Raw genomic sequence first — 72,089 nt, 5'->3', positions numbered from 1 at the left:
CACAAAGAACAGAAGCCTTAGACACTGACACTAGCTGACCCCTGCCTACCCTCCCAGAGCTCGCCCCGCACCCACCTGCCTGGTGCTAGAAGCAGAACAGTAGCAGTGTCAGATCAAAAGAACAGAATATTTGCAGTTCTGAGAACTGTGGACTACAGACACAGATTCGGAGCCCAACTAGTTCCAGGAAAGGGGAGAAATCTGTGGAAGCAGGACTGGCTATGGTGGTGGTCAGGGCCATTGCTCTGGGCCACCTCTTATAACTCAATCTGCCCCAGGCCCCACCTATCTGGGTGGATTCTTGAAGGAGTAAACGAAACTGCTGAAACACACGGACACTGAATCTGGTGCAGAAAGAGCTTTGGAACTTCAAAAGCTCTCCACATAACCACACGGATACTGCGCCCTGTGACCCAGGCGAACTATTAATAGAGGAGAAGCCCATCTCTCAGGGAAACCCCGTACTGGGTGAGAAGCTGGAATAGTGCAGAGAAAACATAACACTACAGTGTGAGAGAAGAAAAAAAGGCTAGAGTCGGAGGGAAAATAAAACATTCTACCAAAAAGTACTGGAAAACAAAAGAAAGACCTCTTCCTATCAACCTATTGCAGAAGCCACTCCTGTAGATGTCTAGGAAGAGAAATGATAAATCAGTAATTGTCATGAATAACCAAGGCAACAAGACAGCTCAGAAAGAAAGATAAAATTCTCCAGAAAAGGAACTTAAAGATATGGAAATATGTGACTTAAATGACAGAGAATTCAAGATTGCAGTTCTGAAAAATCTCAACGAGATACAAGAAAACACAGAAAGGCAGTTTAACGAACTAAAACACAATCAAAGAAAAACATGAGCATTTTACGAAAGAGATTGAAATTTTAAAAAAGAACCAAATAGAATTTCTGGAGATTAAGAATTCAATAGAAGATATTAAGAATGAAATAACCAGTTAAGGTAGTAGAGTTGACCAGATGGAGGAAAGAATCAGTGACATCTAAGATAGAAACCTGGAAATGACACAGATGGAAGAAGAAAGAGACTTGAGACTTCAAAGAACTGAAAGAACTCTACAAGAACTTTCTGACTCCATCAGAAAGAGCAATATAAGAATAATGGGCATACCAGAAGGAGAAGAAAGAGAGAAGGGAACAGAGAATATATTCAAACAAATTGTCGATGAGAACTTCACAGATTTGTGGACAGAACTGGATCCTCGAATCCAAGAAGTCAATAGAACACCTAATTACCTCAATCCCAACAGGCCTTCTCCAAGGCACATTATATTGAAGCTGTCTAAAATCAACGACAAAGAAAGAATCCTCAAGGCAGCCAGGGAAAAGAAGATGGTAACCTACAAAGGAAAGCCCATTAGATTATCATCAGATTTTTCAACAGAAACTCTACAAGCCAGAAGGGAGTGGAACCAAATATTCAAATTATTGAAAGAGAGAAATTATGAGCCAAGAATCACGTATCCAGCAAAGATATCCTTCAGATATGAAGGAGGAATAAAGACCTTTCCAGACATATGGAAGCTGAAGGAATTTTCTAATACACGACCTGCAGTACAAGAAATACTAAAGAAGGCTATTCAACTACCATCAACAGGGACAATTTGTGGTAACCAAAACTCAAAAAGGGGGAGAGTAGAGGCCTGAACCAGAATATGGGAATGGAGAAAGTAAGCAGGATGAAGAAAATGCAATACTCTAAATATCAAACTTTCTTTTAAATAAACTTAAGGGTAACCACTCAAAAAAAAAAATCAAGAACTGAAATACATACCGTAATAAAAGAAGAAATAGTGGGAAACATCATAGAATACAACCACACAGAAATAATAGACAACAACAAAAAGGCAAAGAAACAATTGAGACAGCCTTACCAGAAAACTAAAGATAGAATGACAGGAAATCCTCACATATCAATAATCACCCTAAATGTAAATGGACTGAACTCACCAATAAAAAGGCACAGAGTAGCAGATTAGATCAAAAAACTAAACCCAACCATATGCTGTCTTCAAGAGACATATCTCAGCTACAAGGACAAGCATAGACTCAAAGTGTAATGGTGGAAATGGACACTCCAAGCAAATGGTACCCAGAGAAAATAAGGTGTAGCCATAATGATATCAGTTGAAACAGATTTTGGGTTGAAAAAGATAACAAGAGAAAAAGATGGCCATTTCATAATGGTAAAGGGGACTATACAACAGGAAGACATAACGGTCATCAATATTTATGCCCCCAATCAGGGAGCACTGAAATATACCAAGCAACTACTGACAGAACTAAAGGGAGAAATTGACCAAAACACAATTATACTAGGGGACTTTAATACATCACTGACAGCTATGGATAGATCATAGAAACAGTATATAAATAATGAAATAGCAGTCCTAAATGACACATTAGATGAAATGGACATAATTGACATATATAGAGCACTTCATCCTAAAACATCAGACTATACATACTTTTCTAGTGTACATGGAACATTCTCAAGGATAGATCATATATTGTGACATAAAATCAGCCTCAGCAAATTTAAGAAGATTGAAATCATACCAAGCATATTCTCTGATCACAAGGCTTTGAAATTGGATATAAACTGCAAAAAGAAAGCAAGAAAAACACCAATACATGGAGATTAAACAACATATTTTAAAGAACAACCGGGTCAAAAAAGAAATTACAGGAGAGCTCAAAAGACAATGAAAATACATCCTACCAGAATTTTTGGGATGCAGCGAAAGCAGTTTTAAGAGGGAAATTTATATCATTACAGGCCTATCTCAAGAAACAAGAAAAATGCCAAATAAATAACCTCATGTTACATCTTTAAGAACTAAAAACAAAAGAACAAGTGAACCCAAGTTAGACAGAAGAAAGGAAATAACAAAAATCAGAGCAGAACTGAATGAAATAGAGAACAAAAAGACAATAGAAAAAATTAATGTGACAAAGAGCTGGTTCTTTGAAACGATTAACAAAGTTGACAAACCCTTGGCTAGACTCACTAAGAAAAAAGGAGACAAGACACTAATTACAAAATCAGAAATGAAACAGGGGAAGTTATCACGGACACCACAGAAATACAAAGGATCATCCAAGAATACTATGAAGGACTATATGCCACCAAATTCAATAACCTAGAAGAAACGGACAAGTTCTTAGAAACATATAGCCTTCCAAGGCTGAACCATGAAGAACTGGAAAATCTAAACGACCGATCACCAGTAACGATATTGAATCAGTCGTGCAAAACCTTCCCAATAGCAAAAGTCCGGGACCAGATGGCTTCACTAGTGAATTCTACCAAACCTTCAAAGAGGATCTAATTCCAGACCTGCTCAAACTTTCCAAAAAATTTAAGAACAGATGGTACTCCCTAACTCATTTTATGAGGCCAATATTACACTGATACCAAAACCTTGCAAGACAACTCAAAAAAAGAAAACTATAGACCAATATCTCTGATGAATACAGATGCAAAAATCCTAAACAAAATTCTAGCAAATTGAATACAACAATGCATTAAAAAGATTATTCATCACGACCAAGTGGGGTTCATCCCTGGGCACAAGGGTGGTTCAACATCCGCAAATCCATCAATGTGATACATCACACAAACAAAATAAAGGACAAAAATCATACGATTCTATGAATTGATGCAGAAAAAGCATTTGACAAGATACAACATTCATTTATGATTCAAACACTTAATAAAATAGGTATAGAAGGAAAATACCTTAACATAATAAAGACCATATATGACAAACCCTGAGCTAATCTCATAATTAATGGTGAAAAACTGAAGCCCTTTCTCTACATTCAGGAACAAGACAGGTCTGTCCCCTGTCCCCTCTGCTTTTTTACATAGTGTTGGAAGTCCTTACCAGAGCAATGAGGCAAGAGAAAGAAATAAAAGGCTTCCAATTTGGGATGAAGAACTTAAATGTCACTCTTTGGACATGACATGTTGCTATATATAGAAAACCCTAAAGACTCCACCAAAAAGCTATTAGAAACAATCAATGACTACAGTAAAGTTGCCGGCTACAGAATCAATGTACAAAAGTCCATTGTATTTGTATATACTAACAATGAAATCTCAGAAAAAGAAATACAAAACAAAATTCCTTTTGCAATTACAGGAAGAAGAATAAAATACTTAGGAATAAACTTAACCAAGGATGTGAAAGACCTATGTGCTGAAAACTATAAGAGTTTTTAAAAAGAAATTGAAGAAGACACAAAGAAATGGAAAGATATTCCGTCGTCATGGATTGGAAGAATCAACATAGTTAAAATGGCCATATTACCCAAAGCAATATACAGATTTAATGCAATCCTCTACAAAATCCCAATGGCATTTTTTAAATAAATAGAACAAAAAATCATCACATTTGTTTGGAGCCATGAAAGACCCCAAATAGCCAAAGCAATCTTAAGAAAAAGAACAACACTGGAGATATCACACTTCCTGACTTTAGCTTGTACTACAGGGCTACAATAATCAAAACAGCATGGTATTGGCAGAAAAACAGACACATAGACGAATGCAATAGAATTGAGAATCCAGAAATAAAACCACATAACGATGGACAGACAATTTTTGACAAAGAAGCAAAAAACATACAATGGAGAAAAGATAGCCTCTTCAATAAATGGTGCTGGCAGAATTGGATAGCCACGTGCAAAAGAATGAAACTGAACTGCTATACATCACTAGGTACCAAAATTATTTCAAAATGGATCAAAGACTTAAGCATAAGACCTGACACAATAAACTGCATAGAGGAAAACATAGGTACTAATCTTATGGACCTTGGGTTCAAAGAGTGTTTTATGAATTTGACTCCAATGGCAAGGGAAGTAAAATCTAAAATAAACTAATGGGACTATATGAAACTTAAAAGCTTCTGCACAGCAAAAGAAACCATCAACAAAATAAAGCGGCAACCAACTGATTGGGACAAGGTTTTTGCAAACAGTGAATCCAATAAGGGGCTAATATCCAAAATATACAAGGAACTCATGAAACTCAACAACAAAAAACAAACAACCCAATTGAAAAAGGGGCAGAGGACCTGAAGAGACATTTCTCTAAAGAGGACATACAAATGGGAAATAGACACATGAAAAAATGCTCAACATCACTAATCATCAGAGAAATGCAAATAAAAACCACAATGAGATATCACCTCACCCCAGTCAGAATGGCTATCATCAACAAGACAAATAGTAACAAGTGTTGGATAGGCTGTGGTGAAAAAGGAACCCTCATCCACTGTTGGTGGGAGTGCAGACTGGTGCAGCCATTATGGAAGGCAGTGTGGAGTTTCCTCAAAAAATTACGAATAGAATTACCATTTGACTCAGCAATCCCTCTCCTGGGTATCTACCCAAAAATTCTGAAAACATTTATACATAGAGACATGTGTGCTCCAATGTTCATTGCAGCTTTGTTTACGGTGGCCAAGACATGGAAACAACCAGTATGTCCTTTGATAGATGAATGGATAAAGAAGTTGTGGTATATATACACAATGGAATACTATTCTGCGGTAAGAAAAGATGATATAGGAACATTTGTGACAACATGGATGGATCTTGAGAGTATAATGCTAAGCAAAATAAGTCAGACAGAAAAAAGCAGAGAACCATATGATTTCACTGATATGTGGTATATAAACCAAAAAGAACAAGACAAACAAATGAGAAACAAAATCTCATAGACACAGTCAATAGTTTAGTGTTTACCAGAGTTTAAGGGTGTTGGGGTGTGGTAGATGTGGGTAAGGGGGATCAAATATATGGTGATTGAAGGAGAACTGACTCTGGGTGGTGAACACACAATGGGATTTATAGATGATGTAATACAGAATTGTACACCTGAAATCTATGTAATTTTACTAACAATTGTCACCCCAATAAATTTAATTAAAAAAAAAGAAAGAAAAATGAAGTTACGCTAGTGACATGCCAAAAGGAGAAACAAAAAGGACAAATGTCTAACAAGCTTGAAAGTATATCGCATTATGACATATATACCAATAGATCCTGAGGTTATACGTGGGATTTGGAGAACGTCTCCCTGAAGAAGTGATACTTGAGGTGAGATATGAAAGAGAAGTAGGAATTATCTAGCCTGAGAGAGAGAGATTGGGGGTCTGGGAAGAATTGTCAAGGTCTTAAGATAGAATAGAATATGGCTAGTGGATAGACCCAAAAGAAAGCCAGCATGATTATAGGAAGGAAAACTAGGAGTATCAAGACACAAAATCAGAGAAGAATGCCAGGAGTTCGGCCATACAAGGCTGTGTAGACCCTGTGAAGATTGTGATCTTCATCTTAAGAATTACAAAAAGTCTTTCTTCTGTTTGAGGTAATTGGGGAAGAGGAGGCTTAACTAACATAATCAGAATTGCATTTTGAAAAGCTCACTCAGGCTTTTTGGTGGAGAATTAATAAGAGAGAAAGAAATTGATGCAAGGAGATCACTTAGGAGACTGTTCAAACAAGAGGTGATTATAACTTGAAATTGAGGGGCCATGGTAAAAATGGAGACAAATACAGACTCATTATATTTTGGCGGTAACAATATAATGGAGTGGCCAATAGTTAGAATTGCTAGATAGGATACAGTAGATAAGGAAGAGAAATATGTCAAGGGTGACTCCAATCCTTGCCGTTTGTTTATTTGTTTCCTTTAGCTTGATTTTGTATTACCAGGACACCGAAATATGGCACAATGAAAGAACCCAGGGTGAGAGCGATCATGAATTTAGCTTTGAAATTGTTGAGCTTTAAAATATTCCAGACATAGAAGTAGAGATGTCAAACAAGAGGCTGAAAATCAAATATCTGGGTCAGAGATATAAATCTAAGAATTACTACATATAGACGAGGATTAGAGCCTTGAGCATGGTTTAGGTGTCCTAGAGGCATAGTGAAGAAGGAAAGAGAGGGGAGCCTATTATTGAGCTTTGAAAGAGGTTTCAATAGTTGCCAACTGGTCAAACAATGCATAGCTGGAAATACAAGTTCTTCACATTTATGAAGCGTTTTTCTGTTTATTTCTGTAACAACATGTGTTCTGGGTCCAACATATTTGGCCTACATAGGAGCTTTCAAATTTCTTTTAAAAATACTATCCAGACAAAGAAAACTAATTTATGGTCAAATTTGATCCCTTGACCATAATATTGTGACTTCGGTTTTAGGGAAATAAGAACAGATCTGGGGCATAGACAATGTTTGGAAGAATCATGTAAGTGACAGTAGAGCACCACTCCTACTCAGATTGGAAAAATATTACTTGCAACAGAGAGGGCTGCAGGTAGGAGAGACAGAGGGGAAGCAGAGAGACCAGAAGCCTGTGATTCTCAGAGAGAAAATTAATCTGGGTCCTTCTTTTTGGGTTAGTGTCCTGGGGAGTTGAAAAGACCCCAGAGGAAGCTAGAGGACCCAAGGACAAAGGGATTTATACCCTAACTGTCTGTTTGGATTCCCAGAGTAGTAACAAAACCTAGAAGAGCAAATGGTTTTGGAGAGGTCATGCAGAGAAGAATGAGGTGTCTGGATATGGCATTGAACAGATGAATGGTCAACAATCCACCGATGCCTTGGCCCTTGGCAAGGATGCAAGGGAAAGACCTTCTTCTCCCATTTGCTGTTGGCCATATGACTTGTGGGTATAAATTTGGTTCTACCTATCAACATAAAGAATGTATAGGTTTTAACAAAAATATTCTGTGTAAAAAACTGATCTGAAAACCATAGAATCAGGGCATCACTATTTTGTTTTTGTTTATTTCCATTTTATTTTAATTTTTATAAAATATTTTTAAATATTGTTATTTTGACACATTGTGTATATTTTTGGATAGTCTATTGATGTTTTTATTTATTTTTACTTTTCAATTACACTTGGCACCCAATATTTTATATTAGTTTCAGGTGTATAGCATAGTGGTCAGACATTTACATAATTTATGAAGTGATCACTTCAATTATTCTAGTAGCCACCTGGCACTATGCATAGTTATTACAGTATCATTGACTATATTCCCTATGCTGTACATTATATCCACATGACTATTTTGTAGCTACCAATTTGTACTTCTTAAACCGTTCACCTTTCTTACCCAGTCCCTTAACTCTCTTCCATCTGGCCACCATCAGTTTGTTCTCTGTATCTATGAATCTCTTTCTGTTTTTTTGTTTATTTAGATTCCACATGTGAGATCACATGGTATTTGTCTTTCTCTGTCTGATTTCTTTCACTTAGCATACCACCCTCTAGGTCAATTCATCTTCTCACAAATGGTAAGATTTAATTCTTTTATGGCTGAGTAATATCCCATTGTATGTATGTACCACCTTTTCTTTAGCCAAATGACTTGATGGGGACTTAGGTTGCTTCCATATCTGGGCTATTTCAAGTGCTGCTGCAGTGAACATAGGGGTGCGTATATCTTTTCAAATTAGTGTTTTGGATTTCTTTGGATAAATACCCAGAAATGGAATTCCTGGGCCATAATGTAACTACCTCTGTACTGTCTTCCATAGTGGCTGCACCAATTTGCAATCCCACCAACAGTGCACAAGGGTTCCCTTTTCTCCACATCTTCACCAGCATTTTTAGTTTGTTGACTTATTGATGATATTCATTCTGACAGGTGTGAGGTGATATCCCATTGTGGTTTGAATTTGCATCTCTCTGATTATTAGTGACATTGAGTATCTTTTCATGTGTCTACTGGCCATCTGTATGTCCTCTTTGGCGAAATGTCTATTCAGGTACTCTGCTCGTTTTTTAATTGTATTGTTTGGTATTTTTGGTGTTGAGTTGTATGAGTTCTTTATAACTTTTGGATATTAACCCCTTATTGGAGGTATCATTGGCAAATATGTTCTTCATTCTATAGGTTGTATTTTCATTTTGTTGATTGTTTCCTTTGCTATGCAAAAATTTTTAGTTTGGTGTAGTTATTTTTTCTTTTGTTTCCCTTGCTTAAGGAGATGTATCAGAAAAAAATATCACAAAGAGCAATGTCAGAGAGTTTATTGCCTATGTTTTCTTCTAGGAGTTTTATGGTTTCAGGTCTGACATTTAAATCTTTAATCCATTTTGAGTTTATTCTTGTGTATGGTATAAAAAGATGGTCCAGTTTCATTTTTTTTTTTTTTTTGCATGTATCTGTCCAGTTTTCCCAACACCGTTTATGAAAGAGACTATCTTTAACACATTGTATATGCTGGCCTCCTTTATCATAGATTAATTGACCACATAGGTGTGGGTTTATTTCTGGGCTATCTATTCTATTCCATTGATCTATGGGTCTGTTTTTTTTTTTTTTTTTTCCACTACCGTGATGTTTTGATTACTATAGCCTTGTAGTATAGTTTGATATCAGGTAGCATGATACATCTAGCTTTGTTCTTTCTCAAGATTGCTGTGGCTATTCGGGATCTTTTGTGGTTCCATATAAATTTTAAGATTGTTTGATCTAGTTCTCTGAAAAATGTCGTTGGTATTTTGATAAGGATTGCCCTGAATCTATAGATTTCTTTGGGTAGCATGGACATTTTAATGATGTTACTTTTTCCTATCCATGAGCACAGCATATGCTTCCATTTATTTGTATCTTCTTCAATTTCTTTCTTCAGTGTCTTATAGTTTCTGAGTACAGGTCTTCTACCTCCTTGATTAAGTTTATTGCTAGGTTGTTTTTTTTTCTTTTGATGCAATTGTAAATGGGATTATTTTCTAAATTTCTCTTTCTGATATTTACTTTTGGTGTATAAATTTACAGCTGATTTATGAATATTAATTGTGTGTTCTGCTACTTAACTGAATTCATTTATCAGTCTTCTCAGTCAGTATTTTTGGTGGAATCTTTAGGGTTCTCCAAATATAGTATCATGTCATCTGCAATTAATGAGTTTTATTTCTTCCTTTCCTATTTGGATGCCTTCCATTTCTTTTTCTTGTCTGATTGCTGTGGCTAGGACTTCCAATACTATGTTGAATAAAAGTGGTGAAAGTGGACATGGCTGTTTTGTTCCAGATCTTAAGGAAAACACTTTTAGCTTTTTACCCTTGAGTATCTTGTTAGCTGTGGGTTTGTCATATATAATCTTTATTATGTTGAAGTATATTGCCTCTATTCCCACTTTGGTTAGTTTTTATCATAAATGGATGCTGGATTTTGTCAAACACTGTTTCTGCATCTATTGATATGATCACATAATCTCTATCCTTAATTTTGTTGATATAGTGTATCATGTTAATTGATTTGTGGATACTGAATTAACTTTGGATCCCAGGAATAAATCCCATTTTATCATGGGGTATGATCTTTTTAATGCATTGCTGAATTCAGTATGCTAATATTTTGTTGAGGATTTTTGCATCTGTGTTCATCAGTGATATCAGACTATAATTTTCTTTTCTTTTTTTTTCTTTTTTCTTTTTTCTTTTTTGTAATGTCTTTGACTGGTTTTGGAATCAGAATAATTCTAGCCTCATTAAATGAGCTTGCAGAGCTTCCCTCCTCTTGAGGTTTTATTTTGTTTTGTTTTTTCGAATAGTTTGAGAATGATAAGTGTTAGTTCTTTGAATGTTTGCTAAAATTTACCTATGATGCCATCTGGTCCAGGACTTTTGTTTGTTGGGAGTTTTCATTATTATTATTATTATTACTGATTTGGTTTTGGTAGTAGTAATTGTTCTGTTCAGATTCTCGGTTTCTTCTTGATTCTGTCTTGGAGTATTCTGTATTTCTGGGAATGTATCCATTTCTCCCAGGTTGTCCAATTTGTTGGAATATAATCATTCATAGTGTTTTCTTGTAATCCTTTGTATTTCTGTGGTGTCAGTTGTACTTTTCCTCTTTCCTTTCTGAGTTTATTAATTTGGGTCCTCTCCCCCCTACCCTATTTTTTTTTTTATGAGTCTGGTTAATAGTATACTGATTTTGTTTATCTTTACAAAGAACCAGCTCTTGGTTTCATTGATCTTTTGTATTGTTTTTTAGACTCCATTTCATTTATTTCTGCTCTAATATTTATTATTTCTTTCCATCTACTCACTTTTGTCCCTTTGTCTTGTTTCCTGTTCTTTCTCTAGTTTTTTTAAGTATAAGATTAGATTGTTTATTTGAGATTTTTCTTGTTTCTTGAGGTATGCCTGTATTGCTATGAATTTTCCTCTTAGGAATGCTATGTCTTTTGTTGTTTCCCATAGATTTTGGGTCATTTTGTTTTTAGTATCATTTATGTCAAGGATTTTTAATTTCTTCCTTGATCTTATTGTTAACCCATTCATTGTTTAGTAGCATGTTATTTATCCTTCATGCGTCTGTGTGTTTTTCAGTTTTGTTTTGTTTTTGCAACTTATTTCTAGTTTCATACCATTGTGGTCAGAGAAGAAGCTTGACATGATTTCAGTCTTCTTAAATTTATTGAGACTTGTTTTGTGGCCTAACATGTGATCTATCTTGGAAAGTGTTCCATCTATACTTGAAAAGAAGGTATATTTTGCCGCTTTGAAGTGAAATGCTCTAAAAAGATTAATTAAATACATATGATCTAGTGTCATTTAAGGCCAGTGTTTCCTTGTTCATTTTCTGTCTGGAATATCTGTCCATTGGTGTCTGGGATTTTAAAGTCGCCTACTATTACTGTATTACTTTTTATCTCTCCCTTTAGGTCTGCCAATATTTGCTTTATATATTTAGGTGCTCCTCCATAAAGTGCATAAATGTTTACAAGGGTTATATCCTCTTGCTGGATTAATTCCTTTATCATTATTAAAAGTGCTTCTTTGGCTCTTATTATAGCCGTAGTTTCAAGTCTATTTTGTCTGATATAAGTATTGTTACTCCAGCTTTTTCTGTTACCATTTGCATAAAATATATTTTTTCCATCCCTTTACTTTCAATCTGTTTGCCTTTTAATTTGAAGTGGGTCTCTTGTAGACAGCATATGTATAAGTACTGTTTTCTTATTCATTCAGCTACCCTATGTCTTTTGATTCGATCTTTTAATCCATTTATACTTAAGTGATTATTGATAGGTACATCATTATTGATATTTTGTCACCCATCATTATGTTTTCTTTTCTTCTTCTTCTTCTTAAAGAAGTCCCTTTAACGTTTATTGTAATCCTTGTTTGGTGGTGATGAACTCCCTTAGATTTTTCTTGTCTTGGAAGCTCTTTATCTCTCTTTCAATTTGAAACAATAGCTTTGCTGGATAAAGTAGTATTGGTTGTAGGTTCGTGCTTTTCATCACTTTCAATATTTCATGGTAATCCCTTCTCACCTGCAAAGTTTCTGTTGAGAAATCAGCTGACAATCTTATGGGAGCTTCCTTGTAGGTAATCAACTGCCTTTCTCTTGCTGCTTTCAAGATTCCCTCTTTGTCTTTAACCTTTGGCATTTTAATTATGATGTGTTTTAATGTGGGTCTCTTTAGGCTCATCTTGTTTGGGACTCTCTGCACTTCCTGGACTTGTATGTCTATTTCCTTTACCAGGTTAAGGAAGTTTTCAATCATTATTTCTTCAAATAAGTTTTCAATCCTTTGCTATTTCTCTTCTCCTTCTGGTACTCCTATGACTCAAATGTTATTGTACTTGATGTTGTCCCAGAGGTTCCTTAAACTAGCCTCATTTTTTAATTCTTTTTTCTCTTTGCTGTTCTGATTGTTTACTGCTACTTTGTTTTTCAAATCACTTATTCAGTCCTCTGCTTCATCTAATGTTCTGCTGATTCCTTTTACTGTATTCTTCATTTCAGTTACTCTATTCTTTATTTCTGACTTTTTTAAACAATGGTTCCCATGTCCTTTTTTAATACTTACAATCTCTTTGTTGAAGTTCTCACTAAGTTTCTTGAGCATTCTCAGAACCAGAGTTTTGAAGTCTATCTGGTAACTTGCTTGCCTCCATTTTGTTCAGTTATTTTTCTGGTGTTGTCTTCTGTTATTTCATTTGGGACATGTTTCTTTGTTTCCTCATTTTGGCTGCCTCCATGTGTTTCTATGTATTATGTAGATCGGTTACATCTCCTACTCTTGGCCAGGTGACCTTATGTAATACATACCCTAGGGTTCCAGTAGTGCAGTCTCTCTGATTGACTAAGCTGGGTGCTCCAGGGGTGTCCCTTGTGTGGGTTTTGTGTGACCTCCTGTCGTAGTTGAGGCTTAATTGCTGTTGGAACATCAATGGGTGAGATTGACCCTGAGGCTGACTGGCTGTGAGAACTGGCCACAACCTCAGCATATAAGCTGCTGCGTGAGGGCTGACCACATGGAGGAGGATTCACCCCAGTGGGCTCTGGTGCCTCCTGAGACTTCCCTTTGGGTATGCCACTAGTGGTGTTAGTCAAGTGGTGCTCTGTTGTGATTGGAAGCTGGCCACTGTGTGTGTTTGTTCTGGGGTCTCTTGGGAGGCACTGCTGTGTTTGCCAATGTCAGCTCTGCCATGGCTACCTGGAAGGAGCTACAAAGCTATTTGTGGCTGTCACCAATTGTGCTGGACCTGGAGGCATGTGGGAGAGGCCAAGCTGTGATCTGATGCCAGCTTCCACCACTACCAGGCATAGGGCAGCTCAGCAAATGTCCCAGGGCACCACAAGTCCTGCTGCTGACTGCCAGCTGCCCATAAGGTTCAGCAACTAAAATAACCTCAGGCAGTATGTGAGTTCAGTGAAGTGGGTCCCTAAGGAGTCACAAGGGTGGTATGAGTGGTGTTTACTAGGTAAGTGAAGATTTGGTGCCAGTGCTAAGCCTGGGGCCTCTCAACAAAAGGTACAGATCACACCGAGGCCAGCCGCCACCAGCCTGGGGCACTCATACCCCTGAGAGTTGTTCAAGAAAGACTGCAGCGTGTGTCAATGCTGGCTGCCTGCTGCCAAAAGAGCCTCGAGTGGTGTGTAAGTTGTTTGGTGGGACAGGTGGAGCAAGCAGAGATCACCAGGCCAGTGTAGATTCAGATTTGGCCATGGGGGAGGAGAGCTCAACACAAGAAAAATGGTGCTCACCCACCAGCTTCACAGGAGGAGGGCTCAACACAGGGACACTGATAGCTGTCCCTCCAACCCTTGCTCTGAAGCCACACAACTCAGCCTCTCCCTGTATGTTTCTGGTGCTTCCTTAGCCTCCATCCCTCTACCACAGCCCAGGGTGAATGCCTGGTAGCAAGAGAAACTGTGGGTGGGCCCTTAAAGAGGACACCTGGGTTTTCAGCATCCTTCCATGTCACCTGGACAGTTGGAATTCCTGCTGATTTTCACAGCCAGATGTTGTGAGGGCTCTTTTCCCAGCTCTGGTGCTCCAGACTGGCAAACCTTGTGTGGGACTTGGACCCCTGGATCCTCTGGCAGGAACTCTACAGACTAAATATCCCTCCCAATTCTCAACCACCACATGTTGGGTTATGGCCAGCCCATTTTGCATCTCTGCACCTTCTATCAGTCTAAACATGGCTTCTTTTTTATATCCTTAGTTACATGATCTCTTCCATTCAGCTATTCTTCGGATGGTTCTCCATGTTGACTGTTCTATAATCTAGTTATAATTTTAATGTGGTCATAGGAAATGGCAAGCACAGCCTTTACATACTTTGCCATCTTGTCTTGAACCTTGAAAGACACTTTTTAGAGCTCATTTCCTCCAATGCCTTTTCAGCCTCGATAACTTATTCTTTTATTTTCCCATTAACATTTTTTTACTTGAAAACTAAACTGTACTTGACTTGTTCACCCTTTTTGTAAATAAAAGACATAAAACTGCCTATTATTCTGAACTAATAGAATTCTAGAGAAAGCCAAAAAACAAAAAATTGCTCTCTACATATATAAGTAATATGGTTAAATTATCAGGTTTTCATCAATATTTTTAAAATATTAAAAATAGAGAGTATCCATTATTAATTTTGGGTTCTAGTTTGAAAGACCCTGCTATATCCTTGTCCTCATTTTAATGATGAATCAAGTCCTGCTTAGCAATGTGGATACTTTGTCTAAGATGACACAGCTAAGCAAATGCAGAGCTTGAGTGGGAACCTGCATTTAGGTGATAACACACTTTATCAGACACCTGAGAGAGACTTACCACCTCTCTGAGGCACCACTGTATTATTTATCTAAATATATATTAAGTGCCTACTCTGTGCCTGGTACTGATTCAGGCACTGTGGATATACCAATAAATAAAATGCATAAGGTCCTGCCTTCATGCTAAGAGGAAAAGATAGATAGCAAATGAGAAAACAAAGATGAAGATAGTTGTGATGTTAATGAGTACTGTATTTAATAATCATCATCATCATCATCATCATCATCATCATCATCATCAGAAGGGTAAGAATGTTGGAGGGTGAAGGTGTTAATTTAGTGTGGGTGGCCAAGGAAGGCCTAACTGAAGAAGTTGCTTTTGGGCTGAGACCTGAAAGCTTTGCATTCTAAAATATTAGGGACAGAGCACTAAACAAAGAGAAAAACAAGTACAAAGTCACCAAGGCTGAAGCAAACTGCAGTTAGAGAAACAGCAAGATGGTGATGAGGGGAGACAGTGGAAGATAAGGACAGAAAGGGAGGTGGCAGGGCCCAAATAATACAATGTCTGTTGACTAAGGAATTTGGACTATTTCTCTAGATTGAATGGAAAGACAACAAAGCCTTTTGAGCAAGGGAATAACATGATCTGATTTACTTTTTTTAAAAGATCATTCTGGCTCCTGCCTAGCAAATGGGTGCTAAAAGGGACAGAGGTGATCTCATTTGTTATACATAGTTGTATTTGTTTCTTTGTTCAGGTTAATGTATAGACATAGCAGGAAAGACTAGAAAAAATAAGCTGAAGGCCAAATTCATTCATCCCTTACAATACCTACAGTAATGAAGGACTCATATATGTTTGGGGGACAATGATAAGATTAACAACTCATGTTATTTTAGGGAGATGAGAGCTTATCACTACTAAATTATACATCAGAAATGTCATGCCTTATAACCTCACAGTCATGCTATGTCAGATTTGAAATATTTGCTTTTCTATCATAAGCCTAGTGCAGTAACTTTTCTTCAAGTCAGTCTATTACATATATACATATTAATTTAATGGCAGTTGACTACTGAGATTGCTCAGCATAATAGATGGCAATGGTTGTGAGGAACTGAAATAATTTATCAATTAAGGAATATGTGTTTCAGAAGTACTTAACCAAGAAGCCATAATGTCTCAGAATGGGCTTGTTAAAGTGGAATGGGAAAATCAATTCCTGACAGCTCTTCTCAGGCCAATGAGAGGGCAAAAGATGTCTTCAGCACCACTACGGACTGATCTGGCCAAATAGGTTCAAGGCTGGATTGCAAGAAAGTGCAATTTTAAAATAATATTCTTTCTCCTGTTTTCTTCTTTTTCAAGCTGATACACAAGTTCCAGCCAAAACAAAAGTTTAAAAGCAAACTATAGTGCCGGCCAAATGAAAGCAGGAAGCTGAGTACACATGTTGGCTAGACCTTTCTCCAAAAGAGAAGTATAAGGAATTTATAGTAAAACAAACTAATGCTTAGAATGCATGTTTTATTCTTATTAGTAATAATACTAATTATCTTGTTGACCACTTATTGCCTTCCAGGTGCTAAGCTAATGTTCCACATCATATCTCCGTTGATCCTTTCTACAACCCTTTCAAGAAGATACTAACATTTATTCTGTTTGTACATGGGGAAACCAAGGCTTAGAGTGGTTAAGTAATTTGTTTAGGTTCACAAAGATTCTTAGTTATAAAAATGAGGAATCTGGCCTTTTCTATCCTGCGTTCACTTCATTAGATTGCAGCACCATTTGTCAAAAGTTATTGCCCCTTCATTAGTTCCAAGTAGCATCAAAATGAGATCACCTGACATGACCCACACTGCATATGGCAATGTTTTGAAAATAGGCCTTTTATTAAACTGCCAAAGTCCACAGTATTTTTTTCAACAGATCTCCTCTGGTTTATCTGACAAAATGATTTGCATCTTAAAAGGTGTAGAATTGCATACAAACAAGTTCAAAGCTTGAGTAAATCTTTATAACTAATGCCCCTGAAGCAAAGAGTCTTTGTTCTCCTCTTTGCATAACAACTTCAAAATTCTAGATGTCCCAGATCATCTGTAAACCACATGACTTGATAATTTTTTGTCCCCAGATGGAGCCAAAGGCCATGGAAGAGTGCATTTAAGGGTGATCAGCACAGTACAAAATATGGCCAAGCCTCTTTTTCTCGATTCACAAAATAAGTACCCAAATTTCTCTTACTTGGAGATTAAACATGATAATTACTGTTAAGGCTGTGAAGGTTTCTGGCATTCTAAGATATAGTACTATGCTAACAATGAGGGTCCTCATTATACTAGTATTTCCTTCACCCTACACTCACACCCTAATTATACTGCCAAGATCTATATACATGACCCCTAGATCCTGGTGTTAAGTATAGAAACATTTGTTTAATGAATGAGTAAATGTTTTCTAAAGAGTAATCTTAGTACATTAAAAGGGCAAATAAAATGCATATCCATTTTATCACATTGCTAGGATCAGGAAGAACCATTTTGTTATGTGACCAGCCATTAAACAAAACTTATACACAACACAATTTACCCAATTGTGTTAATTCTTACTGCATGATGTCAAGAGCAAACATTTAATAAATAGATGGCATGCTTCAGCCCCTTCCATTGACAGCCTTTCCTGATCTCCCCACCCACCTCCTAATTGTCCTTACATTTTCTGGGTGGCAATGATTCATTAATGCATATTTGTCAGGCACTTACTGTGTATCAGGCTCCTTTGTAGGATCTTGGGGTATAGTTGATCCAGACAAAGATCTTAGCATTCATGGAACTTACACTTTAGTGTCCTGGGAAAACACTTTGATTGGTATTCATTTTCCTCTTGATAAAAGCAGTTTATGCATCACAGAAGTTGAATTAAAGCCTGAATAAATTATTTTAAACCTGATTAAAATATTAAATAAGAAGACACTTGGTTGAATTTTTTCTAATAGACCTGTAATAGTTGTTTCCAAAATATTAATTAAGAACAGCAAATAGAGCAATTGATATACTTTATTTTAAAAATATGTAGTATAGAAAAACTCCATTAGGAAGTACACACAATAAACAGTTAATGGAGTGTCGGAGGGCATACACAGAGTTGATTACTTCTTCCATTGCACAGATATTTACTGTTTAAATTTGTTAATTGAGATGTATTAATTTTGTAAATTAACAAAATCCAATACAGATTTATTTAGGGTTCAATGTGACCTGTTTTTCAAAACATCAATTGAGAGATTGAACTAGATTAGAAATTATCAATCTTTTGGCAGATGACATTCACATGTGTAACACATTTCCAAAGGTATAACCAGACCTATGTGTAATCCCATGACAGGAATCTGCCTTTTTTCTTTTCCACAAAGGATAGCATGTCAGAAGCTAGATGTCAAGAAGAGTAAGCTGTGGTATATATACACAATGGAATACTATTCGGCGGTAAGAAAAGATGATATAGGAACATTTGTGACAACATGGATGGATCTTGAGAGAGTAATGCTGAGCGAAACAAGTCAGACAGAAAAAGCAGAGAACCATGTGATTTCACTGATATGTGGTATATAAACCAAAAACAACAAAAGAACAAGACAAACAAATGAGAAACAGAAACTCATAGACACAGACAATAGTTTAGTGGTTGCCAGAGGGTAACGGGGGGTGGGGGGTGGGGGGTGGGAGATGAGGGTAAGGGGGATCGAATATATGGTGATGGAAGGAGAACTGACTCTGGGTGATGAACACACAATGGGATTTATAGATGAGGTAATACAGAATTGTACACCTGAAATCTATGTAATTTTACTAACAATTGTCACCCCAATAAATTTAATTAAAAAAAAAAAAAGAGTAATACTATTATTAGGATAACCTTAAATTACATTCATTCATAAATATAGATATAAATAGAGGCAGAAATAGAAATAGAGATAGAAATATGCAATAGATATAGCTACTCATATAGTTACAGTGTAAAAAAACCTTGGTGATTTGACTAGCGTAACAAATTACCTGTGACATAATTACGAAATACTAGAATGTCTGAAAACTATAGGGAAAAAGACAACAAACAAACCTGTTCCTAGACCTTGGTACTCAAAATGTGCTTCACAGACCAGCAGCAATTGGCTTTACTGGGAGCTTGTTAGACCTGCAGAATCTCAGGCCCGTCCTCCAGACCTGCCCAATCAAAATTTGCATTTTAACAAAATCTCCAGATGATTCATAAGCACATTAAAGTTTGACCACAACTTACCTAGATAAATGTTGAGTCCTTCCAACTCAGAGATTTTGGAATCTAGGTGAAAATGACAGGACTAGATATGATGTCAGCACTTGCAACAAAATCTAGTCTAACCCTATATCTCTGCTTTTATGCCTCCATAATTTTGGATGACCTTTAATGCTTCTATGCTATTACCATAGGAGACAAGCTATTTTCTGGAGAGCAGTTGTTACTGGCCATTATGTTGCTGTCAGATTTTCTACACACAAAATTGCAATTCATAACTCAGACATTTGCTCTAACTTTCAAGATTCCAAGCATTAGTTGTGACAGTTTTGAGTTTGTGATTTCATCTTCATACCCATCCTCATCCCCATGACTGTTGGCACATGTCAAAGATATATTGGGAAATGAAACCATAAAAAACAAAACGGTAATTTGAAAGACAAGAGTACTTTGAAGCTTTTCATTATGTTGTCTAAAAAGAAAAACAGTGCTTGTAAGTATTCAGTATTTCATAGTGGTTTTCTAATATATTACTTCACGTTGCAGTGTGATACCCAGTATCAGATTTGCAGCAATGCATTACACATACAGTTGACCCTTGAACAATGCTAAGGTTAGGTGTACCAACCCCTTGCACAGTGAAAAATCCACATATTACTTTTGACTCCCCAGAACTTAACTATTAATTGCCTTACTGATTGCCTATTGTTGCCTTACTGATAACATAAATAGTCAATGAACACATATTTTGTATATTATGTGTATTATATACTGTATTCTTACAAGAAAGTAAGCTAGAGAAAAGAAACGTTAAGAAAATGACGATGAAGAGAAAATACATTTATAGTATTATTTTTAAAATCCATGTATAATGGACCTGCACAGTTAAAACCCATGTTGTTCAAGGTTCAACTGTACATGCTTGTAATACTAACGATTTTCATCTTAAGATGGAAACCATCTAGAAATGGCTTTCTCTACCATAGGTTCCTTGATGAACAGAAAATGGGAGGGACTTTTCTCTTTGTAAGAAGATAGAGTCACTAATGCAAGAAGCCTACTGAAAATGAATAAACCTCATGATATATTGAATCTTACTTCCCTAGTGTCTATTTGCTTTTTGTCTGTTTTTTCCTACAGAAAAATTTTCAGGATGCCTTTGAAAATCTTATCAGCCTAAGCCTAAATTCATAAACCAGATTATTCTATTTTTCTTTGGCTATTGTCTTCTATTTGGTCCTTTATTGCTTTGCTTTAGAGCTCATACATCTCAGTTTCTTGTTGATACTCAGATGGAAAAATGTCATCTTAACAATAGTTATAAGTGGCCCAAGAGCCATTTCTCATTAGGTGATGATAGGTTCTGTCACACTCAATACTTTCCCATGAAAAAGTAAAATGAAAAAAAGGGACTTTATTTCTGAAATATTTGAAAGTATAATGGCACAGAGAAATGGGAAATGGAATAATTCAGGGCACAGCTGACCCTGCTGAGACATAAAGAATAGAGACAGAGATATATTGCCTGAGCCATGAAGCAATATTCCCTTTTGTATTTTTAAGCGCACATTTCTAAAAAAAAAAAACACAAAAAACTGATGATAGAATATATCATTTTGAGAACAATTATCTAGAGTAACTGTTTTACATTGGGATAGAGGCTAATCTCCTTGAAGAGTTGTGTCTATCCACTGTGGGGGGATTTTCTATTATGGCTAAGCAGCCACCAACTGCAACAGCCCCAAACAATGACTGTCTGATGGATGTGCTTGCATCAATTACTGCTATTTATTAATGAGAGCATTTTTCAAGCCCTACTATGTGCATTAGAAGCTACAGTGAACACATCAGAAAAACATGATCCCTACATGTGAGGTATTTTCCATTTAGAGAGACTGGCTACTGGATGAAGCATACTTGGACAAATATGGCCAGGCTTACCTGCAGGGAACTATCTATGAGATGAGATTTCAGGGGTGCCAAGAAAGTTGCACTGTCCAAAAGAATATGTCCTGCAACCACTATCAGATGCTTAAAATATGACCAACCCACTATCCTATAAAATATGTATAAGTTTATGTAACCTGTTACAATGACAATTCCCTGGGGAAAACTGTGAGCTAAGAAACATTTACTCTGTCTTTGAGGAATTCATGCAACTCTGGTTTGCACTAAGAAAGTGCAGACAACAGTGGAGAATCAGTTGGAGGGAATGCCAGGGAACCCATCCTGCCACTTCTTTCTCTTAGTTTTCTTTCTATATGTTGAATCACCTAAAGTACTCAGTGCAAATGTTTGATTAAACAAAGAGTAATGGGCCCCTTCTTGTATACAGTTATAAAGGCCATCCTACTGCTGTAGGATATTACAGATCAATCCCAAGACCATTTGTACTCATCCGCCACAAGCCACTTTCACCATCCTCTGGCCCTTTTTCACCTTGTACCTAATTCAAGAAACACCTACAAGTCTATCCTGGTCCCCCTCTGGCAGAATAAATTCCTCTCACTCTTGACTACACTCTTGTGCTTACTTGGCTTTCCAGAGCAAAGAGTGTTGTCACCAGCTGTGGATCTGGATTTGTCTGAGTCACCTGACAGATGGGGCAAGGCCTTGTTCTACTCCAGTGGTTCTCAATGCAGCCACTAGACTCCCATGAGCATCACCTGGGAACTTATTAGAAATGCAAATTCTCAGACTCTGTCTGCCCCAGTTCTACTGAATTAAAAGCCCCAGGTGTTGGTGGGGGGAGGGGGGCTGGTACTGTGTTTTAACAAACCTCCAGGGGGGTTTGGATGCACATTGAAGTTTGACAACTGTTGTATTCTCTATGACTCCCTCCTTTCTGTCACAGTGTCTGAGTGGCTGCCATGAACTGTTTTGCTGGCTCTGTTTAAATACAACCAACACATAGGCATGACTAAGATAGAATCAAACTCCACAGCTAGGTTTACTTCTGTTTATTAGTGCTGAAATGTGTTAACCTTACTTACTGGACTGGTTGTCAGAAAGGAAGAAGAATCTGTCGGGTTACATCAGCCAGAATAAATTGCCAGCTGACAGTCTTTGCTTGTGGTAGTCACAAATACTATAAAATCATTGACTGGAATTTGGTGACAGCTTTGCTGCCTCACCTCCATGCAGACAACATCTTGTTAGTGAGTCATGGGGATGCTAACAATATACTTACTGCATCTTCTAAGAAATCTGATGATTCTGTGAGTTATTTTACTTTTTTTGTGTGAAACATCATAAAAAAGACTTGTAGCATTTCATTTCTTTTTCTATAATACTCTCTTGCTGTTTTTATAATGCTCTTTCCAAAAATATAGATATATAATAACAAGAAAATTTGTTTCCAGAATAGAATGGATCACACATTGTGTTATGTCTTTGTGTGTGTGTGTGTGTGTGTGTGTGTGTGTTTGTCCCTAGCCATATTTGTACACATGGGAAATAATCCTGTCTATAATGTCATCTTTAAAGGGTTGCCTCAAGGAATCTCAGCATTGTTGGCAAAATTGAATTTTGCTGCCCTGGAGCACATTATTGCTTTTATAATTTGACTATGGCTCATCCAAAACTAGAAAACCTGGTCAGCTGGCCTATTGATTCCTTGCCCCCAAAACTTTTCTACGTGTACCTGAAGTTGAACTTACACCTCATATTTTAACTTGCTATTCAGAAGACACAAGGTTCATGTTTTTAATCCCTCTGAAAATGGTGGTTTTGCTGTTTCTTTTCTTCTTTTAAGGTGCTTGTGCTACTGGAGAATTGTACAAGCCAAAAAGGCAGAAATGAGAAGGGAATTTTATCTAACTTTGTGTAGATATCTGATTTGAATATGAGATATGTGGTGACTCCTACCACTTCTAGAGGGGGCATACAACAAATAGGAAAGTGCACTGCCATAACAGTGCCAGAGGACCTGGATTTTTACTGCTGGCTGTGCCACTAACTACCTGTTTGACCTTGCCAAGCCATATACATTTCTGGTCCTTAATATTCTCAGCTAGGCAATGAGGAACTTGGATGATATGACTTTCAGGATTTCCATCTAAACCAAACTAATACTTTCTGGAATCTAACCTTATAATGTTTATATATAAAAATAGTTGATATTAGCATGTTCTGTTTTATCTATAGCTCCTTCCCTGAGCAAGTAGGGTCAAGAGCAAGAAGATGAACACCATTTCATTTTCCTAGTCATGAAACATCCTAGTGTCCCTTAGAGAGCAGGAACAACACTTTTCTACTACAAACTGTTCAGCCAATCCCTGCAAGGCCTGTTTTCTGACATCTTTGACATTATTTACTACATAACTTCTGGCAGACCTTCCCACTGATGACATTTTTCTTCATTTAATGTTCAAAAACTAGATAATCCCCTTGGAGGAGGGGCAAATTGATGTTTACTACCATGTTTCCCTGAAAATAAGACTGGTCTTATATTAACTTTTGCTCCAAAAGATGCATTAGGGCATATTTTCAGGGGATGTCTTATTTTTTGATGTACAACAATCTACATTTATTCAAATACAGTCATGTCATCTTTTTGTGAAACATCATCATAATGTACTAAATGCGTTCGTCTGGCTGGTGATCTTAACTGGGGCTTATTTTCGGGGTAGGTTTTTTTTCAATTAAAGTTTCTTGGGGTGACAATTCTTAGTAAAGTTACATAGATTTCAGGTGTACAATTCTGTAGTACATTATCTATATCTCACATTGTGTGTTCATCACCCAGAGTCAGTTCTCCTTCTATCACCATATATTTGATCCCTCTTACTCTCATCTCCCACCCCCTTTCCCTCTGGTAACCCTTATACTATTGTCTATGTCTATGAATTCTTGTTTCTTCATTTGTTTGTCTTGTTCTTTTGTTGTTTTTGGTTTATACACCACATGTCAGTGAAATCACATGGTTCTCTACTTTTTCTGTCTGACTTATTTTGCTTAGCATTATAATCTCAAGATCCATCCATGTTGTCACAAATGGTATTATTTCATCTTTTCTTACCGCTGAATAGTATTCCATTGTGTATATATACCACAACTTCTTTATCCATTCATCTATCGAAGGACATTTTGGTTGTTTCCATGTCTTGGCCACTGTAAACAAAGCTGCAATGAACATTGGAGCACACGTGTCTTTATGTATAAATGTTTTCAGATTTTTTGGGTAGATACCCAGAAGAGGGATTTCTGGGTCATATGGTAATTCTATTCGTAATTCTTTGAGGAACCTCCACACTGCCTTCCATAACGGCTGCACCAGTCTGCATTCCCACCTACAGTGTATGAGGGTTCCTTTTTCACCACAGCCTCTCCAACACTTGTTACTATTTGTCTTGTTGATGATAGCCGTTCTGACTGGGGTGAGGTGATATCTCATTGTGGTTTTTATTTGCATTTCTCTGATGATTAGTGATGTTGAGTATTTTTTCATATGTCTATTTGCCATTTGTATGTTGTCTTTGGAGAAATATTTCTGCAGGTCCTCTGCCCATTTTTCAATTGGGTTGTTTGTTTTTCTGTTGTTGAGTTGCATGAATTCCCTGTATATTTTGGATATTAGCCCCTTATCAGAGGCACTGTTTGCAAAAACCTTGTCCCAATCAGTTGGTTGCCACTTTATTTTGTCGATGGTTTCTTTTGCTGTGCAGAAACTTTGAGGTTTGACATAGTCCAAATCATTTATTCAGGGTAAGTCTTATTTTCAGAGAAACACGGTATGTAATATCAGAAATCCTCACTCATGTCCTGTGTAACTTGTGATCTGCTCTCAACGAATGTGCTTGTCTGAATCACCACAGTAGAAAAATTCTTCACCCTCATTCTCTAAACAAGTGACCACTCATAAAATCAGCATTTGGGGTAATCAAACATTCCTGATTTGGACAGTGACACTCTCTTGCAGTGGTTTTTAAATTGTCCTCCCTCCTCAGGTCCCTGTAAAGTCACAAAAGCCACCTCTGAGAAGCCAGGCAGTGGGTACTCTGGGGTCCCCACCTTTACTCAGACAGACCAGTTTCACTGCTTCCTAGCTCCAATTTTGTCAGTTTTTATTCTGGAATTCTATAGGATATTGCTTTTCGGGGAAAAAAAAGTTTTACTGCTTTAACACTTATAATGATAAGATGAAAAACCATGGCCTCACTGAACCTCTCTAGATCTGCCTATAGTGTCAGACTCCTCCTTTCAAAAGACTTGTGTCTACTTCACTCAGTTCATTCACCCATTGTCATGTGGTGTGGCATGCATAGTCTCAGCTCCTGCTCCCCACGTAAGAACACAGGATATAGTGAGGCCAAAAAGGAACACCCACGGAGCCAAAGATAAAGGAGTCATACCATTATAGTCTCTCTGGCGGCTGAGTTGGAGACACAGGAAACAGGAGCCACACTATCTGCAATCTGCCATCCACTTCTCTGCAATCCACAACCAACCAACCTCACTTGCCAGCTGCAATCCGCCCTGCTAACTGCAATCCACTCTTGCTAGCTCAGCCACCATCTTCTTGCTAGTCCCCCATTTGCTGATAGCGTAGCCACGACAGTTATGTTAGCAGCCAATGGCTCACTGGTTACAGCTGACGGCCAACTAGCCACAGCTGATGGCCATCCAATCACAGTTGATGGCCACTTACTACCTGAGTGAGCACCTTTCCATGTGAGGGCGAGAGCCTGGAAACTTTACTCCTGGCTCTGTCCCCACACTCCACCCCTACAGGGTCTCGCCTCACAATCTACGCAACAAGCGTCTTCCGCGAGGGGCCCTGTGCAAGGAGCCTGGAGGTGAATACAATATGCTGGACACAGCCCAGCTCTCAGGGCACAGCCAGGGTTTCTCAGGGCACCGCCAGTTCTTCTGGGCACAGCCAGACTTCCTGCGCTTCTTAGGGTACCACCAGTCTCCCTGGGAACAGCCAGGAACTCTCAGGGCACTGCCACCCTCTCTGGGCACAGCCAGACACCCTGGACACAGCCAGACTTCCTGGGAAAAACCAGGATTCTCAGAGTACTGCCAGTCTTTCTGGGCACAGCCAGTATTCCTGGGCACAGCCAGGGTTCTCACATATTCTCAATGGCGGCCAGTCGAGACACAAAAGCAAACATCTGCCAGTTCCACTACATGGTGGTACGTTTCCAAGCAAACAGTCAAGCGGTCCATTAAATTAGGAATGGAGCCCATTCCCCATAGTCCACAGTCATTTGCCAGGGCTGTGCGTTAGCCTCACAATGTGTGCCCTCTCCACAGGGCAAGGGCTTCAAGTCCTCCCCAACCTGGGTGTGAGGGCCTCAGCAAGCACTTCCCAGCCCACAGGGCTGCAATGACCTTCATTTTCTGCGGCCTATGCTGGTCAGAGAACCATCCATGTCTTTCCAACCCTCCACGGGGGTCCAGCTCTCTGGCAGGTGCTCCTCCTGGTCTTCCTGAGACTGAGTGTTCATATGCAAAACTGCTCTACCACCATTCGGAGAGCTTTGGCAGGCACTGTACCCTGCTCGCTGTGCCATGTGTCATGCAGGGTGTTATGCGGCTCAGCTCCAGCTCCCCACATAAGAACAGGATATAGTGAGGCCAGAAAGGAACACCCATGAAGCCATAGATAGGGGAGTCATACCACTATATTCTTGCTGGTGGCTGGGTTGGAGACACAGAAAGCAGGAGCCACACTATCCACAACCTGCCATCCACTTCTCTGCAATCCGCAACCAACCAACTGCACTTGCTAACGCAATCCGCTCTTGCTAGCTCAGCCACCATCTTCTTGCTAGCCCCCATTTTTTTGCTAGCGTCCCCATGGCAGGTATATTAGTGGCCAATGGCTCACTGGTTACAGCTGACAGCCAACAAGCCACAGCTGATGGCCATCCAAACACAGTTGATGGCCACTTACTACCTGAGCCAGCACCTTTCCACATGAGGGCAAGAGCCTGGAAACTGCACTCCTGGCTCTGTCCCCACAGCCACTTTACAGAAATATGGACTCAGATCATCAAAATGGCAGCGTGAGGCGAGCCTCTGTAAAGCTCTCCTGGAATTTACAACTCATCGAACAATAATAACTCCACAAAGGACTCCCTGCACAGCAAACAGGCAAGACGAAGAGTCCCACAACTGAATTCACTGAAAGGTGGGCGAATCGCGCAAGCGGGGGAGGAGGGAAAGGAGAAGTGTGGAGACGGAGACGCGGGGGCGCAGGACACAGACCTAGCTCAGTGCTCTGAGCTCACTGCATCCCAGAAATAACGCAGCTGCGGGAAAGGGAAGAACTCGGACTGCTAGGGCTCCGCTAATGGCCCACAGGGCTGAGGGGGCAGCATATAACATGGCTGAACCCAACACTCACGGCAGAGACCTTGGAGAAAAGACTGAGGGAAGAAGGCTGAAAATGGTTGTTTAAGCCCTCACTGACCAGCGGAGAACAGAAGTCTTAGGCACTGAGAGTAGCTGCCCCCTCCCTACCCTACCAGAGCTCGCCCCGCCCCCACCTGCCTAGTGCTAGAAGTAGACCAGTAGCAGTGTCATATCAAACGAACAGAATATTTGCTGTTCTGAGACCTGTGGACCACAGACACAGATTCACACCCAAACTAGTTCTGGGAAAGGGGAGGGAGTTGTGGGCACAGGACCAGCTGTGATAGTGGTCACCGCCATTGCTCTGGGCCACCTATCACAACTCACACCGCCACTGGTCCCCCCTTAGTGGGCGGATCCCTGCAGCAGTAAACAGAATGGCCGGAACATATGGGCTCTGAATCTGGTGCAGGAAGATCTTTGGAACTTCAAAACATCTCCGCATACCCACACGGACACTGCACCCTGTGACCAAGGTGAAGTATTAACAGAGGAGAAGCCCGTCTCCCAGGGAAAACCCCCATTGTGGGAGAAGCTGGAATAGTGCAGAAAAAACATAGCACTACCTTGTGAAAGAGAGAAATAAAAGGCTGCAGTCGGAGAGAAAATAAAACATTCTACCAACAAGTACTGGAAAACAAAAGAAACACCTCTTCCTATTAACCTGTTGCAGAAGCAACTCCTGTAGATGTCTAGGAAGACAAATACAAAATCAGTAATTGTCATGAATAACCAAGGCAACAAGACAGCTCAGAAAGAAAGTGAAAAGTCTCCAGAAAAGGAACTTAAAGATATGGAAATATGTGACTAAACTGACAGAGAATTCAAGATTGCACTTCTGAAAAAACTCAACAAGATGTAAGAAAACACAGAAAGGCAGTTTAATGAACTCAGAAACACAATCAAAGAACAACATGAGCATTTTATGAAAGAGATAGAAATTTTAAAAAAGAACCAAATGGAATTTCTGGAGATAAGAATTCAATAGAAGAAATTAAGAATGAAATAACCAGTTTAGGTAGTAGAGTTGACCAGATGGAGGAAAGAATCAGTGACATCAAAAATAGAAACCTGGAAATGACACAGACGGAAGAAGAAAGAGACTTGAGACTTAAAAGAAATGAAAGAATTCTACAAGAACTTTCTGACTCCATCAGAAGAGCAATATAAGAATAATGGGCATACCAGAAGGAGAAGAAAGAGAGGAGGGAACAGAGAATATATTCAAACAAATCGTTGATGAGAACTTCCCAAACTTGTGGACAGAACTGGATCCTTGAATCTTAGAAGCAAATAGAACACCTAATTACCTCAATCCCAACGGGCCTTCTCCAAGGCACATTGTATTGAAGCTGTCTAAAGTCATCGACAAAGAAAGAATCCTCAAGGCAGCCAGGGAAAAGAAGACAGTAACCTACAAAGGAAAACCCTAGATTATCATCAGATTTTTCAGCAGAAACTCTACAAGCCAGGAGAGAGTGGAACCAAATATTCAAACTATTGAAAGAGAGAAATTATGAGTCAAGAATAATATATCCAGCAAAGATATGCTTTAGATATAAAGAAGGAATAAAGACCTTTCCAGACATACAGAAGCTGAGGGAATTTTCTAACACATGACCTGCACTACAAGAAATACTAAAGGAGGCTATTCGACCATCATCAACAGGAACAATTTGTGGCAACCAAAACATAAAAAGGGGGAGAGTAAAGGCCTGAACTGGAATATAGGAATGGAGAAAGTAAGCGTGGTGAAGAAAATGGAATACTCTAAATATCAAACTTTCTTTCACATGAACTTAAGGGTAACCACTCAAAAAAAAAAAAATCCAGAACTGAAATATACACTGTAATAAAAGAAGAAACAGAGGGAAACATCATAGAATACCACCACACAGAAATAATAGACAACAACAAAAAGGCAAAGGAACCATGCACACACAACCTTACCAGAAAACTAAAGTTAGAATGACAGGAAATCCTCACATATCAATAATCACCCTAAATGTAAATGGACTGAACTCACCAATAAAAAGGCACAGAGTAGCAGATTGGATCAAAAGACTAAACCCAACCATATGCTGTCTCCAAGAGACACATCTCAGCTGCAAGGACAAGCATAGACTCAAAGTGAAAGGGTGGAAATTGACACTCCAATCAAATGGTACCCAGAGAAAATCAGGTGTAGCCATAATGGTAACAGATGAAACAGACTTCAAGGTGAAAAAGATAACAAGAGACAAAGATGGACATTTCATAATGGTGAAGGGGACTATAAAACAAGAAGACATAACAGTCATCAATATTTATGCTCCCAATCAGGGAGCACCGAAATATACCAAACAATTACTAACAAAACTGAAGGGAGAAATTGACTAAAACACAATTGTACTTGGGGATTTAAATACATCATTGACAGCTATGTATAGATCATCCAAACAGAAAATAAATAACGAAATATGAGCCCTAAATGACACTTTAGATGAAATGGACATAATTGACATTTATAGAGCACTTCACCCTAAAACATGAGGCTATACATTCTTTTCTAGTGTACATGGAACATTCTCAAGGATAGACCATATATTGGGACATAAAATCAGCCTCAGCAAATTTAAGAAGATTGAAATCATACCGAGCAAATTCTCGGATCACAAGGCTTTGAAATTGTATATCAACTGCAGAAAGAAAGCAGGAAAAAACACAAACGCATGGAGATTAAACAACATACTTTTAAAGAACAACTGGGTCAAAGAAGAAATTATAGTAGAGATCAAAAGATACATAGAAACAAATGACAATGAAAATATATCTTACCAAATTTTTTTGTGATGCAGCGAAAGCAGTTTTAAGAGGGAAATTTATGTCATTACAGGCCTATCTCAAGAAACAAGAAAAATCCCAAATAAATAACCACATGTTACACCTTAAAAACTAGAAAAAGAACACCAAGTGAAACCCAAGGTCAGCAGAAGAAAGGAAATAACAAAAATCAGAGCAGAACAAAATGAAATAGAGAACAAAGACACAATAGAAAAAAGTAATGTGACAAAGAGCTGGTTCTTTGAAAAGATTAACAAAATTGACAAACCCTTGGCTAGCCTCACTAAGAGAAAAAGAGAGAAGGAGGTGGGTGATGCAGTCAACTCTTCTTCATTGACTCTCAGTTTCCCACAGTATTAAGTTCTAGTTGCCCATAGTAGGAACTGCTTTGGTAATGTGCTCTTTGCCTCCTGCCCTTCTTTGTCGCACTTCCTCACTGCCCTACCATTGTTTTCTGCAGATCTCCTCCCAAGTAAACTACTTACACTTGAATCCTTGTCTTAGGATTGGCTTCTAAGGGAACCCAAATTAAGATAGGGATTTTTAGTAGAATATGAGAAATGTGGATTTTAAATGTAAGAGAGAGAACGATTCATGAAAAACATGTTCAAAACCTAATAGCACTTTTATTTTTAACCACAAAATATCTGACATAATTCTGCAAGTACTTTGGACAATTCTTGGATGGATTGATGCATGACTTCAGATACCACATGGGTGAACTATTAATCTCTACTTCTGTCAACACAGTTGCTCCAGAAATAGCCCACTGTCCTCTCAATATTTTACTAATCTCTCACTAATGACACCCAGTGGGACATCTGAGATACCTTCCCTTTATGTGGTAACTTTTGGCTTCCTAGGTGTTCCCACCTGTGTTTGAGAATTTCTGTGTTCCTGGCTCAGTTCTCCTTTTGAACCAACTCCTGTACTTATGGCATTTGGAGAATATCTCCATAGAAGGGAGGTGATTCTCAGTGGAAGAAAAGATGTTGAATGATCCACTATTATGATTGACAAGCAGTGCTCTGCAAAATACTCTGACCCTGTGCAAACAGCAGAAAATTCAAATAACATTTTAAATAACAGTGATATTTTTAATGTTTTTCTTTAAACTGTGATGCTAGGACAGCATGCATATTTAGATGTGCTTGCCAAATATTAACCAATTGAAGACAACTGAACTACAGCTTCTTTTTGTGCATTCAAAATGAAGGTTCTCCTACTGGAAATATCATGGATGGCCACTAAATATTTGTTGAAATAAAGAGTTTCTAGGCCTGTATTTAATTTCAAATAATGTGTCATTGACTGGGAAAGTTTTAGTCAGCCCTAGGGGACTGTGTGTGTGTGTGTGTGTGTGTGTGTGTGTGTGTGTGTGTGTTTGTGTGATGGAACATCAGAAATATCTGCTCATCCCCTGTCCTAGGGCAATAACAAGTGCACTATGTAAAGAGGAATGTTGGAAAGACTGCTGATCTTTTCTAACTTTTAGGCTTGTAATAGTGTTGACTAAATTGACAATTTTTAATATGATGACAAGCTCTCAAAATTTGGGTTTTTCTTAGGGCAACTTTCATCAAGCAGATGATTAGCAAATGACAGGTGAAAAAGAATTACTTTTAAATAATGTGCAACTGAAATCTGTATTGCCTGGTGATTTCATTCTTTAAACGACTTTATTTATAGCCCATGTAATAGATCATAATCACAGAGCTCCTGCTCTAGCATATGAATTGCCATTGTACTACTGAATGTGGAATTTCAGAATATTCAAGAACTACTGGATCGCTGCCTCATTATATATGGAGCAGCTTGTATATTCAGATCACAGTATATGGGGGTGTGTGCTGTGTACACACAAAAGCAAAATCCCAGTGCCCTGGAATCAGTCCCTCTTAACATCCTGTTTACAGCTAAACATGCACAGGCTTACTGTGCCCACTAGTCAGGAGGACATATTGTGTTTGTGCTGATCTGTGCTGCCTTTCAGTTAGGCTTTATAAAAGGGTAGTCTGGAGTATTTATGAATAATGAAGGTTTTTTTCTTTTTCCCCTCACATACCAGAGGTTTTTCCTATAGCCTTGAATATCAGCTTTTGAATCCTTGAAAGCCCTCACCACACAATACAGCTTTTTTCAAAGAGTATGGTATTAGGAAATTCTTTTTCTGAGATGAATAACACAGTTTTAAAGTGATTGCACAGTTCCTGAAGTTAGTAAGACTTTGGAGAATACCGGATAACTTGAACTTAAGGTGCTTAAGACCCTTGTAAAAGTTTTATGGTTCTTTCATGCTTTTGCTTTTGTGTTCTAAAATGTAGAAAAACCTTGAGAGAGAGAAGAGGAAGCAAAATGTTATTAGAAGGGAAAACATCTTGTGAATACTACCTGGAGGGGAAAATGTGAAACTGGATTTTAATTTCCTTTTTGCTTTTTAGGAGACTGTCACTGCCTGTGAAATATGAGGCCTGTGAAGGACAAAATATTCCAAAGTCACTCTTTGTTAACAGCCCCTGAATTCCACATATGGGGTGTTTTTCCCACGTGACTCATTGGACAAATTGTAACTGACTGTAAAGGCTCTGGAGCCCCCTTTCCTACACTCACTTATCTCATTCTTCCAATTTCCCATCCTCTACCATTTATTGTTCATTTAATAAATATTTTTTGTAATATCTATTGTGTGCCAGGTACAGCATCGTGTTGTGAAGACACAAAGCTGGAGATAATGGTGAGCAAAACAGGCACCATCCTGTATCTTTTGGAGTTTACTATGTAATGTACACAGATAATAAAAACTAAACAACTCTGAGTGCTGCCAAGGAAAATAAGAGAGTCAATGAAAGCACAGGAAGGCCTATTTGCTTTAGCTGTCAGGAAACAGATTCCTCTGAGGCAGTAGTGATTAAGCTGAAGTTTGAAGGTACATTCCGGGCTGTTGGGAGGACCTAGAAAAAGACTCTGGAACAGGAAAGAAGGTGAATGCTCTTGGAACTCAAAGTCCAGAACAGAAAGTTGGAGGTAGGTTGGGGAGAATTTGTGGGGAGAAGGCTTCCAGCAGATCATGGAGCTAATTTTTGGCCTCTTTTGGATTTTGATCTGTATGTTAAAGAAAATGGGCCACTGTTAAAGGGTTTAAAAGAGTGATATGACAAGATTTTATGAGTGTTTTTAAAAGGCCACTCTGGCTAGAGGGTGGATAAGAGGTTTAGAAGGCAGAAGGAGGGGTTAGTTATGGGAGGCCCAATTTAAAGACTGTGGTTGTGATCCCCACAAGATATGGTGACTTGAAACAAGATGGTGGCAGAAGATACAGAATTGGAGAATTTCTTGAAATATTTATGCCAGTATCTGAGCTGGAATGGATGGTGAGCAATATGAAAACACAGAGATTGATGCCCAGGTTCTCAGCCAGTGTAAGTGGCTGGATGTTGGGTCCAAGACTTGGACAGGAAGGAGAGGGGTACAATGGGTTGTGTGTGTACAGATGGAAAGAGGGAGGTGTGGAAGGCAACAGGAAGGAGGAGCAAAAGTTAATTGACTTCCAGTGCTAACACTTCTAATCTTTCCAACCAAAGTACTGGCTTTCAAATTTTTGACAGTGACCCACAGTAAGAAATACATTTTAAGTAACCTCCCCATAGACAGACAGGGTATATAGAAATTTACAAAACAGTGCTTTCCTGTGTCATGTGCAATTCAGGGATATTTCCTATCTTACTCCATTAAGAAAAAAAAAGGGCAAGGCAGATGTCAGCGTAGGCCGCGAGGCGGTGACGTTGCCAATGACGATGGCAGCGACCATTGTGGCGTCCTTTGTGACGCCAGTTTGATGAGGTTTATTGGGTGTTGGAGAAGTGGTCAAGACAAACCGTGCTGCAGCGCAGCTTGGAGCACGGAGGGTGGCTGTGGTTGCCCAACCCTTGCTTGGGTGTGCCCTTCACTCCCCTAGCATGGCGGCCTTCACCACCTCACACCGACCCATCAGGGGGATCCTCAAGAACAAAAGCTCGACGACGGCTTCCTCTGTGGAGGCCCCCACACAGCAGTCCGGAGGGGCTACCCAAGTAGAAAGAAAAAAGTCGCAGAGGTGGGACGAATCAAACATCCTGGCAACATACCGCCCTTCATACAGAGACTATGATTTAATGAAGATAAATGAGCCCAGCACTCCTCAACTCAGTATACAAGATGGTCGAGAAGATACAGCATATGGTTTTGAAACAAAAGACCGTACTCAAAACATAACTGTAGACATTTTAGCTAAGAAATTCGCGGCCATTGATACCTCCGAGCTGAACCAGAAGATGCGAGAACCAGAGAGCCACGGGGCGCACACTAGCAAAATTTTCCTCGACAAACAAGAAAAACAGCGGCAGTTCGAATTGAGAAGGAAGCTGCACTACAACGAAGGACTGACTATCAAATTAGCTAGACAGTTAATTGCAAGAGACTTCCAATTTGAGGAAATGGAGGATGAAAACGAACAATGTCCACTTCTAATCTTCAATGAAGAGAAAACTCCTGCAGAAGAACCAGATGAAGATCCTGCAAGTGATGAACTGCAAAACCAGCCACGCTACGTGTAGAAAACATTTGTCCACGCTGCAGCTATTTCTCGGGTACACACCCTGTTACGATAATACACTACTACTAGCACTGAAATACTATCAGTTAAATTGTACTGCAATAATTACATAGTAAACTTCGAAAATAAATAGATTAAATGGAAAATGCCTGCTTGATATTTTTGCGTCTGGTACTTTGCTACAAAACCACATTACTTTTATATAACTTGGTTAATGTATATATTATATAGCTTTTTGTGTGTTAAGGGCTTAAAGGGGAGCTAATTTATATTCACTTCGAGATGCACTAGCTTTTATAGGAAAGGTTTTCTTATAATATCAAAATGCAATTGGTGCTACAACATATGGTTAGTCTTGACCACGTCTCCAACACCCATCAAGCTTCATCAGACTAGTGTCACAAAAGACACTGCAATGGATATGTAATCTGATAAGTGTTCAAAGGCTAAACACTTGTCATTAGGATGGGTGATTTGCCTGTTTAATTGAGAGGGAATATAAGAATTATCACTGCATTTTCTTAGCCTAGTACCCTTAAATTTTCTCTTAATTTTCTTTCAGTGTTTACAAGGAAATGACTGAACTTTTTCTCATCAAAAATTGTCCTTTTCATGAATTATCAGGTTAAAATTGAACCAATGTCTGTTCTATTTCTTGTATACTCTGTGGGCAGATTTGATACCAATATTTTAAAAAGTTTATTGTTATCTCAGTAGTCTGTTCTCATACCTATCTTAACCTCTATCCTTTGTTTCCTGAATCCTCCTCATGCATACACACACAATCCTTTAGAGAGTATCATAATGTTAAGACATCAGGAACTCTTCCTCAAATTTTGTATCATTTGTTGCAACAATGTCATTTCTATTTCAGCCATCATGGCCTATTTGGTCTAATAAGTGGAGAAAATAGATTGAACAACAGAAGTGCTATAGTTAGGAAGTACAATTCAACTGTTAAATTTCTATACCTTTTTGTTTTTCAGCTTGCTAAGTAACTTATTATTAGTTTATTATTTGACCTAATTAGCTTTTAGAAAACAACTGAGATTTTATTTATGATAGAATCCTGTGCAACCGTTGACGTGATTACAGTCCCTAAATATACACAGACAGAAGTAACCCCAAAGGTGTGTGTGTGCGTGTGTGTATGTGCATTTCCTTTTTAATTTAAAATTTTATTGATAATTGTAGATTCACATGCAGTTGTTAGAAATAGTAGAGAGATCCTATGTACCCTTTCCCTGGTTTCCCTCAATGGTAACATTTTGCAAAACTATAGTACAATGACACAACTAGAATATTGATGTTAATATAATCAATATACAGAACATTCCATCACTACAACAATTCCAAATGTTGCCCTTTTATAGCCACATCTGTTCTCCATTTTTAATATTTTTTTCATTTTAAGAATCTGATATAAATGAAATGATAGTATGTACTCTTTGGGGATGTACCAGAGCTTGTTTAGTCATTCACATGTTGAAGGACATCTGGATTAGTTCCAGGTTTGGGTATTACAAATGAAACTGCTATGAACATTCATGTACAGGTTTCTGTGTGAATATAAGTTTTCATTTTTCTGGTATAAATGCCCAGGAGTGCAATTGCTGGCACATACGGTAGTTGTATTTCTAAAGAAACTGCTAAACTTTTTTCCAGAGTGGCTGTGCCATTTTACATTCCCACCAGCAATGTATGAGCATTCCAGTTTCTCTGCATCCTCACCAACATTTGGTATTGTCACTGTTTTTTATTTAAGTCATTTTTATAAATGTGTACTAATGTCTTAATTTCCATTTCACTAATTGCTAATGATTTTGAACATCTTTTCATGTGCTTACTTGCAATCTGTATATCCTCTTGTGTGAAACGTCTTTTGCCCATTTCTAGTTTGATTATTGGTTTTTACTGTTCAGTTTTGAGAGTTCTTTGATTTGCAAATATTTTCACACAATGTGTGGTTTATCCTCTTATAGAGACTTTTTCAGAGCAAAAGTTTTTAGTTTTGATGTGGTTCAATTTATCAGTTTTTCCTTTTATGCATGGTGCTTTTGGAACCCTAGTCAAATGTGATCCAGAAAGATATCATTTTCCAAATCATGATTTCCTAATTAAGTAACATGGTATTAGGCTGCATAGAAAAAAAAAATAGACCTTTATTATTTAAGTTTCTCTTTCCTTTGGAGAAAAGAATCTGAGAATGTTCAGTTTCAGTTTCAACTCTTTGTCAATATAATCTCCTCTACTAAACTCCTTTGATGTCATCATTTGTCTACTTATTTTTCAGTATGAAATTCAGCAAAGCTGGCTATTTAAAACCTGGGACATATAATGGTATAAATGGATTGTTAAGTAAGAGTACCTTCCACTTGAAGGTTAAGGCAAATATATTTCCCCCCAAGACTTTGAAATTGCTTACATTTTTCCCTCTACATTAGTACACTAAATAACATGCTGTAATAAGGCACAATGATATCAAAAGAATGATAGTCAAAAGCCACTAAATTGGTTCCTTTAAATTGCATTCTGCAATTTGACAAACACTGAACTCAAAGGATCTTAATATTTTCAGTTAAGGGACTGTGTTCTTCTTTGTGTGCAAATATCACCTGGGAGTAGCACTATAAATGCTTATCAACCATTCACACCTTAGAGTAAGTGAAGAACATGACATGAAATATTGATTGGGAAGGGGGTGAGCCAATTTAGAGGGGATTATAAAAATAAAAGGAGTGAAAGAGATACCCAGAAGTGAGGAGTTGGGAAAGGAGGGGAGAAAGGAATGAGAAAAAGGAATGGAGGATTAAGTTCATTAGCCTTAAAAGTTATGGCTGATTCTCACTGAGTCATCAGCTCAGAATTGTCATAAAAAGGACGCAACATCCTGGTGAAGAAATGATAGGGAAAAGAGTTCTCTTTTCCACCCAACCAAATAATTATAGTAATACTACTACCACTACTACTACTGTCATTTATTGAGTATATGCAAAGTGTCTGAGGCTTCAAAAGAATTGTCTCATTCAATTATGCCAGCAACCCTTTGAAATGGTATTGTTTTGCCCAGTTTAGAGATCAGGAGATTTAAAATGAAGGAAATTGAATAATTTCCCCAAATCCATAGCTGCTAGGTGATGGAATCAGGATTCAAACCCAGGCCCATCTGGCTTACTCAGGTATAGCATTTTCCCCACTATAAAACACTGGCTCTATTTGGGCCTTGTTGGGATTGAAGGTCCTCCCTCTCCCTCCTCCTTAAGCACACAAGTCTACCCTAGCAGTGTAGCAAGAGTTGCTTTTCTGTATAGCTGCACAGTGTGAGTGGTCTAAGGAGATGCTTTTCAATCTAGGAACTTCCCCTGTCCTCTGCCACGCTGCCCCAAGCCCCAAGTCCTCTTCCCATCCCCTGCTATGAGTCTGTGCTCAGCAAGGAACCTGAGACATTCACTCATACAAAGATGCCACTGGATGAAAGTAGCATATTTGTCAGTTGCACTTCCAACAAGTGAACAAACATTTACCAGGCATGGCCATATGTCAGAGGTACTAGCTGGTGCTAGGAAGAGAAAGATGAATGAAACTCAGCCTCTGTCCCCAAAGAAGTCTGAGTCTAGTTGAGAAGACCTGTATGGTTCTGAAATAATCATTTACGAAGACTTCTGGGGTAAAGGATGCCTATATTTAAAAAAGGACAAGAGCCCTCATTTAGGTTACAAAACTACTTGAAAGCAAAGAAGTGGTTTCCAGATGCCTGTGAAGGGGAGCACTAGCCTTCAGAGGAAGTCTGCTCTCTTCTGAGTACCTGTTGTCTGAAAGTAAGGACAGAGGGAGCCTAGCTCTTGAGACCTGTTCTGGTCCAGGAGAAGAGGAGACCCAGCTCATGCTTGGCTAAGGTTAGGGAAAAACCACAGTGCAGAAGAGATAAGAAGACCATAGAAGATTCACAAGTGGGGAGGAAAACAGAGAGATGAGGACATCAGAGGGAATAACAAATGGTTTTGCATTAAGTGGGGGGTGTTGACTTGGAGAATCCTTCCCCACAAAATGATGCTCACAGTTTTATTTTTATCTTATTTGAATGAGGAATTGTAGATACTTCACCTCAGAAGTGAAACAGTTATATAAAACATGAACTATAAACTGTGCCTTCTTTTGTTGGATCATGCTTTCTGTAGCTATATTGTTGTCCTCTGGAATATTGGGACCCATTGTCAAAATTATGGGTCAAGGAAAGTGCTGGTTTGTTATGCAGTGAGAGAGGTGCACATCAATACCTTCAATCCTTCCATGGCCAGACTACTGGGAAGGAAGCGTGGAGGAAGGTCAGGGGAATGGCAGCAAGAGAGGCAAGTCAGGCTGGAACATAACAGAAGGAAAGGAGAGAAGGAAGAAAAAGGAGGCTGAAAGATTCAACTTGAGTAGGGAAATATTGGGAAAGAAACAACAGCATTCAAGATTATAAACCTCTTGCATTTTTCTAGTTTTTTTTTTTTTAATTAAATTTATTGGGGTGACAATTGTTAGTAAAATTACATAGAATGCAGACTGGTGCAGCCGTTATGGAAGGCAGTGTGGAGGTTCCTCAAAGAATTACGAATAGAATTGCCATATGACCCAGCAATCCCTCTCCTGGGTATCTACCCAAAAAATCTGAAAACATTTATCCATAAAGACACGTGTGCTCCAATGTTCATTGCAGCTTTGTTTACGGTGGCCAAGACATGGAAACAACCAAAATGTCCTTCGATAGATGAATGGATAAAGAAGTTGTGGTATATATACACAATGGAATACTATTCGGCAGTAAGAAAAGATGATATGGGAACATTTGTGACAACATGGATGGATCTTGAGAGAGTAATGCTGAGCAAAACAAGTTAGACAGGAAAAGCAGAGAACCATGTGATTTCACTGATATGTGGCATTTTTCTAGTTTTAAAATGTTATGTCCTTTTCTTGGATTAGTAACCAGTTCCTGCCGTTTTACAAATAGATTATGAGTTCTGCCACTCCTATGCTACCCTGGTGACAAATTAGGTCTTTGGGGAGGGCTCCTGGGATAGATGCTGTCAAGTGGGGGCAGAAGTGGGGAAGAACAAATGCAGACAAAAATGAGGTGGCCAGAAAGACGGAGATTTGGGACTGAGAAGATACCATGCGTAGGGCCATACCATTCAGGTGCCACTTCTGTGAGCCTCCCCTGCTCCTTGTTCTCGGTCTTCTTTCCCCAACACAGTCTCAGGGGGATGCCAAATCTTCCCCTTCATGTTTATGACTGCTCACACTACTGTTTACCCAACACAATACCACACGTTGATAATTAGGATTATTAGGGAGAAATATGGGCAAGGAGAGAGATAAGAAATGGGGCAAACAAAATACAAATTTAGAAAGAACAGAACCAGAAAACTTTTATAAGAATCTTGGTCAAATTAGTGCTATTTTAAAATTGGAAAAGGTAGCCCATCCGCTACAGGATGCAGCATTTACATACATTCATGGTGGGGTGGGAGTGCAAAAGAGGCTGTGGTTTTTGCCAGGTCCCACACTGATTGGACTTTAGCAGCTGAAGCTGCATGTACAGGGGCTTTGGGAGTATTTAAGGATGCAGGCTACAAAAAGTCTGAGGAAAACTGAAAATTGCCAGTGTGTGTCTGTGGTGTATGTAGAGGGATGGGTAGGAGGAAGCTGCCTTAGGCATTCTTTTTCGCCTGTATAAACACAGTTCTCTAATACAAGGTTATATATTATTAGCTCCTAAAAATATGTAAAGAATTTTTTTATCATTGTGTAGGCAAAACATATTTGCATCACTAAACCTGCCTATGCATGCTGGGTACTAATATCATTCTTTTAAGAAGCTTCTTTTTCCTTTTCTTTTACCCCGTTTTAAAGCAGACCCTTTGAAAGGAACGCATGAACCCGGTTTCCATAGCAATTGCAAGCATCAGTGATAACCCAGAGCTTTTAAGTTATAATATACAGGCTACCCTATTAATGAATTTCAAACCATATTTCCATGAGACAACGGCTCAGCCACTGATAGATAAGGTCAGACCTCATCTCTAAATTTTAAATTAAATCCAGATAAATCAAAATGCAACAGAAGGAGTGTCCTTTTGGAAAGTGTGCTGTTAAAAAAATGCATTCTTTGTGGAGGCAAAATAGTTGCTTTTGCGGTTTGTAATGCCCAGATGGAAAAATCCTAAAACAGATACAGCTTCTTCTGGGTTATTAATGGCATGCTGTCATTTCCTTATGCTATTTGTGAGTGAGTTTTAACCATGGTAGCTCAAAACTCCTAGTACACACATAATCAATTGCCTCAGGAAGAGCAGATGCGATGGTTAGTTCTTGCCAGCTCTGGAATAACACTAGTTCAGTTATAATTTATTAATTTGTTTATTCATGCACTAAGTGCCTAGACTCAGTGCCTTCCTTCATGGAGCTCCCAGAGTGGTGGAGTGTTCAGACTTCTCAACATGCCATTTCTATACTCTGCAAGAATGCTTTACAGAGACCCTTGAGGGGCATTGCCCAGGGTCTTAAAAGATCTTTGCATGGACTTGATTTCAAGGATAACATTTGAATGAGAAATGGAATTTAACCAAATGAAAAGGCATGCGCCAAGGGAGATTGGCATTCCAAATGTGGGTAAGAGGCAATGTGATTTTCTCAGGGATCTCCAAGGTGTCCTATAAAGAAGATTATGAGGAATTAAAGAGATAAGAAGGGCTCTGAAATGATTCAGGTACCACACAAAGACAATGGGAGCTACTAACATTTGTTTTTTAAATCACAATCTTTTTTCATTGATTAGCTTTTGCTTTACTCACACACATGCACACATACACAAAGACATTTCGTGTTTTTTTCAATTAAAGTTTATTGGGGTGACAATTATTACTAAAGTTACATAGATTTCAGGTCTACAATTCTGTATGACATCATCTATAAATCCCATTGTGTGTTTACTACCCAGAGACAGTTCTCCTTCCATCACCATATATTTGATCCCCCTTACCCTCATCTCCCACCCCCCACCCCCCTTACCCTCTGGTAACCACTAAACTATTGTCTGTGTCTATGAGTTTTATTTCTCATTTGTTTGTCTTGCTCTTTTCTAGATTTTTGTTTATATGCCACTTATCAGTGAAATCACATGGTTCTCTGCTTTTTCTGTCTGACTTATTTCACTTAGCATTATATTCTGAAGATATATCCATGTTGCACAAATGGTCCTATTTCATCTTTTCTTACCTCTGAATAGTATTCCGTTGTGTATATATACCACAACTTCTTTATGCATTCATCTACCGAAGGACATTTTGATTGTTTCCATGTACTGACCACCGTAAATAAAGCTGCAATGAACATTGGAGCACACGTGTCTCTATGTATAAATGTTTTCAGATTTTTTGGTAGATACCCAGGAGAAGGATTGCTGGGTCTTACGGTAATTCTATTTATAATTCCTTGAGGAATCTCCACACTGCCATCCATAATGGCTGCACCAGTCTGCATTCCCACCAACAGTGTATGAGGGTTCCTTTTTCTCCACAGCCTCTCCAACACTTGTTACTATTTGTCTTGTTGATGATAGCCATTCTGACTGGGGTGAGGTGATATCTCATTGTGGTTTTTATTTGCATTTCTCTGATGATTAGTGATGTTCAGCATTTTTTCATATGTCTATTTGCCATTTGTATGTCCTCTTTGGAGAAATGTCTCTCCAGGTCGTCTGCCCATTTTTCAATAGGGTGGTTTGTTTTTTTGTTGTTGAGTTGCATGAGTTCCTTGTATATTTTGGATATCAGCCCCTTATCAGAGGCAATATTTGCAAAAATCTTCTCCCATTCAGTTGGATGCCTCTTTATTTTGTCGATGGATTCTTTTGCTGTGCAGAAGCTTTTAAGTTTGATATAATCCCGTTCATTTATTTTAGCTTTTACTTCCCTTGCCTTTAGAATCAAATTCATAAAATGCTCTTTGAACCCAAGGTCCGTAAGTTTAGTACCTATGTTTTCTTCTATGCAGTTTATTGTGTCAGGTCTTATGCTTAAGTCTTTGATCCATTTTGAATTAATTTTGGTACCTAGTGAAAGATAGCAGTCCAGTTTCATTCTTTTGCACGTGGCTATCCAATTGTCCCAACACCATTTATTGAAGAGGCTGTCTTCCCACCATTGTATGTTTTTAGCTTCTTTGTCAAAAATTATCTGTCCATATTTATGTGGTTTTATTTCTGGGTTGTCAATTCTATTCCATTGGTCTGTGTGTCTGTTTTTCTGCCAATACAATGCTATTTTGATTATTGTAGCCCTGTAGTACAAGCCATACAAGCCAAAGTCAGGAAGTGTGATACATCCAGTATTGTTCTTTTTTCTCAAAATTGCTTTGGCTATTCAGGGTCTTTTGTGGTTCCAAACAAATCTGATGAGTGTTTGTTCTATTTCTTTAAAAAATGCCATTGGGATTTTGATGGGGATTGCATTAAATCTGTATTTTGCTTTGGGTAATATGGCCATTTTAACTATGTTGATTGTTCCAATCCATGACCACGGAATGTCTTTCCATTTCTTTGTTGCTTCTTCAATTTCTTTCAAAAATGTCTCATAGTTTTCAGCATATAGGTCTTTCACATCCTTGGTTAAGTTTATTCCTAGGTATTTTATTCTTTTTGCTGCAATTGCAAAATGAATTGTTTTTTGTATTTCTTTTTCTGAGTTTTCATTGTTAGTATATAGGAAAGCAATGGGTTTTCTGCGTTGATTTTATAGCCAGCAACTTGACTGTATTGGTTGATTGTTTCTAAGAGCTTTTTGGTGGAGTCTTTAGGGTTTTCTATATATAGCATTATGTCATCTGCAAAGAGTGATAATTTAACTTCTTCATTCCCAATTTGGATGCCTTTTATTTCTTTCTCTTGCCTGATTGCTCTGGCAAGGACTTCCAACACTATGTTGAAAAGCAGAGGTGATAGGGGACAGCCCTGTTGTGTTCCTGAACGTAGAGCAAAGGGCTTCAGTTTTTCACCATTAATTATGAGATTAGCAGAGGGCTTGTCATATATGGCCTGTATTATGTTAAGGTATTTTCCTTCTATACCTATTTTATTAAGTGTTTTAATCATAAATGGATGTTGTATCTTGTCAAATGCTTTTTCTGCATCAATTAATATAATCATATAATTTTTGTCCTTTATTTTGTTTACGTGATATATCACATTGATTGATTTGGGGATGTTGAACCATCCTTGTGCCCCGGGGATGAACCCCACTTGGTCGTGATGAAAAATCTTTTTAATGCATTGTTGTATTCGATTTGCTAGAATTTTATTTAGGATTTTTGCATATGTATTCATCAGAGATATTGGTGTATAGTTTTCTTTTTTTGTGCTGTCCTTACCAGGTTTTGGTATCAGGGTAATGTTGGCCTCATAAAATGAGTTAGGGAGTACTGTCTCTTCTTCAATTTTTTGGAAGAGTTGGAGCAGGATTGGTATTAGATCCTCTTTGAAGGTTTGGTAGAATTCACTAGTGGAGTCATCTGGTTCCGGACTTTTGCTTTTGGGAAGGTTTTCGATGACTGATTCAATTTCGTTACTGGTGATCGGTCTGTTTATATTTTCCAGTTCTTCATGGTTCAGCCTTGGAAGGCTATATGTTTCTAAGAACTTGTCCATTTCTTCTAGGTTATGAATTTGGTGGCATATAGTCCTTCATAGTATTCTTGGATGATCCTTTGTATTTCTGTGGTATCTGTGATAATTTCCCCTTTTTCATTTCTGATTCTGTTAATTAGTGTCTTCTTTCTTTTTATCTTAGTGAGTCTAGCCAAGGGTTTGTCAACTTTGTTAATCTTTTCAAAGAACCAGCTCTTTGTCATATTAATGTTTTCTATTGTCTCTTTGTTCTCTATTTCATTTAGTTCTGCTCTGACTTTTGTTATTTCCTTTCTTCTGCTGACCTTGGGTTTCACTTGTTCTTCTTTTTCTAGTTATTTAAGGTGTAATATGAGGTTACTTATTTGGGATTTTTCTTGTTTCTTGAGATAGGCCTCTAATGATATAAATTTTCCTCTTGAAACTGCTTTCACTGCATCCCAAAAATTTTGATAGGATGTATTTTCATTGTCATTTGTTTCTATGTATCTTTTGATCTCTCCTCTAATTTCTTCTTTGACCCTGTCGTTCTTTAAAAGTATGTTGTTTAATCTCTATGTGTTTTTTGTTTTTTCCCACTTTCTTTTTGAAGTTGATATCCAATTTCAAAGCCTTGTGATCAGAGAATATGCTTGGTACGATTTCAATCTTCTTAAATTTGCTCAGGCTGATTTTATTTCCCAATATATGGTCTATCCTTGAGAATATTCCATGTACACTAGAAAAGAATGTATAGTCTGTTGTTTTAGGATGAAGTGCTCTATAAATGTCAATTATGTCCATTTCATCTAAAGTGTCATTTAGGGCTGCTATTTCATTATTTATTTTCTGTTTGGATGATCTATCCATCGCTGTCCATTATGTATTTAAGTCCCCTAATATAATTGTGTTTTTTTCAATTTCTCCCTTTATTTCTGTCAGTAGGTGCTTGGTATATTTCCGTGATCCCTGATTGGGGGCATAAATATTGATGACTGTTATGTCTTCTTGTTTTATAGTCCCCTTCACCATTATGAAATGTCCATCTTTGTCTCTTGTTATCTGTTTCACCCTGAAGTCTGTTTCATCTGATATCACTATCGCTACACCTGATTTTGTCTGGGTACCATTTGCTTGGATTATCAATTTCTACCATTTCACTTTGAGTCTATTTTTGTCCTTGTAGCTGAGATGTTTCTCTCGGAGACAGCATATGGTTGGGTTTAGTTATTTGATCCTATCTGCTACTCTGTGCCTTCTTATTGGTGAGTTCAGTCTATTTACATTTAGGGTGATTATTGATATGTGAGGATTTCCTGTCATTCTATCTTTAGTTTTCTGGTAAGTTTGTGTCTCCATGGTTTCTTTGCCTTTTTATTTTTGTCTATTATTTCTGTGTGGTGGTATTCTATCATGTTTCCCTCTGTTTCTTCTTTTATTACAGTATATATTTCAGTTCTGGATTTTTTTTTTTTTTTTGAGTGGTTTCCCTTAAGTTTATGTTAAAGAAAGTTTGATATTTAGAGTATTCCATTTTCTTCAGCTCGCTTACTTTCTCCATTCCCATATTCCTGTTCAGGCCTTTACTCTCCCCCTTTTTATGTTTTGGTTGCCTCAGATTGTCCCTGTTCATGGTGGTCAAATAGCCTCCTTTAGTATTTCTTGTATTGTAGGTCATGTATTAGAAAATTCCCTCAGTGTCTCTATGTCTGGAAAGGGTTTATTCCTCCTTCATATCTAAAGGATATCTTCGCTGCATATATTATTCTTGACTCATAATTTCTCTCTTTCAATAGTTTGAATATTTGGTTCCACTTCCTCCTGGCTTGTAGAGTTTCTGCTGAAAAATCTGATGATAATCTAATAGGCTTTCCTTTGTAAGATACTGTCTTCTTTTCCCTGGCTGCCTTGAGGATTCTTTCTTTGTCGTTGATTTTAGACAGCTTCAATACAATGTGCCTTGGAAAAGGACTGTTGGGATTGAGGTAATTAGGTGTTCTATTTGCTCTTTGATTCGAGGGTCCAGTTCTGTCCACAAATTTGGGAAGTTCTCATCAACAGTTCGTTTGAATATATTCTCTGTTCCCTTCTCTCTTTCTTCTCCTTCTGGTATGCCCATTATTCTTATATTGCTCTTTCTGATGGAGTCAGAAACTTTTTGTAGAGTTCTTTCATTTCTTTGAAGTCTCAAGTCTCTTTCTTCTTCCATCTGTGTAATTCACAGGTTTCTATCTTCGATGTCACTGATTCTTTCCTCCATCTGGTCAACTCTACTACTTAAACTGGTTATTTCATTCTTAATTTCTTCTATTGAGTTCTTAATCTCCAGAAATTCTATTTGGTTCTTTTTTGAAATTTCAATCTTTTTCGTAAAATGCTCATGCTGTTCTTTGATTCTTTTTCTGACTTCATTTAACTGCCTATCTGTGTTTTCTTGCATCTCGTTGGGTTTTTTGAGGACTGCAATCTTGAATTCTCTTTCATTTAAGTCTCATATTTCCATATCTTTAAGTTCCTTTCTGGAGACTTTCACTTTTTTTCTGAGCTGTCTTGGTGCCTTGGTTATTCATGGCAATTGCTGATTTATTATTTCTCATCCTAGACATCTACAGGAGTGGCTTGTTCAACAGGTTGTTAGGTAGAAGTCTTTCCTTTGTTTTCCAGTACTTGTTGGTAGAATGTTTTATTTTCTCTCTGACTGCAGCCTTTTTTTTTCTCTCTCATGCAGTAGTGCTATGTTTTCTCTGCACTATTCCATCTTTTCACACAATGGTTGTATTCCCTTGGAGGCGGCTTCTCCTCTGTTAATAGCTTGCCTAGGTCACAGGGCGCTGTGTCCCTGTGGGTATGCAGAGAGCTTTTTAATTTCCAAAGATCTTCCTGCACCAGAGTCAGAGCCCATATGTTTTAGCAGTTCTGTTTACTCCTGTAGGGATCCGCCCAGACAGGTGGAGCCAGGGGCGGGTTCAGTTGTGAGATTTGGCCCAGAGCAATATTGGCGACCACCACCACAGGTGGTCTTGCTTCCACAGCTCCCACCCCTTTGCCAGAACTAGTCGGGCTGTGAATCTGTGTCTGCCGTCCACAGTTCTCAGAACAGCAAATATTCTATTCTTCTGATCTGACACTGCTAGTGTTCTGTTTCTAACACTGGGCAGGTGGGGGCTGGGCGAGCTCTGGGAGGGTAGGAATGGGGCGGCTAGTCTCAGTGCCTAAGGCTTCTGTTCTCTGCTTGGCAGTGAGGGTTCAAACCACTGTTTTCAGTCTTCTTCCCTCAGTGTTTTCTCCAAGGTCTCTGCCGTAAGTGTTCGGTTCAGCTGTGTTATATGTTGCCCCCTTAGTCCTGTTGGCCATAAGCAGAGCCCTAGCAGTCCGAGTTCTTCCCTCTCCCGCAGCTGCAGTAGTTCCGGGATGTAACGAGCTTGGAGCACTGAGCTATGTCTGTGTCCTGCGCCCGCGCTGATCCGTCTCTGCACTTCTCCCTTCCCTCCTGTCCTGCTCGTGCGATTCGCCCACCTGTAGGTCAATTCAGTAGTGGGCCTCTTTGTCTTGCCTGTGCTGTGCACGGAGTCCTATGTAGAGTTATTGTTGTTTGATTAGTTGTAAATTCCAGGGGAGCTTTACAGAGGCTCACCTCATGCTGCCATTTTGATGAAGTCTCCCCTGATCATTTCTGTAATAGTGCTAGACATTTCTGAATGTATCTCTGTTCTCCAACTGGCTGAGGGCCTTTTGGCAACAGGAGCTGTACCTACATGTATAACGTCTCCCAGCACAGAGTCTTATACCCAATAGATTTTGTGGAATGGAAGTGAGAAATTGCACTTGAACATTTCTTTCTATTGTTGAATTGAATTCTGTAATTCCCCTATGATTTACTTACTCAAGTAGAGTTTTTTTCCCTGAGGCTCCTCAAGTTGCAGCGCCATGAGCTGGGGGGGACACAGGTGAAGAGAAAGTGAAAAGGTGACAGTCTCAAAAGGCAAAGCTTGAGTGGCAGCTGCTCAAGTAAGCCTCTCTTTGAAGATGTCCTTGGTGTTTTGATCATCACTAAGTTTACACGTCGGAGAGGAAATGTGAGGACAGCAAGCAGGATTTAAGATTTAAATCCAGGCTACAGCTTAATTTTAAAATTCATTGAAACTTCTAGGGTGCAACCAACTTTATAAAATACAGGAATTAATTTTGTGTCATGAATCCAAACCACAGGTAAGAAGCACATTCAGTTATTTATATTAACATGACCCTTTATATTCTCAGAACGTTTCAATTCTTTCTCTTCTGAATTCTTATTAATTACTATCAACTTTTATAGCAGCATAAATTTTTAGAGTTGGTGGGGGCTTTAAAGACCCTTTAGTCCAATGTCCTCACCTTAGAGGTAAGGCTCTCTGTCTCATAAGTAGCAGAGACGAAAAGATCACCCAGGGTTTATGAAACCAAGGGGAGGTGATGTTTGTAAATAGCCACACAATTTCTTCTTTTATATATGGGGAACATAAATTTAACACAGATTGAAGTGCATTTTCAAATTGATTTGTGGAATACTTTTGTTTAGAACTCAGAAAAGTCTTCAAGGAGAGCCTGTTCTTCCTTAGAAGACCAATACCTTCTCTGGCTTACACTTTGCCTTTTCCAGCGGTGTGCGGAAATACCTTGAGCTTCTGGTAGCAACTGAGCATAAAGGCAATGCTTGAAAGTAAGAAAGATTGGTGGTGCACCTGGGACAATCCACTACTCAGGTTGAATTCTTCATCTTCTCTGACTAATGAAAAAGGAAGCACTCATGATCCCCTCACTGCCTCTGTCCCTTGCTTCCTCATTTGTAAGATGCAGAACTACCTATGTCATGGGGTTGTTGTGAGGACTACATTAAGTAACACATGGATAGTGCTTAGAACAGTGCCAGGCACTGCTGTCTATATGTAATATTCTTGCTATTTTTAATATTGTCTTGGAGCTTTCCATTAGGGCTCTAGGATTAATCACAGCTAACTGGGGCCCTACCTTTAAACCTGGCATTGAACTGGGCAAACTTTGCTGCTCACAGATAGACAGGCCACATCATAGGAACTAGCACACTCTTCAAATCACAAACTAGTTTTGGTGCTTGAACTGAGACTTGGCTGCACTAAAATTGGACACTGTGGTGAATGCTATAATCCACCATCCAGACCCTCACTTCAGGATTATAGCTGCAGAGCATTCTCTCAGCAGACAATTCTCAACTGTCTGTCTTCTCTTCCCCAGGACTGCCACAGCTGGAAAGAAACACTTGGCACAATATCAAGTTTCCTTCTTGGGGTGGCCCAAACTCAATGACTGATCAGTGTGGGGGCCTATGGGGCCTGTCATTTGGTCCCAATTCAGGACAACTCTAAAAGGCCTTTCCAACTTCACAGCTCCCTGTGGAGCTAGCCGAGACTTACTACTAAGATTTCATCACAGCTGAATTTCTCCTTCTGCCCAGTCCCTCTTCCTTCCCCTCCCTACTACATGTGTTACTCCCAGGAGCCCCTCTAATCACTTCCTGTATGTTAATCCCCAACTCAGAGTCTTCTTCAAAGGGAAGCCAATCTACGACAGAGATGATAGAAGGAGAACTGACTCTGGGTGGTGAACACATAATGTGAGATATAGATGATGTATTACAGAGTTGTACACCTGAAATCTATGTAAATTTACTAACAATTGTCACCCCAATGAACATTAAATAAATAAATAAATAAATAAATAAATAAATAAATAAATGCTGAGCTGACCTAAATCTCTATGCCCAGTCCTCAGAAATGGGCTATCTGAAGTCCACTATAGCTGCAGAAGTTTCACAGACATGTCTGGCTACTGGCTTTTTCTTGGTAAGGCAGCATAATAAAGCTAGGACAGAGGGTAATTAGCAATGAAAAATATACAGGGGACAGAACACCCATTTAAGCATAGACACACTTAGGTATTGCTTTGACTACACCCTCCCACCCCTAACTTTTGGAATGGGGCCTGGGAAGAGCCAAGGCTACTCTTGCTCAGACAACTCTATTGAAGTTATAATCAGCCTTTTGTTCAGGTCTTGCAGAAACCCCAAGTATTTTTCTTTTTCCCAGTGTGTTAAGGATTTCTGGCCCATTTGTTCTTCAGATTCTGATCAGTGGTGACTCTCAGTGTGGACACTGGTTGATGACAATCTCAAGTCCAATCAGCAACAAATAAATACCAGCTACATTCTTAAAAATCCATCCAACATACCTAAAAATGTGGATGGCCACATCATCTGTTAGAAATAGATGCAAGCTATCATCATGATATAGAACATAGTCCATGTTAACATTGAAATTCACTAAAGGTTTATCATAGTTTGAATGCTATATATATAGTTTTGATGTATCAACTCCAAGACTTTAATCTGTGCCCTTCTTGTGCCCTGTGATAAGGAAGAAAAAATTATATTCTAATTTTCTGTCAACCTCTTCTATTGTTAAAAATTATCTTCTGTCTGTAGCATTGGATTTTGGGGTAAATATGATGAAGAAAAATAAAAGTAATGTGCATGCTATTTAGCATTACTTATTTATTTTCATGCAATGCCATTAATATCCCTGGGGTATTGAAACCTGTTTATATCCCATCTGTTTTCTTCCTGTCACAAACAAAACTTCCATGCCCTGGAAGGCTTTGATTCCACTACTCTGAAATTTCAGAAGAATGTGTGTGAACATTATGAAGTGTATAAGCATCATGCAAGCAGAAAAAAAATTAACAAAAACAACAACAGCAACAAAAAACCAACAAAAGCAAAGGAATTCTAGAATCTATATCCTCAAATCTCATCTCAAGATAAGAAATGAGAGTAACCACTAGTGAAAGATAACATGTGCCTTGACAGGTTCTTGACCATCTAAGCTTCCAACCATTTTGTTTGTTTGTTTAATCGTTTACTTTCTATGTATTGATAGGCTGTTAGTTCAGTTCATCTTACGTCTGAAGAACAGTAGTGGTATAAACTTTCCTTAAAAGTTTACGCAGAGAGTCTCATCTTTATAAGTTCATTGTCTCTAGAGGGCCCAAGAATATGGATGTGAGTAGATAGATTTGGTATTGTCACTAATGCTCCTTTGTTTAATTAACTTTAATCAAATATCCTTGAGCTTGAAATGTTACGTAAATTTTGTTTACACTATGCTGGGAATGCAAAAATGGATGATCTGGTTCATTTTCTCAAAGAGTTCCTTTAACTGGGGCAAATGTTAGCTTAATAACTACAACACATTGTGGCAAAGATTTAATAAGTTAGTGCTGAGGGAACACAGATAAAATATATTGAATGTCTGTTTTAAATAGATTACCACCCTCCCCAACTTCTATCCATCGAATTTGCATAGCACCACATCTTTGGTTAGTGGTTAAGGAGAGGAAAGAGAATTTTATGATCATTCCAAACTTTAATCCTCTTAGCATATTGAAACAATATGGTTTATTGCAAATAACTTGAATTTGGAGGCAGAACACATGAATTTGTATCCAGGGGCTATTTCTTTTTTTTTTTTTTCTGAGCCCCAGTTTAGGACTCTTTTTTTTTTTTTTTTTTTTTTTAATTAAATTTATTGGGGTGACAATTGTTAGTAAAATTACATAGATTTCAGGTGTACAATTCTGTATTACATCATCTATAAATCCCATTGTGTGTTCACCACCCAGAGTCAGTTCTCCTTCCATCACCATATATTCGATCCCCCTTACCCTCATCTCCCACCCCCCACCCCCCGCCCCCGTTACCCTCTGGCAACCACTAAACTATTGTCTGTGTCTATGAGTTTCTGTTTCTCATTTGTTTGTCTTGTTCTTTTGTTGTTTTTGGTTTATATACCACATATCAGTGAAATCACATGGTTCTCTGCTTTTTCTGTCTGACTTGTTTCGCTCAGCATTACTCTCTCAAGATCCATCCATGTTGTCACAAATGTTCCTATACCATCTTTTCTTACTGCCGAATAGTATTCCATTGTGTAAATATACCACAACTTCTTTATCCATTCATCTATCGAAGGACATTTTGGTTGTTTCCATGTCTTGGCCACCGTAAACAAAGCTCCAATGAACATTGGAGCACACTTGTCTTTATCTCTAAATGTTTTCAGATTTTTTGGGTAGATACCCAGAAGAGGGATTGCTGGGTCATATGGCAATTCTATTCGTAATTCTTTGAGAAACCTCCACACTGCCTTCCATAACGGCTGCACCAGTCTGCATTCCCACCAACAGTGTATGAGGGTTCCTTTTTCTCCACAGCCTCTCCAACATTTGTTACTATTTGTCTTGTTGATGATAGCCATTCTGACTGGGGTGAGGTGATATCTCATTGTGGTTTTGATTTGCATTTCTCTGTTGATTAGTGATGTTGAGCATTTTTTCATATGTCTATTTGCCATTTGTATGTCCTCTTTGGAGAAATGTCTCTTCAAGTCCTCTGCCCATTTTTCAATTGGGTTGTTTGTTTTTTTGTTGTTGAGTTGCATGAGTTCCTTGTATATTCTGGATACTAGCCCCTTATCGGAGGCACTGTTTGCAAAAATCTTCTCCCATTCAGTTGGTGGCCTCTTTATTTTGTCAATGGTTTCTTTTGCTGTGCAGAAGCTTTTAAGTTTCATATAGTCCCATTTGTTTATTTTAGCTTTTACTTCCATTGCCTTTGGAGTCAAGTTCATAAAATGCTCTTTGAACCCAAGGTCCATAAGTTTAGTACCTATGTTTTATTCTATGCAGTTTATTGTGTCAGGTCTTATGCTTAAGTCTTTGATCCATTTTGAATTAACTTTGGTACATGGTGACAAATAGCAGTCCAGTTTCATTCTTTTGCACGTGGCTATCCAATTCTCCCAGCACCATTTATTGAAGAGGCTGTCTTTGCTCCATTGTATGTTTTTAGCTTCTTTGTCAAAAATTATCTGTCCATATTTATGTGGTTTTATTTCTGGGTTCTCAATTCTATTCCATTGGTCTATGTGTCTGTTTTTCTGCCAATACCATGCTGTTTTGATTATTGTAGCCCTGTAGTACAAGCCAAAGTCAGGAAGTGTGATACCTCCATTATTGTTCTTTTTCCTTAAGATTGCTTTGGCTATTCGGGGTCTTTTGTGGTTCCAAACAAATCTGATGATTTTTTGTTCTATTTTTTTAAAATATGCCATTGGGATTTTGATGGAGATTGCATTGAATCTGTATATTGCTTTGGGTAATATGGCCATTTTAACTATGTTGATTCTTCCAATCCATGAGCACGGAATGTCTTTCCATTTCTTTGTGTCTTCTTCAATTTCTTTCAAAAATGTCTTATAGTTTTCAGCATATAGGTCTTTCACATCCTTGGTTAAGTTTATTCCTAGGTATTTTATTCTTTTTGCTGCAATTGCAAAAGGAATTGTTTTTTGTATTTCTTTTTCTGAGATTTCATTGTTAGTATATAGGAAGGCAATGGACTTTTGTGCGTTGATTTTGTAGCCGGCAACTTTACTGTATTCGTTGATTGTTTCTAATAGCTTTTTGGTGGAGTCTTTAGGGTTTTCTATATATAGCATCATGTCATCTGCAAAGAGTGATAATTTAACTTCTTCATTCCCAATTTGGATGCCTTTTATTTCTTTCTCTTGCCTGATTGCTCTGGCAAGGACTTCCAACACTATGTTGAAAAGCAGAGGTGATAGGGGACAGCCCTGTCGTGTTCCTGAACGTAGTGCAAAGGGTTTCAGTTTTTCACCATTAATTATGAGATTAGCAGAGGGTTTGTCATATATGGCCTTTATTATGTTAAGGTATTTTCCTTCTATACCCATTTTATTAAGTGTTTTAATCATAAATGGATGTTGTATCTTGTCAAATGCTTTTTCTGCATCAATTGATATAATCATATGATTTTTGTCCTTTATTTTGTTTATGTGATGTATCACATTGATGGATTTTGTATGTTGAACCATCCTTGTGCCCCGGGGATGAACCCCACTTGGTCGTGATGAATAATCTTTTTAATGCATTGTTGTATTCGATTTGCTAGAATTTTATTTAGGATTTTTGCATCGGTATTCATTAGAGATATTGGTCTGTAGTTTTCTTTTTTTGTGCTGTCCTTACCAGGTTTTGGTATCAGGGTAATGTTGGCCTCATAAAATGAGTTAGGGAGTACTGTCTCTTCTTCAATTTTTTGGAAGAGTTTATGCAGAATTGGTATTAGATCCTCTTTGAAGGTTTGGTAGAATTCACTAGTGAAGCCATCTGGTCCCGGACTTTTGCTTTTGGGAAGGTTTTGGATGACTGATTCAATTTCGTTACTGGTGATCGGTCTGTTTAGATTTTCCAGTTCTTCATGGTTCAGCCTTGGAAGGCTATATGTTTCTAAGAACTTGTCCATTTCTTCTAGGTTGTTGAATTTGGTGGCATATAGTCCTTCATAGTATTCTTGGATGATCCTTTGTATTTCTGTGGTGTCCGTGATAACTTCCCCTTTTACGTTTCTGATTTTGTTAATCAGTGTCTTCTCTCTTTTTATCTTAGTAAGTCTAGCCAAGGGTTTGTCAATTTTGTTAATCTTTTCAAAGAACCAGCTCTTTGTCATATTAATTTTTTCTATTGTCTTTTTGTTCTCTATTTCATTTAGTTCTGCTCTAATTTTTGTTATTTCCTTTCTTCTGCTGACCTTGGGTTTTACTTGTTCTTCTTTTTCTAGTTCTTTAAGGTGTAACATGAGGTTATTTATTTGGGAGTTTTCTTGTTTCTTGAGATAGGCCTGTAATGAGATAAATTTCCCTCTTAAAACTGCTTTCGCTGCATCCCAAAAATTTTGGTAGGATGTATTTTCATTGTCATTTGTTTCAATGTATCTTTTGATCTCTCCTCTAATTTCTTCTTTGACCCAGTCCTTCTTTAAAAGTATGTTGTTTAGTCTCCATGTATTTGTGTTTTTTCCAGGGGCTATTTCTTATTAGCTAGTCTAAGAGTGACTTGACTGGTGGCACGTAGTTTTGTCATCTGTAAAAGGGAATAAGAGACATTTATGAAGAAAATAAGAACAACAACAACAGCAGCAATCATTAACATTTCTTGAGCACTTATTATGTGCCAGGGCCTGTTTTAAGTACTTACAGGTTTTAAATTTCTTATCGTGACCCCCTTGAGACAGTTACTATTATTAATCTAAGTTTGCAGATAAGAAAATTAGGTATAAGAAAAGTTAAGTAGTTTATAGAATATTAAGATAGTTTTTAGCAAGTTATCTGGCAACTCCAAGACTAGAAACAAAGCAGCCTAATTGTCTTCACCACTATATAGTAACTAGTATAAACTGATACACCTACATTAAAGGTTTGTAATAAGGTTCAGCTGAAGTATATGAAAATACTTTGTAAATTATAAACTTTGTAAACATGTGCAGACAGATTTTAATTGTGCAGTATAGGTAGTTTAATAAGAATTACCATTTGCATGTAATGGTTAAATTGGCATCATGTATAATTTAGTAATATTGTATGTCAACCAGCATTTTAGTATTTAGAATGCCAAGGGAACTTCTGGGAACAGAATTGAAAGATGGAACTACTATATAAAATCAGCATAAATAGCATGACTCCTGTCTATAATTCTCTTTCCTTTGGATCAGGATTCAGTAGAATGAGGTTTATTTAAAATTAATTCAGCCTCCTTCAGGATGGCAGTCTTTATTTTTTTCTTTCCAAACCTCACTGAAATAGCAGTAAAGAAGTACACAAGGGAATATATCTATAATAGAACTAAAAAGGGGATAAAGGGCCAAGAATTGACCACAGATTTTGACAAATTTCTGAAAGACTGAAGACCTAAAGGGTTATTTTGACAGGCAAAATAGTGGTGGATGCAACAGCTCACAACACAGAAGAAGACAGAAAGGGAAGAGACAGGTGAAAAGTCTTTGAAGGTGGAGACATTCTGAGCTGGGAGCTATCAGCTACAAAGAGTTGGATTGGGAAGTGAGGTGGAACTCAAAGAAATTGGTGAAAATACTGTCAAAAATAGTTCTAGCAGGTACACCACCTCCATACCCTCATGTGCAGAGACTACTTTTACTTTCAAACATGAGAATTGTTCTATAAAATAATTGAAAGGTCTGGAGTCCTGTTGTGGTTCTTGGGCACCCTGTAGTAAAGTTCTTTTTGTTTTGACTATAGAGGAGATGTTCAAATTGCCTCCCTTATTTCTGTCTCTCCACCTTCCAAATTATAGCTCCCCCATGAATGATATGCCTTCCTTTTCAGGTGGAGAAAGATCTACACAACACCAGAGAAAATCAATACCAATTACTTTTTAAAAAATCGACCTGTTTCCACATTTCTAAGTTCAAATGTACAACCTAGGATTACGCAACATTTGAAGAAACCAACAACTCACAATAGAATAACCAAATGCAATAATTTTTTATTAGTTTCAGTGTACAAAATAATGTAATAGACATTTATCATTTATACCCCTCACAAAGTGATAACCCCCCTCCTTCCATATACTACCCTTCTGACATCACATACAGCCGTTACATTTCCACTGTCTCTATTCCTTATGCTGTACTTCACTTCTTGTGAATATATATATATATATATATATATATATATATATATATATATATATGTTGTAGTTGACATAAAAGACCCCGGATAACCTCAGCAATCTTGAGAAATAAGAACAAAGTGGGAGATATCACAATACCTGACATCAAATTATACTACAAGGCTATAGTATTAAAAACATCATGGTACTGGTATAAAAACAGACACATAGCTCAGTGGAACAGAATAGAGAGCCCAGAAATAAATCCATGCCTATATGATCATTTAATCTATGACAATGGAAGCAAGAATTTACATTGGGGTAAAGATAGTGTATTCAATAAATGGTGCTGGGAAACCTGGACAGACACATGCAAAAAAATGAAACCTCCTTACACCATATACAAGAATAAATTCAAAATGGATTAAAGACTTAAATGTAAGATCTGAAACCTAATGTAGTAATTTTTAAGGATTCCAGAGGGAAAAGAAAATTCAGGGAATAGAAAATAAATTAAAAATATATCTATTTAAAATTCTCAGAAATATGCAAGAAAATATTGCACACATAAAATAAGAATAAGGTGTTATAAAAAGAGCATGCAAAGAAAAAAATTCCGTGGAAATTAAAAATATAATTCATTATATACACTTGAGAAAAGAGAGGGGGAAAAAAGAAAATTAAGAGATATAGAAGATCACATATATGAGGTTGAATATCTATCTAATCAGAGTTCCAGGAAGATAGAGCAAGAAAACGGAGGGAAGGAAATAACCAGATAAATAATGGAAGAAAACATCCCAGAGTTTAACAAAATCATATCTTCAACTTTAAAGAACCCAATAAATATCCAGCATATTAAGTACAGAAAACTTCACACTGAGACATATAACTAAAATGTCATACATAATAAAGTGATAAAGGCATGGTCCTAAAAGCTTCTGGGGATGAGAGGTCAGTGGAAAATGGAAAAAGAAATAATGATACATGACAACACAAACAGCACATGCTGGAAGAAAATGGTGCAATTGTCTCAAAGTTCTGAAAGAACATTTTTTTCAACATTGTATCTTATATCCAGTAAAATTTTTAACAAGGTCTAGAAGCCAAATACATTTTTTGGACGGGCAAAAACTGAGGAAGTTTAATAACTACACACACTTCTGAAAGAAATTAAAGTTACCTGAGAATGTGGTTCAGCAAAACCAAAAAAGGAAGGACTCCAAGACTGAGGAAAATAAGGAAGACTTGAGAGCCAAGAAACAGTGCAATGAAAAGAAATTCCAGATGACAATTCTACAGCAAACCTCTAAGGCAATAGGTCAGTATTAAACGGACATATATTGGCTCTATAAAGAATTTCTTTAAACATATGGAATAATTTTAGCAAATTGTATGATTTTGAAAAGGGTGGTCTTGATGATCAGGTAAAAGCATATGCTGCATTTATTAAGAAGGAAAAAAAAAAGGTCAATTTAAAAGCCCAAAGGGGAAAAATCTGATAAAAAAGAACATGGTCAAAGTAAGAAAGCAAAATAAAATGTGACGTAAATTTTACTAAGTGAGGTAAAAAAGGCAACAAGGGCAGAAGCTTTAAGGGTGTTTTGGCAGGATGGGAGGAGCTGTGAAATAGTAGTGTTCTAATAAGCGCTAGGACATTCTCTTTAATCTAAAATATTAGGAGCTTAATGTCTACTAGAGAGAAATAGATTGTTACTAACTATACCTCACAGACATTGACAAAGTCTTTTCAAAGAAGTGACATATAATAAAATGTTTTTAGCACTAATACCGCTTTGAATATAATTTAGTCTTTGATGATGCAGAAGAAATTCTAAGATCATGCCTTGATCAAAGGTCATCATTCTTAATGTCTTGTCCTGATGATGTTGAAAGTACTGGGTAATTTATCTGGGGGATAAAAGGCAAAAAAGAGGTCTTTATTTTATAGTATACACACACGGATGGATACTGAGGAACAGCATTCAAGACTATCAGAGTTTTCTAAACAATGATTAGAGATCTTAACATTGGAACGTGTTCTTCATGGGCATTGTGAAAGTAGAAATTGCACTCTAGAACACTCAACTCACAAACTCATCAGTGGCAGGAAGAATGGTAACTATCTGCTTAAACTCTGCCCCACCACCACCACACTCACCAATGCTGTACTCCAATTTCCTTACTCGTCTGCTGTCTTGTAATAGAATTGTTATTTTAAATAATATTCCATGGAGCACTAGAAATGGCATAGAAGGGATTCAGTGACTCAGATTTTAGAGGGGTTGGGGAAACAACTAACCCATCTATCTTGACTTCCTCATTCTTAACTAGAGCAGCTTCTTTCTTATATGCTGTATCAATTATGCTTCCCTGTCAGCTTGCATTTGAACGAAGAGTGTGCTTCTATGGAGAAACAATTGCCACAAAACAACTATTAAATCACGCATTATTAAATTGTGAGTATATCTCCCATATTGAAATCTATGACATATCAATTGATTTTAGAACAGTATTTCTGCTGCCCCTGGTCCTTTGAATCCCATGGCACTACCCAGTTCCATAAATTCCCAGTCATGGACAGAAGCTTTCTGAACTTGGTAGTAGGCAAGGTCACTTCACTTAGAATCTTCTTCTTGAATTCCTACTCTAGCACATCCCACCCTTAGCCCAATACACTGGTCTCAGTACCCACCTTGGATCCCTTTGCTATGACATTCTATTGAGTAACTCTCAATCCACATTGCCCACATTTCTACTTTGCCTGCCCCACAGCTTGGCATAGCTCCAGGTTGGAGGATCTCTTATCAGCCATAGACCCAGCTCTGCCCCACCCAACCTCTTCACTAAGAGGGCAGATCAAACAGAGAGATGAACTCGTTCTGAAAATTCAGTTTGTTGTAGGCATGGGAACAGAACCAGAGCAAGTTCATGAGGATGTGAGAGTTCTCCATGGCAGGCTTCTGTCTGACATAGTCTGGGGTTTGGGAAGTCGTGCCTGCTGAGCATCCTCGAGGGACCATGGGTACGCCCACACTATTGCATTCCCTGAAAGGCAAACTCTGCCCTAGTTATTCTGTGACTCACTCTGCTCATGTTCCCTCTTGGAATTAACCCAAGGAAAAGAGTCCTCTCAGCAAACAAAGTTTGCCTGCTTCCTTGTGTGTGGCATGCTTATTTTATTTTAAGCTTTACTTCAGAAGTGCAGAGCAGCCTGAGGGTCCTTTTTCTCTATTTTGTTTTGTGTATCTTCTTAAAATTGTATCTTGGCTAGAGCTACTCTTTCTCCCTTGGTAGTTTTATAACTCACAAGGTGAATCTTGACCCTAAAAGATCAACAGGAACACCCTGAGGATAAATAAAAAGAGTAGTATATATAATAAACACACTTCCTAGCACTAGAATAGGGGCTGCAGGGAGAAGGACACACATTCTATCTTGATTATGGGAAAATGGGACCAAGAGGAACAAAATTATTAATACTTCAAGGTAACCTCAGGGCATAGTTTAAACTTAATAGATACCTGGAGGCAGGGGAAAAGTATATTTTTAAAATGCTTAGAAATGAGATGATAGAAATAATGTGTCCCCATTCCTCTGAGTGCCCCATTATTTTAACCTTACACCAGGTTCATGCTAAATGTTAAATATTTGATTTTACAGGTCTTAGCCTGGGTTACCTAGAAAACACAGTTTTAGGCAAAAAGCTCATATTCTTAAACTTTATTGGAGAGAGCGAGTCCAAGAAAACAGCAGTGAAGGCAAAGAGAGTACTGAGTAGGGAGAGCAAGAGAAAAATATTAGAGGGTATGTTTTCAAGCTAACCACCACTTCAAAACAAGTATAGGTAATTACCTGGTCTTATGAGTCATCTTCAGAAAGGCCGTATGAACTATTGTATCTCAAAACAGCCCATCATGATGCAAGAAAGAAAAACGTGTCCCCTGGACAGAGCAGTTTCCTGAATGAGAAGGTCTTATAGGGGAAGAAAATTTGCCTCCCCAAAATGTGTCTCTTTGGCATAAGGATAAACTTAGGCTGATTATTTTTAAGAAACAGAAGATTAACGAAGTTTTTATGGCTACCTCCTCCTTAACTGCCTGGAAGAATTTAGATGAAAGGTTTGCTCCAGGAATAGAGCTATCACCAGAGATATCTATAGAGAACTTGGACTAGGTGTGGAGGGAGAGAGAGTCAGCAGGGCCTAGAGATCAGAGTCTGTATCTCAATGTGTCTGCAAGGCCCAGCAAACATTTGGTTACCAAACATTTGCTTTTTCTTTGCCATGTGAATTGCCTTCTTCCTCTCTGAAGTCCCCAATCACTACCCCTTTCTCCTTAGCTCAAGATGGCATATAAGTCTCAACTGCCCAATTTGTTCTTGAGCCTCCCGTGTTCTTGTAGAACCCCCATACAAACAAAATTAAATTGGATTTTCTCCTGTTAATCTGTGATATAGCAATATAATTCTTAGACCAATTAGATGAACCCTGAAGTGTAGAACAGAATTTCTTCCTTCTCATCAGTGTCAAGCACAGAGATACAGATGCTAGCAGTTAGAAGTCAAGCCAGGGTGCACTAAAATTGGTTGAGCCTAGGGAAATATGAAAGAGATTTTAACAGTATCTGCTACAACTGGACTGATTTCATAAATGTGCTGCTTTTAAATTTCTATTAGTAAAGTTTTAGAGATCAGTTTTGGTTGTGGAGCATTTGTGGTGGCCAGACTTTAGGCTAGCCCCAAATTTTCCCTGCCTCCTGATATTCACACCTTTGAGTGATTCTTCTCCATTCAAGTGTGGGAGGGAACTGATACTTTCTTCCAACCAGTAGATTAATTGATGGGATGTTACTTCCACGAATAGGCCACATACAATCGTGACTTCTGTCATCCTTGCAGATTCTCTACCTTCCTGGTTTTGATGATATAAGCCACCATGTTGGAGAGGTCCACTTGGCAAGGAAGCAAAGGTAGCCTATGCATTTAGAAGCATATCCTTCCTCATTTGAGCTTCAGATGAGACTACAGTGCTGACCAATACCCAGACCTCATGAAGGACTCTGATGCATAGGACCCAGATACGCCATGCTGGATTCCTGACGTATAGAAACTGAGATAATAAGAGCATTGTTTTAAGTCACTAAGATTGTGGTAATGTTTTTATACAGCAACAGATAATTAATATAGCACCCTAGGAGGAGGCATGAATAAGGGTTAATTAATGGAGAAGATGAGCCTCTGGTGAGTGTTAGGAAGTATTAGTGTAAAATAAAAATGACTTGGAGAATGGAACCGGCTGAAAATCAGGTGCAGACATGATAATCATTTTGGGCAACAGGAAGGATGTTCAAATGCTACTGAGAAGTGCAAAGACATTTTTAGGATATTGCAATTGGAAAGGCTTCATGACCAGAATTTTCAATGAGAATGTGTGATCCCTATGTTAGAGCTTGTTAAACACTGAAGAAAAAACATGTTAGCACAAAGCTTTACACGTAGTAGGACTTCCACAGATGGTTTTGAGTTACCTATGTCTCTTTGCTGTAAGTATTTGTATGGTTATGTTAATGATGTAGCTGGGCTGGAGGTTAAGTGTAGCCAATCAAAGCTTTCTCAAAGCTCACACCCTCTATGAGAGACAGAGAAAAAGGAAGTGTAGTACTAAAGGTAAACTCTATGCTTGCTACCTTTCCAGGGGGACTCATGAAAGAAGAGAAGATGGAAAATTCCCAACAGACACATGGGACCCAACATCACAGACCTCAAAGAAGATGGTATAATAATTAGAATTACTGTTCTTCATTTGATGCAGTAATAAGATAATGCATACATTAAAGGGTGAATCTCTGATCTCAGAAAGATATGGTATGGTGGTCAGATCATGAGAGAATATTGTTTTATTCAGGTTTTCTTTACTCACAGAATCTAGTAGCAATAGGTATTGTGTGTGTTCAGAAAGAGGAGGAGAGAAAGGGGAATTTCCCCAATCTATAATCCGTACTTCCTACATACAGGCTGAACCATCCTCTTTTCTCTGCCATTTTGTGGTGGTTAGATTTCCTACATTCAGTTCTGAGGCTTAATATACAAAATAGTTGTTGTTTGGTAGAGGGACTTAAGGATTACCGTATGTGGTATCCAGGGTTGATGCAGGGTTAGGGAGTGGGCCATGGCGAAGTATTTCAAACCCCAGAGTAAAATGCTTTATTCCTACCTCTAAGACTGAGGCTGGAATAGCCTGTTTATAAAATACCTTCAAAATTATAGAGTTCCTTCTATATCTGAAAGTATTGTCCTGGGTGTTCTAGAATAATCAAGGAAACAGTTCAAAAAAAAAGAGCTTAGCAAACATCTGAAGCACTGAGCTAACACCATCAAAGCACTTTGGGATAGAACACTTGGTGGGGAAATCTTCCCCAGAACAATTGATTTTTCAATACATTCAACATCTGCCTAATAGTTACACCCATCAACTTAAGGGGGAAAATATACACTACCATGTAAACGTCTGAATGTGCTTTACAATAGCTACCATTTTAGAGAAATGAGACCTTATTTAAAAGATGGATTCTTAAAGCTGTTACAATTTTTGAGTAACACTAATGGGCAGGGGAGGAGCTGGCTTCAGTAACAGTTCTTTATGTTTTTGTGTGAAAATGCTACTCAACAGCCTGCATCCTATTTCTTGTTCTGTTCAATTCTTGCTACCTAAGGCAGGGTGCAGGGCGAGAGAGGGAACTTGAAAGATCAAACACAAAGATTGAATCATAGAATGCCCCAGCAAACAGGACCCCTCCTGACACTCTCACTAGCCAGCAATCTTCATATCTAATATTATTTTAAAAATTTGAACAATGTACAAATATCTTTTAAAGAAAAAGAACAAAAACTTCAAGTGTTATCTTTACTGTTCCTTAGTATGCCATTTAAATATGTAGGGACATAATGCTAGGTATAATAAGCTGCTCATATGTATTGTTATTGTACAAATATAAATAAAAAATAAGTTTACAAATGAAATAGGAGCAATACTAAAAAATACAAATTAACAATATTAATGTGATAAATAAGGTGGAGGTGATAAAGTCAAACTAGTATTCACAGTGTAAATATTAACTCACTCATGCATTCATTCATTCATTCATTCAACACACCTTAATTGAGTACCTCTTATTTCCAGTGTCACTCTTTTAGGGACTACAGATATGTCAGGGAACAAAATTCCCTACCTTTATGGAGATCACATTTTTTGTGGGATAAGACAGATAATAAACCAAATAAATGAGTAAACTATGTCATGTGTCAGATGATGATGAGTGCTAAGGAGAAAAATCTAGGGAAAGAGAGATAAAGATTTGGGGGGAAAAGGAGTTGCAATTTGTAATATAGGAAAGGCCTTAGGGAGAAGGTGACATTTGTATAAAAACTTGAAGAAGGTGAAAGATGAGTATTTAGGTGGGGGCAGTGGTGAGTGTTCCAGACAGAGGGAATAGTGGGTGGGTGCAACAGTGGGTGGGCTCTGTGGCAAGGGTAAACCTGTTTTTAAGTGGTTCTGCTAAAGGGCAAGGTTTTTTGAGTTCAGCAAACTTTTACTACCATGTGTCATATGAGCACTCAATTTTCCCACCACTTTTCCCTTTTTTCAGACTACTATAAAGCCTTTGCTTTTAATGTATTGGCTGTTAGATCATTTGTCTTTTACTGAAGGCTAAAGACATCTTCTATATATTATGTCCACTTTATTATTTTTTAATTATTCAGTGTGATGGTTAATTTTATGTGCCAATTTATTGACCTAAAGAATGCCCAGATAGTTGGTAAAACACTATTTCTGGGACTGTCTGTGAGGGTGTTTTTGGAAAATATTAGCATTTGATTCAGTAGACTGGGTGAAGAGATCCACCCTCACCAATGTGGATGGGCATCCTTCAGACTGCTGTGGGCCCAAATGGAATAAAAAGGCAAAGGAAGGGCAAACTCTCTATCTTGAGCTGACATCCATCTTCTCCTGTGCTTGGACCACTGGAGCTCCTGCTTCTCAGACCATCAGACTCCAGGACTTACATCAGTGGACACATGGTAAAGAAGCATGTTGGCACTGAAGCCACATCATATTACTTGCTCTCATAGCTCCTGGACTGAGTTCAGCAACTTTTGATTGGCATACTCTTTCAAAGGCAGTCCAACTTCTGGCATAATCTGCATTTAACATCCTTAAAGATGTAAGCATACCTCCATGTACTGGGATGGTTGATATGGGCCCAGAATAATGAACAAGCTTTCCTGTGTTATGCCAGTCCAGATGACAAAAGGTCTATGTCTGTGGCTTATGTGTACTTATTCCACAAAACAAACTGTGACTCATCTATGACCCTTGCTCTCAATAGATTTTGCATTCTATTCAAAGTTATCTCAAATCTTGGTGAAGAATGGGTCTCTCTTGCTGGATAATTTTCTTAGGCATCAAAATTATGAAATTTCATTCCATCAAGAAATAGCATTGAAATGCTTTGTTGTAGATTTAATGTTCAAGACATAACTTCACATCGTTTGTAAGGCCGCTCTTAAATTACAGTGCTAATAGACAACAGTTTAGTGGTTACCAGAGGGTAAGGGTAACCCTCTGGGGGTGGGAGATGAGGGTAAGGGGGATCAAATATATGGTGATGGAAGGAGAACTGACTCTGGGTGGTGAACACACAATGGGATTTATAGATGATGTAATACAGAATTGTACACCTGAAATCTATGTAATTTCACTAACAATTGTCACCCCAATAAATAAATAAATGAAAAAAATGAAAAAAAATTACCATGCTAAAATAAATGACATAGCACTGTGAGGCAAACAGCAATTCCTTTACCAGTTTGATTCTGTTTGTGACATTTAACTCTCTAAACCATGACTGATTGTGCTAGAGAGGAGGGTGTGGCAGATTCCATTTTTCAAAAATGTCCATCCCATATGCTCTTCTACAATGTGACCTTGCTACTGCCAGCAAGAGATGGAGTCTATTTCTCCACCTTTCAAATCTGGGTAGGCCCTATGAATGCTTTGACCTTTAGAATATGGCAGAAGTGACAATGTGCCAATTCTAGGCAAAACCATTATTGGCCTGGAAATTCTTCCTGCACCTTGGAAGCCAGCCACCAGGTTAGAAGTGTAACCACCCTAAAACTACCACACTGTGAGAAGCCCAAACCACACAGAAGATGAGAGATGAGATCCCATATGAAAAGAGAGAGAGAGAGAGAGAGAGAGAGAGAGAGAGAGAGAGAGAGAGAGAGAGAGAGACAAAGCACCAAGCATGTAGTGAAGAAGTCACCTTGGAAGTGGCTGTAGCTTATTACCCCAACTAATGCCACATGGATTCAGGAGGCCCAGCTGAGCCCTTCCTGGATTCATGACTCATAAAACACAATTATTTTTTCAATCCACTAAAGTTTGGGATAGTTTTTTATGTATGTAAAAAATGTTGGTTGGTGTAAAGTAATTTTTATGTAGGTTGGTGTAAAAGTAATTGCGGTTTTTGCAATTATTTTTAACCTTTTAAACTGCAATTACTTTTGCACTAACCTAATAGCAATAGACAACTGAAGCAAAAGGATGTGCTAATAACCTGATTAATTAATCAAATATGCTAGTGAGTGAAAGAGGTTAGGTGTACTATTGAGATTGTGGAACCATACTGCTTGTCTTAAGGTTCTATATTTGCCACTTAAAAGCTCTATGTTGTTGAACAACCCTTGCTTCAGTTCTCTCTTCTATAAAATGGAGATAATAATAATGACTACATCACAAGGTTGTTATGAGGATTTAATTAAAACTTACAACAGTGCCTGGAACTTTAAGAATTGCTGTATAGATTTTAGCTTTTATTACTGTGACATATAGTTGAGCCTCAATAATGTTGACCAGTACATTGCCATTCTATTGCACATAGCAGGAGTAAGCCTTTAGATTCAGGCAGAGCTGAGACTAAATCCTAGATCAACCACCTATGTGTAATACTGAAGCCCTCTGGGGGCCTCAATTTTCACATCCATAATATGGGGGTAGTAGTACTTACTTTTCAAGGTTGTTGTGAGCATTAGATGAGCTGGGCTCAGAGCCTGGTACAGTTTGTGTGTGGTAATTGTTGATTCTTTTGGTATCCCAGCTTTTTTCTTTGATTCCACATAGGATGAAACTTTCTCGACACGAGAAGAAGCTGACTCATTTTAAATTCTTCAGCAGTGTTCAACATGGAGCGTATTCAAGTTTTGGAGTGAAGGCCTAGTTCAATTGTTTTCAAGGCATACCTGGAAATGTACCTATTTGCAAGATTAACCTGCTGATATCAAACTTATTTTCTTTTAACAGAATACTGCTCCTTTCATACAAAACTGTACTATTTAAGTAGCAGTAACTGGCAAAGTATGAGCAGCATCAATTGTCTACTATAACTCCAAGCTATCAATCAAAACACATGTTATTTCCTATGCCCCAGGCAACCAAAGACATAAAACTAGCAAGAACTCAGAGGGGCAGATAAACATGAATATTGAGCTACAAAATTCCCAGGAACATACATCGCAATAGGAATCCTTTGTCCCATCAGCCCTTTCTGACTGGTACCAGATGCAGGTAGAAACATAGAGGTAGGTGATGGTGGAGGTGGAATGGGGCAAAAAAAAAAATCACAAGACTGAGCTGACATAGACTCAAATTAGAATGTTAACATTGACTCTGATGAAGGGAGTATACAAAGCCTCATCAAACTAAAGGCAAGAGGACTTGGTCAATGATTTTGGAGATTTGACCCCTGTACAAAGGCAGTAAGAAAACTTAGAGTGATGTCTGCTCATAAGAAAATAATTACAAAATCAGAGAAAAGTAGAGAAGTGGGTCAGAATAAATCACCTTTTAAGTGAGCAGAGTCAGGGACCAGGAGGTATAAAAATTCCTAGTAGCTGTTTTATATTGGTATGGGAAACTAGCTCATTTTAACCTGTCATTGTACATAAATCACACTTCAAGCTTGGTGGAGGCAGAAATTCTACCTCTGATACATCATATTTACCTGAAAATGGGTTTGCATAAAACTATATTTTTTGGGGGGGGTAAGAAATTAAAAATAGAACTACCATATGACCCAACAATTCCACTTCTGGGTATTTATCCAAAGAAATTCAAAACAATAATTCAAAAAATATATATATGTACCTCTATGTCCATTGCAACATTATTTAAAATAGCTAAGATATGAAAGGAACCTAAGTGTCCATCAATAGACTATTGGATAAAGATGAGGTGGTACATATATACAATGGAATATTATTTGGCTTTAAAAACGAATGAAATCTTACCACCTGCCACAACATGGATGGACCTAGAGGGTATTATGCTAAGTGCAATAAGTCAGACTGAGAAAGACAAATACCATAAAATCTCATTTATATGTGAAAATAGACAACAAAATAAATAAACACACAAAGCAGAAATGGACTCATAGATACGGGGAACAAAATGATAGTTGCCAGATTTACGGGGGGCAGTTGGGATGCAGGGCGAAAAAAGTCCTGAAGGGATTAAGAAGTACAAATTGGTAGTTACAAAATAGTCATGGGCATGTAAAGTACAGCATAGGGAATATACTCAATAATATAGTAATAACGTATGGTGCCAGGTGGGTACTAAACTAGTCAGGGGGATCGCTTCTTATACAAATGTCTAACCATATGCTATACACCTGAAACTAATATAAAATAATATTGAATGTCAACTGTAATTGCAAAATAGAAGAAAATTAAATGTGTGAGTCTCTTGCTACAGCTGCCTGGACAGCCCTGTGGCTTCCCCATGGGCACAGTCGGGGTTAGCCTGTCCTTGGGTGGCTGGCTGCTCGCCATTACCACCCAAACAACTCAAGCCCATATGTGGACCAATGATGCAGACTGTTGATGAAGCTGGGCATTTATAACTACGTTCATTAAGGAACACAAAGAAAATATTCAAAGGGACAAATAATGGTGTCTTCTGGTTGCAGAATTTGAAGTTTGTGGTTTATCATTATAATCAGCTTCTTAACGAATACAGGTTTTCAGCAGAGCAACTTTACCATCTGAGTTAGTTAGGCAAGAATAACCCTGTGATGATTATTCTATAGCTCTGTGATGTTCAGGTAGTGATGTCATCACGACTGTGAGCGCTAACTATTGTCAGACAGATGAGAAGATTTGTGATATTGACCCATTTCAGATGGAGAATACAAACTGCTACTTCTCAGATGCCCTCAAAATTATGACTCAATGGTTTTCATTAGGTGATGCAAGGAAGTCTCTTCATGAAACATCAGTTTGAATAGAAGATGTGGTATATACTCAGTTAATATGCTACAGTAAGCTTCTGAAGTTTCTCATTTTTTGGGAGCAAGAGTAATATCTGCTGAAGATCTTCTGTTTTTGATGCACAAAGATAAAAACAATTAGAAGATTGCTAAAATACATGTTTTTTCAAGACTACAAATCAAAGATTGTCAAAGGGATAGAAGAGGATGATCTGGAAGACAAATTGAGTGGCAGTAATAATGCAAACAAAAGGCAAAAAATCACTCAAAATTTTCACAATCTTGACTAAACAGGAGAACTCTTGGCAATGTATAAATATGATGAAATTGGTGAAGTTAAAGTAAAAGAATGGAGAGAGCAGAAAGATAAACTCGAATTATGGATTCAGGTTAAGATGCAGAATTCTGTGAAAGTCAACAATTAAGTTTCTCCAAAAAAAGGCTTCACATTTCGAGACTGGTTGGACTGCAGCAGTATGAAGATAAAATCCAATAGCTAAATATGCTATAAAAATTTTAGTGTATTTAGCATATGAAACTGGGGCACAGTTAGTGGATCTGGCTCTTCTTCTGTGACAGGACATGGTAACCAAGGCAGGAGACCACTTCAGCCATGCCATTTCAGTAAGCTTCACTCATTATCACAACTCTGCTGAGGGATCTTGCATGAAGTCCTACCCAGACTCTCCTGATAATATACCTCCTCTTACACCAATGGCTCCACCATCTGGATCATAGCACTCAGGGAAAACCACATCAGGATCACTAGGGGATGGGAGTGGTGGTCAAGACTCAGCTAAAACCAAGCAAAGGAAAAGAAAAAAGAGCACTTCAGCCTGTGGTGTTGAGGTTCACAGAGATGCCATCCAGCCCTGCCACATCAGAGAGGTCATTCAACACTATGGCTACAAGATTGACCCCCTGCCCCTATTCACAAGTGCCTACCACAGGAATGGGATGGCTTTGGCCTACTAATGTGACAAATGGCAACAACAGGTAAGGCAATGTTCTATTATGGTGATTTCTGTTTTTCTCTTTGGAAAAAATAAAATATAAGTTTACTTTCTCTGTATCCTCAGGAGTGGGTTGGTTTGTTGTGACTATTAACTGGCTGACTCCAGCTCTTTTCCAGCCCCCTCAACATTTAGTCTTGTTTACTAGATGGACCATTTAGTTAATTAATGACAGAATATTTGGAATAGTGTGTAGGTTGACAAGAATGCAGATCACACAGTTTTGAAATTTTATATTTAGAATGGGTTTACTGCCCTTAGCTCACACATCTTAAAAGCAGTGTCTTTTTATTTCAGTGTTTAGTCTCTGTTTTACTTGATGCGTTTTGTAATCCAAGTTTGGGACAAAGGAAACAATTAAAAGGACAGTTTTCCCCTTGCACTATCCCACCAACTTTACTTTCCGACATTTGTTCACTAGTTCTACCTTTATTTTAGAGACAAATATCCATTTTATAAACTCACACTACTCAAAGACCTAGTTCACCTGATGAACTGTTCCCATTTTCTCTTCCCTTCACCCCACTTATAACGTATGTGTCATTTTCATATCTTCTTCCAAACTTCCTGTGTATCTGCTTATCATGTGTGTTTTTCCTTACATAGATTCTCTTCCCTCATCTTCATTTCTCTCCTTTTTCCTGTCCCTCCTGTCCCCAGGCCCACTACTAACCAATATGACACACTCATTTAGGATCCAAGTAATCAGAATCAATAGAAGAAGGGAAAGTCAGTCATTTACTTTCTTCCTTCGAAGCACTACCGCACCTAGACTGGAAATGTGGACTGGGTAATTTCTTGCTGGTAGCAGCTGAGCTTCCCTTATGGCATCTATACTTTCTCCAGTAAATAAGAAAATTTAACTCTTGGAAACAAACCAAAATATAGTAGATATAATTATATAGTTCCTGATTAAACCTGAATTACAAGAAAAGGAAGTGTTTTCTTTAACTCTGGAGGAGTTTTGTGTAATTTTACTTTTATCATGGTTTCTGCATACACTGAAATAGCCTTTGCAAAGAACTGATAAAAACAGAAATGAGAAGCCTAAAAGATTTTCAACTTGTGACCTAATCATTGTGAAGCTCAGTTAATACAATTGTGCCATATTATTCACATTTGTTAACTATCACTTACCTATTCTATATTAGTCCTTCTGGAAAAAAAGCTTTATGTCAAGAGCAAATATTCAGATATATAATATAAAAAATTGTCGAAGGGTTTTACTATTCCATCTATGTTTGTTGAAATGTATAATTAACTTTTTATTTTTATAGAATAAATAAACATAAATGGAATATTTTTTAAAAACTCCTTGATGGCAGAATCAGTGCTCTCAAGCTCTATGCTATATTACCTCTCTAAATCATAGATAATATTTATATACTCATGAAGATTTCCTCAACAT

General features: G+C 38.0%; 1 protein-coding gene and 1 pseudogene across 1 annotated transcript; both read left to right on the top strand.

Moving 5' to 3' along the window:
* The first annotated feature begins 34,500 nt into the window (after nucleotides 1-34,500).
* PPP1R2C (PPP1R2 family member C) lies at nucleotides 34,501-35,136 on the top strand. The gene has a single exon (XM_019717750.3). It carries the CDS (start codon nucleotides 34,501-34,503, stop codon nucleotides 35,134-35,136), a length of 636 nt encoding a protein of 211 aa, XP_019573309.2.
* A 34,840-nt stretch (nucleotides 35,137-69,976) lies between these two features.
* LOC109438123 (transcription initiation protein SPT3 homolog pseudogene) lies at nucleotides 69,977-70,643 on the top strand (annotated as a pseudogene).
* The last annotated feature ends 1,446 nt before the right edge of the window (nucleotides 70,644-72,089 follow it).

Source organism: Rhinolophus sinicus, chromosome 18 (assembly GCF_057876585.1).
Source record: "Rhinolophus sinicus isolate RSI-liver-muscle chromosome 18, RSI-T2T, whole genome shotgun sequence".
Lineage (NCBI taxonomy): Eukaryota > Metazoa > Chordata > Mammalia > Chiroptera > Rhinolophidae > Rhinolophus > Rhinolophus sinicus.
The sequence above is the reverse complement of the archived record's forward strand: the minus strand, read 5'-3'. Positions and strand labels throughout refer to the sequence as shown.

Excerpts from the sequence above, each read along its gene's own strand:
- PPP1R2C (XM_019717750.3), top strand. The coding sequence starts at position 34,501 with ATGGCGGCCTTCACCACCTCACACCGACCCATCAGGGGGATCCTCAAG.